At 43.1% G+C, this 72,089-nt stretch overlaps 1 protein-coding gene across 1 annotated transcript; it reads right to left on the bottom strand.

The window, feature by feature from the left end:
• Positions 1-15,885: 15,885 nt before the first annotated feature.
• RHBG (Rh family B glycoprotein) lies at positions 15,886-52,797 on the bottom strand. Its single transcript, XM_066609106.1, has 10 exons — positions 52,547-52,797; positions 41,862-42,048; positions 38,605-38,755; positions 36,405-36,552; positions 35,892-36,058; positions 30,936-31,073; positions 30,393-30,526; positions 28,805-28,926; positions 23,632-23,705; positions 15,886-16,332 (listed from the first exon to the last, which is right to left on the bottom strand). The coding sequence occupies exons 1-10, from the start codon at positions 52,722-52,724 to the stop codon at positions 16,267-16,269; spliced, it is 1,365 nt and encodes a 454-aa protein (XP_066465203.1). The 5' UTR covers positions 52,725-52,797; the 3' UTR covers positions 15,886-16,266.
• Positions 52,798-72,089: the final 19,292 nt, after the last annotated feature.

Here is a 72,089-nt window from a genome sequence, read left to right as displayed (position 1 = left end):
ATATATATATATATTATATATATTTTATTTTTTATATTATTTTTTTGAAGCATGATACAAAAAAATGCATTGCTTAGAGAAGTAATGAGTATGGCGATATAATTACAAATTCATTTTACATTTTATGAGGTGGGAATCTTTTTGGCCCAGCAATCTACCGAAAAAAAAAAAAAATAGTTAAGTCTAAATCGTATTCTTTATTTTTTAACAGGAAAATTAGGTTACTGTTTTTCATGCTTGAGGACGATTGGCCATTTTCTTCTAATTTAGAGAACTTATTTCTATTTACAAAAATTTCTTATTTTTTGGAATTTTTTGGAAAAATAGTAAAAAAAAAAGATATCAAAAGCTTACATTACATAGCAAAACAACAATTCATGTTACGAGGGATCATAATAATAGGATCCCATGGCATAAATGATGTGTTTGCAGCCTGAATCCCTTGCAGAACAACCGTTTCCTTGTCGACAACATCTACGTCTAAAAGAAGATCCAACACTGATTCCAAGCCAGCAGACGATAACAAATCATGGGGAAATCAAATGTTACCGTCCTGGACAGTCTTTAGTTAGTTACGGATTCATGATTTGTATGTAATATTCAATTGAGTAAATGGAGCCTTTTTCAAGAGGTATAGCTAAATTAACCCCTTGCATGCCCCTAGGGGAAGACCAATTTTCAATTACTCTTTTGATATATTTCTTCTGTGTCTGTTCTTTCTTTATGATACACAAAATGCATCATATAGACATTTCATGTATGAATATGCACCTAAAAATATTTGCGATTTATAACCTTTTTTTTTTTTGTTTGTTTTTTCCCCCAAAGTTTATTATTATGAAATTGCTGTGTTCCGAATATATTTATATTTAAATAGCTTTAAATTAGACTAAAAAAAAAAAATGCCGGTATGCTTCTACGTAGGAATGTGAAGAACATAAAGGCATCTTGTATAAATTCCATTAGCACCTTCTCCTAATGCAGATGAACTAGCACTGATTTCAGTGTAAGAATTTGGAATTTAGCGTACGTATTACGTTTATGTGTATTTGTAAAGTGTTGCTCATTACCAGACATTTTTTATAAAACAGCATGTGTTTAGAGTTTTTGAAAAAATTTTTCTTCAGAATTTTTAGGCCAGTTCGAAATTTTTTTTTTTTTTTTTAAGATATACATTATTCAATTTACGGGGCAATTAATAATTCCATGGGTCAATTTATATTATGTTATTAGAAAATATGAAGGATTGCTTATCTATTTGTTCATTTTTTTAAAAAATATTTGACATTATTTATTACATTTACACCAGGACTTTATCATTTATTGATATTGTTTGGTGGCTTCCCGATGGATGTTTGATTTATTTACTTTGCATATTCTGAGCATAGTGGTATAAAACATCTAAGCTTTGATTAAAATGTAAAAGAAAATAAATGTTGTTAACAAAAAGTTTACATTCCAAATATATATTTTGCCAAGAGTCATTTCTATAACTTTTATTTGAAGATAAGTGTAAATTCGTCTTATCATATACATTTTCTTGTCTTTTTTGTACAGAAAATGTACGAGACCCTTGAAAATCTTTTTTCAGTATTCCCCATTTTTTCCTATTAACTTTTCTATACAGAGAGTAGTTTCTCACCTAAAACTTTTTTGGATTATGTTCTATCTATCTATCTATCTATCTCATATCTATCTATCTATCTATCTATCTATCTATCTATCTATCTATCTATCTATCTATCTATCTATCTCTCTCTCTCTCTATCTATCTATCTATCTATCTATCTATCTATCCATCCCATATCTATCTATCTATCTATCCATCCCATATCTATCTCATATCTATCTATCTATCTATCTATCTATCTATCTATCTATCTATCTATCTATCTATCTATCTATCTATCTCATATCTATCTATCCAATATCTATCCAATATCTATCTATCTATCTATCTATCTATCTATCTATCTATCTATCTATCTATCTATCTATCTATCTATCTCCCATCTATCTATCTCTCTATCCACCGATAGACCACCATACAGTAAGACAAAGATCATGTAAGGTAGATATATTGTACTTTGCTCAATACTGATATAAAAATATGGTCCGTCTACTTTGTACAAGCTCTTGTATTCAGTGGATAATTTATTTTAGTGTTAGAATGACTATTTAGCTATTTAAAATACATAAGTATCGCTTAAAAATGACATGTTCAGCTTTAAAAGGCACCTTTTTAGAATTAGGGCACTTACCAATGTCACACATAAATAAGCGGCACGTGATTGGTCACCCATACCATAAATATTTTTGAAGCCTGAAATCATTTTTGGTAATCAGAATAATATGCAATAAAGTCATTCCAAGCAGTCAATTCTAAGGTATTTGTCTATAAAAGTGCTCATGTTATGTCATTTGATGGAAAAATGATTACTTTTTAAGGCAAAAATAGTATTTTTCGAACATCTTCTAGAAAATATTTGTTTTAGCACTAGATAAAGTATTTGTTTAAAGAAAAGAATCTATTAGGGCTATGAAATACACATGATGATTAATTACTATTATTAGGCATTATTAGTCAAGGTTAACTAAGTTTAAGTGCTGTTAGTGTTAACAAGGTTAATCCTAAGCAGCTTTAAGTAAAAAGAAAAAAAAAGTATAGTTAAATGCTGATATTTGGAGGAAATGTGATAAATTATTTCTTTGGACACAAGAATATTCTCGATTATTTTTTAGTATACTTGAATTTTGATGTATTGTTCATAAAGAGGAGAATATAAAGATTATTATTTAAATAATATTTAAATATTTGAAGATTATATATTTATTTATTCTGCAGATTCTGAGCATACTGATATTAGACATACATACATGCGATATATTCATATCTTTTGTATATATATGGTTTCTTTTTTTACTTCAACCATATTATTACAGAATCTCGTGGAAACGAAGTTAAAAATTGTTTAAAAGTTCGTTTTATTTTCTAATTAAAGGCATTGTAGGTGTAAAAATGTGTAAGAAAATGCTTTTTCTAATTATTATTATGCAGTATGATAATATAGCCGCACAGAAGAAACGTATGAGAATTTATGTTTCACTTAATTTTCTTATATAACACAGAAGATTTTTTTTTTTCAATTCAATAATGGGTGTTTTTTTAGCTGTTTGTACACTTTCCGTAATGCTTGCTTTTAATGCCCTGCATTCTAACAGGTGCTGTGACTTTAAATGATGCACTTAATAATTTGTCTATTGCTTTTATTTAATAGTTGAAAATTGATGTTATCGTTAAGGAAAAAAATGAACCATTCTCAGTGAAACCATGCAAGCAATTATCTTGTAGTGTATTACTGAACACAGTTGTTGAATGTGCGGTGTATTATTGTTGGATGAAACATTGTTGGGAATGTATAGAAGTACAGAGAAAAAATATATAAAAATTGAGTTTTCATTTACAATTTGTTTTTGTTTTTTTTTTGCTTTTTTTTGCTTACTTCTGGGTCAAATTACATATATTTCATACAAAATTGTAAAAAAAATGATATATAAAATAAAAATTATCTTTCTATCCGTCCGTCTGTCTGCCTTTTACTTGACTTATTTGCCCACATGGATAAAAACCAAGTATAAATAAATATAAAAAAATCCATATTGCATAAATCATGGAAATGTACGATTTATACTTTTTTAGTTGTCCTGAAAAATTGCAATATAGTATAGTGCGCAATATGCAAAATGATATGTAATGTAAAAATGTGAAAAACCACAATATTAAATTCTGATGTAAAGTTTTTAACAGTTGCTAATTAGATATTTATCAGATATGATCAAGTAATGTTTTACTCCAAAGAAAATGGAACAATATTGAAAGGGAGGTCTTTTTTGTGAGTGTTAGCTTCACCATTATTGTGTGACACAAATTTAGGAAGGGAGGGAGAGGGACGTCTCCATAGATAGCGTAATAATACGTGATGTGTTGACTGCCATAGCGACCACTACCGTGTCGCTGATATTAAATGGAAACATATGTGTATATATATATATATATATATATATATATATATATATATATATATATATATACAATATAGTAATTTTGGCCAAAGTAGCCAAGACACCTTTGTTCGATACCTACTATATTTTTTCATAGGGATCAAGACACTGATGGCTTAAGGGGCCTCACCATGCATTGTAGACAGTGTATTTAGGAGAAGTGTTTTTGGTTTGTATGTAATAGTGATCAAGAAATAATGATGCAAATGATAAATGGATGAAAAAACCCCCCAAAAAACGAAGAACTGTTTTTGGAATCGTTCTATAGATGTTTTGAATGAGTATTATTTGTATGAAGAGAGGAAATATATATCAACCCTGACACCAATTCTCGAACTGGAACTAAATCTCTCCATAGTCTGCTTACCTGCTGAATCAATGGCATTCACCTTATAACTGACCATATTACAAAAAGTGTCTCCAAATTTTTGTCAGAGGTGGATAAAGACCTGGACTTGTATCTACACACAGAATAGAACTTACTGACTCCCATAACGTACAGAAAGACATATGTATTTCACAACCCTTTAAAGCCAAGTGCGTCCACACAATCAAGTTGAAATTACGGAATTTTTTGTAATATTTTTGGTTGATATGTCTATCTACGCAAATTACTGGAGGTATAAAAATGAAACACTTTGTATAATTACTAGAAGAAAACGGCATTTATCATACAATAATCATAGCATTTCAGTCTATAATGATATACAAAAAATTACCCATTTTTGAAGACATTTAAAAAAATATATTTAGATATTATCCTGAAATCACTAACGAGAAATGAAACCAAATTCACCAGTAGGAATCAGTTCTTTCATTGCTTGTAAAACAATTATGACAACTGGTGGTGGTGACCCTAATAAACTGCAATTATTTACTCTTTCCCATTGTTCCGGGCCATGTTTGTAGGTTTTAAAGGCTTGTTAATCTCTGTCTTTAAGTCTCTTCATACAGTCTCTGAGGGACTATAGAAGAGGCGGTTCCATATTATTTTATCATGTTTGTGAAGGAAGACCTCTTCTAAGGCCACAGGACAATGCACGTAGGGCCATTCAGGCCGAATGACCTTATTCTTAGGCCTGTGACCTTTGGATTTGTACTGGGGAAATAGCACCTTTTTAGAAACCCTAAGACATTTGAATAAAAATGAGACGCCATAAAGAAAACAGGGGACAGAGGACTTACACAAGGCAACGTGAATGGCCTTTCTGTCCACTGACTGGGAAAAGTTTGTTTAAATTCTTTTTATGTCTTTCTTGTCGGTCCCAGCAGGAAAGCTGCTACCAGTCATTCTCCTTGTTGGTTCCTCCTATCTCGTACAATGATGTCCAAGAGTGGATAGAGCACCAGGAAAGGTGTTGTTTATTTTTGCTTTAAATCAACAATACCAGCAGATGGACTTTGATAGGATTACCTTATTAATCCCCGAGTCGTGGTACAGAGAAAATGATCTATTATTTGCATAAAGTGGGGACAAAAAAGTTAATTTGCTGGTAGCTTTTCTCATAGGGTGAATCACCCTGTGAGAAAGTTGGAATGAATTGAAATAGATCAGTGTTCTACACCGTCTGGTGAAAATTTAACATCTAGAACAAAAAGTTCAAGATCTTCCAACTCTGATATTAAATTATTTTTTTGAGCCACGAACCATGTCATTTGTTTACACATCAAATATCTGTGGGTGTGTCATGTGGATTCTCAAATTCAGCGCTTTGGGGCAAAAGGTTAAATGAGTTTTCCAAAATATATATTTTTAAACCTACGGATAATGGTAAAGAAATAATGAATATACTCACCTCTCTCAGAGCCCCACACCTCAAATTAGGGGCTCGTTCAGACAAGCGCTGTTTTTGCGCACTATAGCCGCGAGAAAAGATCGTGGCTGTAGTGCTGTAAAGATTGCGTGAACAGGCTACTACAAGCTACAAGCTCACACGATCCGAGGTGCGTGCTGAGTGCTTTCAAGGCTCCCATAGAACCTATGGAAAGCACGCAGCAAAGATGAGACATGTCCTATCTTTCCCGCACATCGAAGCCGACATGCGAATTCGCATTGGCATGTCCCAACTTTTGTCAAGTGCACAGATTCAGCGCCCCTAACATTCTCCCATTTGAATGCTACTGTAGGAACCTATTGGTTCCTACTGTAAATGCAGTCTGTGCCCTGCTAAAAGCGCAACAACAGCGCTCGTCTGAACAAGCCCTAACCGTGTTGGTGCTCTGCTTACAGGCTGCAGCCAATCACAGGCCTCAGTGGTTATCTCCGAAAACCACTTTAACAGCCAAATACTAAAAAGTGTAAGCATACCTAGTGGTTTTTCCATCGAAACCCTCTATAAGAGTTCATCTGCTATAGACAACTCCTCTTTAAATGTCCTGTAAGAGCATTTTAGGTAAAAGAAGAGGGGTTTGCCTATAATCACCCTATCTTCGATTTGTGAAGAGCTTCTCTGGAAGACTTGCAGTGTCCATTGAAATCAATGAACATCCAAAGTTCCTTTCGCAATCACAACTAATCAAGGGGTCCATGTGGAATCCATATGTTTGCTTTGAAGCCAGGGTCCTCCATTATGAAGAGGGGATATCTAAATAAATCCTATCCATGAATCCGTCCATATTACTATGAGTGAATGTATAGTATTGTCAGTTATATGGGTATCCAAAGTCAATCAAGTAGATACATGCCTATTGACTGATCAGGCCTAGTTCACATGGGCAGTAGTAGTGCACTTCTTAAATTATATCACGTTTGAGGGGGCAGTTAAAGGGGTTGTCCCGCGAAAGCAAGTGGGGTTATACACTTCTGTATGGCCATATTAATGCACTTTGTAATGTACATTGTGCATTAATTATGAGCCATACAGAAGTTATTCACTTACCTGTTCTGTTACTGGCGTCCTCGTCTCCATGGTGCTGTCTAATTTTCAGCGTCTAATCGCCGGATTAGACGCGCTTGCGCAGTCCGGTCTTCTTCTTTTCTCAATGGGGCCGCTCGTGCCGGAGAGCGGCTCCGTGTAGCTCCGCCCCGTCACGCGCCGATTCCAGCCAATCAGGAGGCTGGAATCGGCAATGGACCGCACAGAAGCCCTGCGGTCCACCGAGGGAGAAGATCCCAGCGGCCATCTTCACCAGGTAAGTAAGAAGTCACCGGAGCGCGGGGATTCAGGTAAGCGCTGTGCGTTTTTTTTTTTAAGTCCCTGCATCGGGTTTGTCTCACGCCGAACGGGGGGGCTGTTGAAAAAAAAAAAAAAACGTTTCGGCGCGGGACAACCCCTTTAAGGTATTCGGTAAGGGGAGCAAAAAAGCAAAAGAAATACCCGAAACAATTAAAGGTGCTGTATCTTGGTTAGTTGATGTTTTTTAAATTTTTCACCTATTCACTGGATAGGTGAAAAATGGACAGATCTGTGGGGTCTGACCACTGAGACTTTCACCAACTGCTAGAATTGGGGTCCTTAATTCCTTAAATGAACAGAGCAGCGGCTGTGTTGATTTCAATGTGAATGCCTGAGGTAGCTGAGTGCTTGAACTTGGCTATTTCTGGTAGTTCATTGAATGGAGGCTGCCACTCTATTCATTTGTGGAACTTTGGGACTCCTATTCTGACGAAGGGGTTGGACCTTCACCAGTTTGCCAAATATCCCCTATCTAGTGGATGGGTGAAAACTTGAAAAAACATAATCTAATAGGTATATCCCTTTACTAATGGCTAAATATGCCAAAAAAGCCACAAAAATTAAATATTAGGCTTTCATTCAAAAATTTTCTTATGCTACCATAGACTGTAAAATGCCACCAAATCAAAACCACAAATCACACTCACTGCATAGAAATAAGTGTATGTTGTCTTGTAGAAAATATAAACTTGAACATATATATGATGACATCCTTGTAAAAAGGTTTCTTTATATCAGCATTAGTAATGGTGTTTTTGTTTAATTTTTGTTAAAATTTTTGTTTCTTTGTTTTTCGTAGATTGAAAAAAGGAACAAAAATAGTTCAAAAATCTATTAAAAAAACGTGAAAAATCAAAAAAAAATTCTTCACTGCAAAATGAGTATTTTTGCTACTGTCTATTAGAATCTCCATCCCCCACTTCCTACAAGGCATATGCCTATTTGATACCCCTTCCGTGAATCCCAATTGACATGTGGGAAAATATATATTATTCATTCCCACGTATTTTGCGGGAACTAAATGCTGCACATTTAAGGGTGGGATTTAATTTGTAGATGACAATTTTATAACCCTTTCCTGACCTCAGCGCCGGGTTGACACTTATCAGTGTTAAACAAAGACTCTTAATAGGCTCATATTAATCCCAGCTGTCACTTTCTATCTGGTTATCTGTGTAGAGTGCAAGCTCCTAGGGGCAATGATATCTTACCCAGTTTAATGCTCTTATCTCCTCCTGTCAGCTGAGCGAGTTTAGAGGAACTGGGTCGAGCAGAACGATCTGGTTTGTGATGCCATTTTAGCATTCTTTCTCCTCACAATAAACATCAGAACACATCAGGCGTTGAGAGAAGTGACAAAAATTTTTGCTGAAAGTCTCTTGCATTCTCAGGGGAGGTGTGAAGATTTAATTAGATTTTCCATGCAAACCCCCATCCCTCACTCCCCCCAAAAAGGGTCCATAGAGCAGAACTATGAGGTGCAAATACTTTTTTTTGTAAATAACCATTGGCAAATGTATATATTGCTTCTGCCTGCCAATTTTCCAATAGTCTTCCCTCCTCATGACTGTTAGTTTGCATGATTGGGGGGGGGGGGGGGTATTTAAAACTTTATGCAATGTGATTTTCGGCCAATCATAACAGACTAGTTGTAAATTGTATGAGGACTTTTACCTAAAAGGGTTTTCCAGGACTCAAAAAAAGTTAAAAGGGCAGTGCAGCCCCGGTGCCCACTGCATGGAACCTGGAACAGGCACTCACAGGCCTCTTCAATGGCTGCTAAAGCTTGTGACTGGCAGAGTGTTCACGTGCACAGTGTCTGGAACGTGACCACCCGGTGCTTCTTCTGGGACTGCAGCGCTGGACAGTGGGCCACTGGGATAGGGGAATATTCAATATCTCTTCATTTCAAGCCCTTTTAAAGTTTTTGTTTATGTTCTTGAATCCCCTTTAAATCAACCTTCTGTCCCGGGACTGGAGGTCGGGAGTGATATTACCTGCTGCCCTCCATAAGGTATCCACCACTTCCCAGGCTGCTCTTCAGTCTTCTAAGATGGTAACAGTGTTTCTCTGACTACCCAATGCACATGGTGCCTCAATAATGTATTGGTGCTCTCTGATTGACCAGTGCTCATGTGAAAAAAAAGCAGTATGACGCGTCTCAGACTACCAATGCACAGTATATGATGGGTAGTGGGAGGGAGCTGTGCCCACCTTAGAAGACCAAAGAAGAGGCTAGGAACTGGCAGATCCAAAGCACAACAGTGCACATGAAGGGTGCAGGTAATACTACTCCTTCTTTCTGGTCTCTGGAGTGGACGGTCACTTTAAAGCGTCGAGATTGCGAGGACCCACAATGTTTTGATTTTGTCAGTACCCAAAACACAATATAAACACCATATTCACATGTCTTCGTTCACCAATTTTCCATCTTTGTTTTAGAACTATATGTTGGTGGAATATTTCCCGAAGGGAACATTCTCATAGTGTTTTTCACTACCCTATGGGATTTCATCTAGGGGGTCATGTCACACGTGCCAAAACCAGCACCGTGATGAAACCCTCAAACAGAAACGAACTAAACCATTCACTGAGACTAATGAAAATGACACCACTTTGGGGTCCACATGACATGGTTTCTGTTCATAACATAGCTGAATAGCTTATTCTATACTTCAAAGATAACGAAAACCATGTCAAACAGACACGAAGATGGTGTCGGTTCACTGGTGACAGTGAACAATTCCAGTCAGTTCTGGATTTTCGGCACCTTTGACATAACTTTCCTCAGACGGAATCCCATGGCATAGTGAAAAATGATGCGGGAACATTCCCTTATTCTTCAGACTCAGTGGTGATCCGGGATCTCTTCAAAGACGTAGACAACTTCAAAATAGGAATTTGTGACATGTAAGTGTTGGCAGCCATCTTGAGGATAGAACTAATTACCTTACTGATGTCTCAGAATTCTTAAGCATTGTTTTACCATACAAAATAGGGAGGGTAGGTTCCAAAAAAACACTCCCGAAAAATCAAAAAATGTTATGGTATAAATTCATTGATGAGTCAGGGATGGTCCAACCAGCTCTGATTTATATAGATAGCGGTAATGTCCCCATGAGTCCTTTTCCTTTAAAAAGTAGCTTCCTTTACCACAGAAATATTTCTATTTTAAAAAAATTAAAAAAAATGATTTAATCTTTTACAGGCCAAAAATGTGCAATTTTTTTTTTTTTTTATAAAAAAATTTAGACCACTAAAAAAATATGAAAAGTAATGATCCCATTTGTGAACACTGGTATGTAAAAGGTTGCCAACAATGGGGCAAATCCCCCACTGAAACTGAGAGCAGATCCACAGTGCTAAATCCACACCATTTGGTGATGATTTTGACACAAAATTAGGTGTGATATTCACCCCTTCATTTGAAGAGATGGAATCTGCTCTGCAAATTTGCTTCTAAAATTGACATATTGTAGATTTGAATTCCATAGCAGATTTTTTTTCTGCAAAGTATGAGCGAGATCCTGAAAATATCATCGATAGTGCTGCTACTGGAAATACCGGGGATTTTCTGTGGGGAGAGTCCAGTCTGAAAATCTGTGTTCATCCAACCTGCATGAACATAGTCTCATAGCATTACTGGGATGATGATCCTCAGGAATGAGTTGGGGCCACTTTTATTGTCCCTTTCAAACCATCAATATTTAGGCCAATTGGCGCATCTACTTAGATGGTGGTCTCTGCTGTTAGGGAGAAGGCAAACAACATGGTGTTGATGGAACTCCCAAGTACTGCCCGTAAATTCCTGTAAAGTTGGAACTGGAAAAGCAAAGCCCCTATATGTTAGCGCCACCTAGTGGCCAGAGGGTGTGTTACTGCACAAATACCTACTCTGAAGGAAAAATAAAGGAAACGTGTGTTAATGAAGTATGTCACAGTTTCTTTTACATTTTACCAAAATACAATAGACAAAAAATTTATAATAGAAAGATTGTTTCAGTAAATAATATTTAAAGTCTTTTTTATACTGCTGGTCAATAGCCTTTGGACACTATGAACACTTAGGGTGTAAGGTCATAACATTTAAGAACAATACAAAAATTTGATCAAAAGAAAATATTCAATTTATTCATAGAATATAAAAAACAAAAACAAAAACATCGTCATTCGTTTTCTTTGACGAAAACCTTATTTTCTTCAAAGACACTACCTTCAGTCTTTAAAACACTTGACTCTTCTCGATATCCTATGGAATAGATTTTGGAAGATATTTGGTTCAAAGAGCCTCCATGAGGCTTGTAATATATGTCAAAGGCTTTCTTGAGAGGTTGGACACTTGTTCCTCACATTGCGGTCATGTTCTTCCCACAGAAATTTGATTGGGTTTAGGTCAAGCTATTGAGGTGGCCATTCCATGACTTTCAGAGAACCCTCTTCTTCTTTCTTCACCATATACTTCTTGCAAAGCTTTGATGTATGCTTTGGGTCATTATCCTGCTGCATAATTAATCCCTAGCTAATCATTTTTTTCCTGTAGAGACTGTGTGGTGAACTAGGACTTTGTGATACCCTTTGGTCCAAGAATTGCATTGATTATATACAGTGTACTCACTCCACCATACGAATATGCCCCTCAAACCATTATGGACCCCACCACCATATTTGAGAGTTGGTGTAACGTAACTGGGCATCATCTTTTCATTAGCCGATTATCGTATGCATATTTTTATTGTGCCCAAACATCTCAAATTTGGACTCGTTCAACCACAACAGTTAAAAAAATCTTCTACTGTCAAATTTTTGGGTTTCCACACCCGTTTCAGTCTTTTCATTTACTGTCAAAGATCTGGTTTCCTCAAGCAACTCTACTGAAGAGGCCGGCTGATCTAAGTCTCCTTTTGATAGTGTCCACAGAAACCTGCTTGTCGTGATCAAAACTGAAATCTCCTTAAATTTTAGGATGTTACATTCTGGATATGAAGCAGTTTCCTAAAATACAGTATTATCAAAGTACCATGGTGCATCCTCTAAAAAGGATATGTTGAAGGCTATAGTGTCAGAGGTGTAACTTGAAGCTCCTGGGCCCCAATGCAAAACCTGTAACAGGATCCCCAACTATGCTTTATAGTTCTGGGTTCCCTATATATCAAAAAAGAGAGAGGCCTTATGGGCCCCGTAAGGCTCCTGGGCCCAGGTGCAACCACATCCCCTATTGTTACGCCAGTGGTGTCAGACAATGTGGAGTGTAACCATAAAGAGATGTAGACTGTCTACAGACCCCACCGCCTACAGGCAACCTGAAAGTGGGAGATCTTGGAATCATTGCTAAGAAAGTCTAAGGTATCCCAATCTGTCCTCGACTTCAGGCGTTGACAAAGTTAAAATCTCTGGGGCCTGTGTGGACTGTGTGTCCGGGTCCTGATGGCGGTCTTCCTAATCACTCGAGCAGAGATTGTATGTTTGTGCCTATAACAAGGCTGGCGTCAGCACCCGGCAAGGCCAGGCAGATACCAGGGCCCACTGAGCCAGGGAGGGGCCTATTCCACACTATTGCTAAGCAGGGCACTTTTACTGCGTGAGGGTCACTATAAGAAGCACTTATTGTGTGGGGCCTACAGGGGGCACAAAATAGGAACAGTTCTACTGTGTGGGGTACAACAGATGCCATTATTACTATCTTGGGTACTGTAGAAGCAGGAACTGTGTGGAGGTGCAGATAACGAAGAAATGTAGTACCCCAGGGTTGGGTTCTCCAGCACTTCTGTGGTGATGTCATCGGTAAATCAGGTTTAATGCTGTGTGTGATAAATGTGAAGTGTTATGCTGTTATAGTGTTCATAATTTCTTACTGTATTGTGTCTACTGGTAATATTCTCCAGACCCTGGTTAGTACAGGTCACCTAGCAACAGTCTGGGGGAGTGTTAAGCCAGGTATCAGGAACAGACACAGCGTGGAATTGTGTAATAGGTCTCCTCTTCAGATTGGGTTAGCTGACAGTATAGAAGAAGGAGTAGGTGGAGTAAAGTCAGACTAGTCCAGGAACTCCTGAGATAGAGACCAGTGAGGAACAAGGAGACAACCTTTACTAAGCCCTTAAGAGAACAGCCAGTGCGGTGGGAAGGAGAAAACATGTTAAGTGTGAGTACTCAAGAGTAAGAACTGTTCAGTGGAAGAGGAAATGGAGAGTAGAGGTACCGTGACTACTACCATCTTATTCCCCACTGCTTATCCCCCTCCTAGGTCTGCGCCCGGTCGCCACAGAAGGGGCCAATGTCCATGGGCAAATTTGGATTGTGGGAACTGCAGTTCAAGCTGCCTGTAGGAAGACATGGGTGTCCACAGCTGAATTAAAGCATCTGGGTGTGTTTTGCGGACCTTTTGGTCTGGAAAACAAATCCCAGCATACTCCATTTTGCTGTGGTTCCCGCACAGACGGTTTCCATTGAACTCAATGGAGACCGTCCAATCCGCGGCCCGTCCGCAAGTCAATTGTGGACAGGCCATGGATTCTGTGGAAAAGCAGTGGAGATTTCATAAAAAAATCTCTACTGCGCATGTGCGCCGGTGCCCCAGCCGGTACTTCCGCACACATCTGCAGTGAAGACCCGGACAGGTAAGCACTATCCTCGACCATGGGCAGAGTCGGATTCCTGCATGCGGAATCCAACCCGCCTATGAACATGAGTCCAAAGGGTGATGGAAAAGCAGGGAGCCAAAGATGTCTGTGTGTCAAATTACACAGACAAGTTATGGCCAGGAGATGTTGTCATGGCGGTCTTAATAGCACCGTACATTATACAGTAGCCTGGGGTGGTACTACAGGCTAAGTCCAATTCGTTTCAATGGCACTTAACCTGCAGTAATGCACTACACAACAGAACCTGCACCGATTAATTAGAAGATCCAGCACCTTGGATCTTAACAATACATGTTCTACATATTTCAATTTCCTGTTGCTATGTAGAAACCATGTGCGAGCTACTGCTAATAGCTTTGTTATTCCTAAAATCTATCTACTTAGTACTTCGAGTGCACAGGGGTGAAGTGGTTACATGGGATATTCAGGTATTAGGCCGGCTGCACACGACTGGGTCGGATTCTGCATTCGAGAGGCGGAGCCTGTGCCCGGCCCGTGTCTGCACATACCTGTCATTACGTCTTTTCTTCTTTATGGTGGATGATAATTAGTAACGACCATTTAAAATAATTTTAGGAAGACGACGAACAGTGATTGGTGATATCAGCACTCGTTTAACGGCCCTTTGCACAGGCCAATGCACACTATAGGGAACCTTTTTACCTTGACCGATGATCAGGAAACAAAGAACAAGTGCCTATGTAAATGGAATGTGTTGCTGACAATGATGAAAAAGTATGGGGGCCACATGATCATACTAACAATCATTTGTCCCCCATGGGCCTGCGCAAAAGACAAATGAGCCACAATATCGATCAGGGGATGAATGATGCTTAATACGATCGCTCATCCAAACCAAACACTTTCATCATTGTTGGCTCATTTGTGTTTGCTCATTTGTGGGCTGATTGCCGGCACTCTTACACAGGACCACGATTGGGTGAACAAACCCCATTTAGTGACGTCACTTCTTGCTGCGGAAATGCTCCTGGAGTTTTGCATGTTGATTTTGCCCATAGATGTACTGGCAGGGGGTGCCGGGGTCGCAATGGCGACCCGGCCCCTGCACTTGAGGGGGCCCAGAGGCCACCCTTCAGCATATACAGGTCACTTTCACTTTGCACTGTCGGCGGACGCTTGCTAAATTAGTGTGGTCCGGCTGACAGCACAAGCCAGGAGGAGAGTAGGAGAAGGGAGGGGGGAGGACTTGGAGAGAGGACAGGGGAAGAGGAGGGGAGTGGAGGAAGGAGCCAAGAGGACACAGACTTACCGGCACACGGACACAGCACAGCAAGGCATCGAGTGGCCCAGGGATGATGTCATCTCCCTGCTGCTTCCCTCCTGCTGACACTGCATACACCTGCTCTCCTGAGCAGAGAAGTAGGCCAGGCACCAGGGTATGTATGTATCTGTCTGTCTGTCTTTCTACGTGTCTGTCTATCTATCTTGCCTAGTCTCATATCTATCTACGTGGACATTGGCCCTCAGGCATACATACGGGGCGAGGAGGGAGGGCCGAGCTGAACTTTTGCACCCGGGCCCCTGAGCCTTTAGGTACGCCGCTGATTTTGCCCATTGACATGGCACAATCTGTATGTGAATCCGCACCAAGAACCGCAGCGGATTTTGAAGTGGTTTCTTGAGGCGGAATCTGAATGTGAACTTAGCATTATGCAGATTTTGGTGCGGATTTTCCACTATGGAAGATCTGCACTAATTTCCACAATGTGTGAACGTACCCAAACGTGGATTTTGATGCATAATTCGAAATTTCAGAATTCTGTCGGCAATTCTGCATCAAAATCCGCATTTAGACCTGCGGATTTTGGTGTGGAGTTTGACAGCGTCCTGCGGAATATTCCGTTCCGTGTAAAAGAGCCCTTAAATTCACCTTTCTTCGCCAGTAACGAATGCGCTTTCCTGATTTCTTCAAGGTGATAGGAAACTTTTTTTCTACCCTACAGCGTAAAACCAATGTAGGACAATAATTAAAGGCGGAGGCCCCCTTTAGTGTCACATATACTATATATTTATACACGGATAGATTGTTGTGCTTTACTACAAGTTTTAGTATAAAATCCACTTTGTATATTCAGGTTTGAAAAACATAATACAAATAGAACAAAAGTGTAAAAATATGTTTTCTGCTTTTTTTTCCCTTTTTATGTTAATAACAATTGTTTTGACCTTTAAAGACACAGGGGGCTAAGTCAATGCCTGGGAGTTGTAGAACACGGAGGCAAATTCTTTATGCCAGTTGGCACCAGTCTGTGCCACTTTCCAGTTGTGACATCTGAGGCCATATTTGGCAGCACCAGTTCCCAGTGAGTGGAGAGGATTGGACTCTCGGGTTCAGCTCACAGCAAAAAACAGAGATCCCGGTACAACTAGGCGCGTGTCTGTTCCTCAGGTTCTTCGGTGGGCACAGCGATGTGGTCTTCTTTTTCAGGGACCTGGAATAAAGAAGTAATGTGGGCACTGAGATGTAGCAGAGTTGGATTTGTCATTTAGCTCATTTCTTTTTTTTTTGACTTGCGAGTCAAAAATAAATAGAATTATGCTGCCACATACTGGTGGGTAATGAAATTGCGATTAGGGAAGGTAGCTTGACAATATGAGCAAGAGCCAAGATGTTTTGGGTCAAGAAAAAGTAGCAATCCTCACAATGGGCTGTGAGAATTGGTTCATTAAGCTGAAGTTTTTTAATTAGATTCTATGAATATGGTTGGACATACAGTCTCCACAGGTGAATTCTCCCAGCATTCACTGCTTCATCAGTGCCTGCAAAGTGTTATCTGTACACCAAACACAGGACACAACCATCCGAAATATTATCTGTCCCCTGTATTATAGAAGCTTAGCTGCCTCTTTTACGTGGCAACCAGCAGTATTGTGAGTGCAGCTCTGGAGTATAATACAGGATGTAACTCAGGATCAGTACAGGATAAGTAATGTATGTACACAGTGACTCCACCAGCAGAATAGTGAGTGCAGCTCTGAAGTATAATACAGGATGTAACTCAGGATCAGTACAGGATAAGTAATGTATGTACACAGTGACTCCACCAGCAGAATAGTGAGTGCAGCTCTGGGGTATAATACAGGATGTAACTCAGGATCAGTACAGGATAAGTAATGTATGTACACAGTGACTCCACCAGCAGAATAGTGAGTGCAGCTCTGGAGTATAATACTAGATGTAACTCAGGATCAGTAATGTATGTACACAGTGACTCCACCAGCAGAATAGTGAGTGCAGCTCTGGAGTATAATATAGGATGTAACTCAGGATCAGTGCAGGATAAGTAATGTATCTACACAGTGACTCCACCAGCAGAATAGTGAGTGCAGCTCTGGGGTATAATACAGGATGTAACTCAGGATCAGTACAGGATAAGTAATGTATGTACACAGTGACTCCAGCAGCAGAATAGTGAGTGCAGCTCTGGAGTATAATACAGGATGTAACTCAGGATCAGTACAGGATAAGTAATGTATGTACACAGTGACTCCACCAGCAGAATAGTGAGTGCAGCTCTGGAGTATAATACAGGATGTAACTCAGGAGCAGTACAGGATAAGTAATGTATGTACACAGTGACTCCAGCAGCAGAATAGTGAGTGCAGCTCTGGAGTATAATACAGGATGTAACTCAGGATCAGTACAGGATAAGTAATACATGTACATAGTGACTGTATCTGTTACCAGCAGACCCTGCGTTACACCTTCCCTGCCAGAGAAACGATATCCAGACATGTGCCCTTCATTTTGAGGACTCGATGAGATGTAGTCTAACCATGTTGCCCACGAGGCAGACAGGATGATTTAATGGAGTATCGATGGGAATAAATTTCTTCCAAGTGGAATGCTTGGTTAACCAAATTGATAACCTCTGAGATTGAAGGGGCTCCTGCTGATTTCCAATGCCTGGCAATCACAAGGCTTGCAGGTAGAATGATGTGGGAAAAGAGAACTGAGTGAAACGGGGCAAGCTTGCCCGTATTTACAACACAGAGGGCCAGCGCTGGGTTGGGGGACACAGACTAACGAGTTACAGTAACAATAAGATCAAAGACCAAATTACAAAAGGAACGCAAGGCTGGGCAGGCCCACCACATATGGAGGTATGTGCCTTTCAGCCCACATCCTTTCCAGTCCACTCTTCCAAACTAAATTGCCATTTCAGGTCCAATTCCCCCATTGTCATATGTGGAGACTTTTTGGGGGCGCCTGTGGAGAAGGAATCCTCATAGAATATGGATATACCTTTGGAGGAACTAGTCAGTAGAGAGTAGAAGGTGAAAGCCGACTTAGGAAATACTGGATTCTGTACATCCTGAGACTGTAGAGCATGACTTAGTCACAAGTGGGCAAACCCCAGTTTACTAGGCAGCTGGATTACTTGTGGGAAGTCCATCACCAAGTTATCTTTATAAAGGTCTCCAATTTTCTTAATGCCAAGAGATATCCAGACCCTGAAATCAAAATCTGTAAGGATGGAAGAGAGGAATCGCAGGGGGAGGCCCAAGACCAGGACCCAAATGGCTTTTGTGGAAACAAATTGCTTCCAAATGGATACCGATGGTTGTATGCTTGCAAGGGAATGTGGCAACAAGGAGGGAGATCACAGGATGCCTAGTGACATGGCTTCTAAGGAGACCCATTTTTGGGCAATCACACAACCCACCACTACTTAATTTGATCAAGTATCGTGGCTGTGAAATATCTTTTAATGTCTGGAGCCCGCATGCCCCCTAGCTTGTATGGTTTATCGAGGGTGGAGAATTTGATTCTGGCATGGGCCCTCCCCAAATGAATTTATTAATCATTACTTGACGTTTTGTTAGGAATGATGCAGGGACAGGGATCACTACCACTCTAAGGCTGCATTCCCATGAACGTGTATCGGCTCGGTTTTCACGCCGAGCCGATATACGTTATCCTCATCTGCAGGGAAGGGGGGGGGGGAGGATGAAAGAGCCAGGAGCAGGAACTGAGCTCCCGCCCCCTCTCTGCCTCCTCTCCGCCCCTCTGCACTATTTGCAATGGGGAGAGGCGGAACATGGGCGGGGCTAATTCGGGCAACTCAGCCCCGCCCTGTCCCGCCTCCTTTCATTGCCAATAGTGCAGAGGGGTGGAGAGAAGGCAGAGAGGGGGCGGGAGCTCAGTTCCTGCTCCTGGCTCTTCTATCCTCCCCCCCTGCAAAGGAGGATGACGTATATCGGCTCGGCGTGAAAACCGAGCCGATATACGTTCGTGGGAATGCACCCTAAAGATGTAGAGAATTCGTGGCAGGATCATCAGCTTAACTGCTACAATTTTACCGGCCAACGATATGAAGGGTTTACGAAAATTATTTAGTATTCGTGGGATATAGTTAATTAATGATAGTTCGCATACCTTCTCAAAAAATGAGCTAGGACAAGTTATGGTAATGCCTAAATATGGAAAGAAGTAGTCGTTCCTTCAGTATGGAAATAAATCTAATATATGTTGCTTAGTTGCGGAATCTATTCCCATGCTTGGTAGCTGGGTTTTGTGCTATTTACTTTATAATATGAAACCTTTCCAAATTGGGCTAGTGTTGATTTGGCCTGGGTGAGGGAAGTTATAGGGTTTGTGAATGCCAGGATAACATCATCCGCATGGAGACCTATCTTGTGTTCTTGGCACGCTATTTTTATCCATTGAATGTCTACATTCCCTCTGATCCGCTCTGCCAATGGTTCCATGAGGACTGCGAATATAAGAGGCGAGAGGGAACATCCCTGCCGGGTGCCACTGGAGATAGTGAGAGGACGGAATATGTATTCTGAGGAGTAGACTTTTGCAGAGGGCGTGGAGTACAGTGAAGGAATAGCCGATTTAATAAGCCACCTGGTCTGACGCCACCAATGTAGGAACTATTGCGAATAGCCGTCTACTTAGAAGTTTTGCATAGATTTTAATGTCAGTGTTCAACAGGAAGAAGGGACGGAAGTTTGCCAGAGAGGTATTCTACCTTCCAGGTTTGGGAATCATCACCACCAAGGCCTCCAGCATCTCTGAGGGGAAAGCACCACTGTCCATGGCCCCATTGAACGCCAACGCCAAATGGGGGGCCAGAAGTGAAGCATATTTCTTATAATAGCCATTCGAAAAACCATCTGGGGCCGGAACATCGTGGAGTTTCAGAACTTTAATGGACTCAAGCACTTCAAGAGGGTGATTGGAGATTAAAGGTCAGCTACCTGGTTGGGCGACAGGCAGGGGAGGTTGGTGTTTTGTAAGAAACTTAGGACTTCTTCCTGTTGGGGTTGATATACGTTTGGGTCATGTTTTAGGTTATAGAATGAGGAATAATATTTCACAAATTAATTTAGAATTTTTTGAGGGTGTAGGATATTCTTCCTGTCGGAAACTAATCCTCTACTTGGCTCTGACCCCCTTAAGTTATTTCGCCAATATTGTGCCTGTTCGATTGTCATGGACATTAAAAATTGCATTTTTAGCTTCTGGAAAGAGATGTCATATTTGACTAAAAGGCTTTGTAGCTTGGCGCGCAATTTAAATATTTCTTATGATCTCTGTGGAGTTGGGTCGGCCTTGTTTAGAGGAGTTGATTTGGTCAGTCAGTAGTCTAAATTCTTTTTCTCTTTTCCTTTAGGCCCTTGAACTATATTTTATAAGGAGGCCCCTCATATAGGCCTTGTGAGAGTTCCATACCATGAAAACACTATGGACCGAACCTGCATTAACTGTAAAGTACATCCTAGCTCATCTTTTAGGATTTGTTCAAATTCAAGGTTGTTAAGAATGTATTCATTCGCCACAAGGGGGATGGGGAATTGTTAAACCTCTCTTGAAGGATCAGGGAAATAGGGGCATGGTCCAACCACGTGATGGCTCCGATCTCGGCCCCAATGAAACCCACCAGCTTTCCCCCCGACAGCATGAACATGTCTATCCTGGAATAGGAGGAATGAGGTGGAGAAAAAAAAAGTGTAATCCCTTTCTGAACCGTGAAGGCAACACCAAACGTCATGAAGCTCCTCTCTGTGCATGAGTGGCCCAATCGGAGATGGGAGCCTAGTGCCAGAAGAGGAATCTAAGGATGGGTCTATGACTGAATTAAAGTCCCCTCCTATTAACAGTATCCCTTCTTGTATTTTAGCTATTTCTTGGCCTGTCGTTTCGGAGGTAAGTAAGCATTTACTAACGTGTAGGCGAGGCATTTATCTCACAAACTAGTAACATAATACGTCTAAATGGGTCAAGGTACAGATTTTTTTTTTAACTGATACTGCGTGGCTTATACCTATAAATACGCAACTTTTTTTCCTGTCCGGGTTGAGACCAGGAGTACATGTGGGTATTTGGGATGTGTACATCTGGGGTCGTTTACCATCAGAAAATGGGTTTCCTGCGCAAAGAAGACATCTGCGCGGAGTCTAAGGGCTTCACCCCACAACAGACTATGTTAAAGGGCTGTTCAGGCCTTTAACATTTAAGGAAGAAATTGAAGTGGGCATAAATTATGAGTAATTTAATCACTGCGTTGCCGTCACGGTACGTCAAAGGAAGTGAACAACCTATAAAGGATAAAGGCCTCTAACTTAAAACATTAACACTTTGCCATCCAATTTTGGATTCAGGGTTTCCTAGGGGGCTTTTTCTTTCTGCCATTATACAATGGCGCCATCTGCTGGCTAGAGCCTGTACTGCAGTATGTGACATGACGGAGAGGCCCCTGACAACAGAGCGGCCAGTAATATACAGTAAGAATACTCTGCCGGACGTCTTCCGACATTGGAGCTGTCCAGCCTTCAATCAGAATGTCTTCAGACGTCAGACAGTGGATTGGAAAGGGTTAGCAGAGGAAAAAACACAAATACAATTACTGAAATTGTAAAATAACAAAACTTCCCCCAGTACCTACTGGACTTAGGTGAAGGGTTATTACAGGGGGTTGGCATATCAAATCAACTAGACATAGCTCTGTTTTACAAGCATAAAACAAACAGGTATTATGAATCGTGTTAACCCTAGTAGGATGATTCAAATCTAGGAGTGGCAACCATGTTTGCCAGCGGCTGACCAATTGTCTATTTTAGACGGGGATCCTCTGGGTGCTACAGGAGACGTTTGAGCAACCAGAACATCCTATGCCTTCAGGAGGGACATGCCCTCTTCTACAGATGCTGCTACATGGATTTCTCCATTTCTGGAGATAAGCATTCCTTGTTGGCTTTCCTCAGTGCTGTTGCAACTGCCTAGAATTGTCGGCGAGCCTATAGGGTAGCTGCGGAGAGGTCCGGAAACAACTGGATGTTCTCGTAGGGAGCTGGCAGGGGTCCCCTTCTTCTCTCCACAGACAAGAGTTCCTCTTTGATTTTATAAAAATGAATTGGGGCAGAACATCTCTCGGAGCTGCATCTGGAACTGACCTTGCTTTTGGGATTCTATACACCCGTCAATGGAGTATTCCGGGGGAAGAGATTTAGGAGAAGTATTTGAAGCATCTTAAACAGATATTGGGGAAAGTCGACGGGTGACACCAATTCTGGCATGCCCCGAAATTTAAGGTTATGACGCTTCGATTTGTCTTCGAGGTCTGTGATTTTTTTCTCACCGTCTTGCCATTTCTTCCTCCAGGCCTCCATGCGCATCAACAAACTCATTGTGTGCTTTTGTGAACTTCTGGGACTCCATGGAAACCCAGTGGGGCCTGTGCTTTGCTAATCTGGGTTGATCTACAGGCTTTCAGGTCCAACTCAATCCCTTTCCAGCTTCTCCACACCTTTTGCCTTGCTGGCTGTGAAGGCAGATGGGGCTCCCGGATGCCCCCTTATACACACATCCTGGTCTCCCTCAGTACCCAAGGGAGGGCATGCTGTTCCAGGTTGCAAGGCCCCTTTCTCAGGATGTCTGCATGGTGCCATGGCCTCTCTGCAGGACAGGCCATAACTTTAGGTCCCAGCTTTACAGGCGTCACTAGGCCGCACTTTGACCAGCTGGCCGGGAATGGCTCCAAGGTTGAAGGCCTCTGTCACTGATGGCCCAGGTAATCCGGGACAGTCTCTGGGGAGTGTGAACCTCTCAGGGTTTGCTCTGAAAGTCTCTGTGGAAGTCAGGCAGCAAGTCGTTGGCCCTCTACATGGATCACCGGAGCCTGTCGGGTTGTGGTGCGAGGGGAGGGTGATGTAGCACTATACCGCGGCTGAACGTGTCTTCTGGTGCTGCTAGTTCACTACAACCGGCTCCACCGACGGGTGCAGGTAGTGCAAAGCACAACGCCGCTGGGCCCCATGGGGAAAACTGTGAGCTCTCACCTGTCCAGCAGGGACAGGATCTGTCACGGGTCTTCTCTCCGGTGCGGCTGCATGATCAATTCTGCTATGTCCGCCAGGTAGTAGGCACGGAACTTTAGGCCGGGTATGGAAGGCAGTGATGGGCCTAGCAGGCCGCAAGACTCTCCTCCTTGTCCTAACTGCTCCCAACGCTGTAGCTTTTAAAAAAGCTGTTGGGTTTGGTGATATGGTCTTTATGGGACTCTGGAAGAGGTCTCCCTGTATGCAGAACCAGGATGCGACAGAAAATCCTGGGATTCCCAAGTCTGCTTAGCAGAGCTCAGGAGTGCACGTCCTCCCTCTTGTGCAGCCAAGCCACGCCCCCATATCCTGTGTTTTAATTATGCATGTTTTTTTGTAATTTTTTTCATATAATTTTCGCTTCTCCAAAAATGAAACAGAGACGGAAACCCTGAACTTACTTCCCAGTAAACGGAATCATCAAAGCATTCGGCATCAGATGGAGCTCCACAGATCGGTAGCTTGATCAGGAAGCCTGTTGGACAAAAATATCCAGTTACCAAAAAAACTGATATTTTTCCATTTAACTGATGTTACTCAAATAAAAATAATAATACCAAAACCTAAAGATGTAGCAGAGCTGAACTTGCAGTTGAACTCTTCGTTTTGTTCCTGGTGATATCGCATTGAGTTAGGATACGGTGGCAGGTTTACTTGTAATGTTAAGGGGGTTTCACCATTAAAGACATTAACCCCCTTATCCACAGGCTAGGGGATAAATGTTTTATCGCTGGGACCCCCAATGATTCCAAGTCTGGCGAGAACGTGCGCAAGTTTGACTGCTGCTCCATTCACTTCTGTGGGATAGAGAAAGGATTGCGAAGTGCATTGATCTGGAGGTGGTCCAGTGTGCGCACCGCCGTTCCAGTCATATGGGGCATTCAGGTGTATTAGTCTCAGGGTCGGTGAGGGTCCCTGCAGACAGACTCCCAGCGATCAGACATTTATTCTCTTTCCTATGAATAGCGGGTAAATGTTAGTGGGAAAACTCCCATAAAGGTTTTGTACCGTGATCCACTATCACCGATCCATAGAAGACCCCCATTTTATCACCGCTGAGACCCCCATTGATCTGAAGAACAGGGGTCTTCTTTTCCTCACTGCAGGCTCACTGGATCCCATGCAGGGAGGAGGACATTGAATAAAGTGCTACATATGCGTGAGCGCCTTTTTTATTTACGCTCCACGTCACTTCATGTAGGTGCAGTGAGTTCACAGTGACAAATAGAGTGGGACATGGGACTCAAGATTTCGGGATCGTGGTGGTCCCATTGGCGAGACCCTCACCAGAGAGACTTTTATCACCTATCCTATGGATATCTTGCGGATAGGTGATAAAATTCTATCACCTCATGTGGCACAAAGTGTTAAATAAGGCAGCAGAATGCAGTCCTAAGCTCTTGCTCACGACCGGAAGGTTGCGAGTTCAATCCCACCATGGTTCATGTAGCTGGCTTAAGGTTGACCCATCCTTGGTAAAATGAGTACCCAACTTGATGGGGGGTAATAAATAATTTACCTGAAAGCACTGTGAAATAAGTTGGTGTCATACAAGTAAGAAGTCCCCACCCCCCTATTCTGATACAACACTTAAGTCAGGTCAGCAATAGTGATATCACTCGCATTATGTGACAAGCTCAGCTTTGCTACAACAAGGTTATTGAGGCACACTTATTACTGGTGTTGCGGCAACATTTTGGCACAAGTTGTGGCTTGTTTTGTGCAAAACACTTTAGACAAATTTGCTCTTGATTCACGCCCAAAAATAATAGATGTTACGCCTCTCAGTCCACTTTTCAAAATGGTCCAGAACAGGGGCGGAGTTTGAGTGGACTGAGGTTTTTGGCTGGATTCAAGAATTGCGACTTTTGAAAAAACTAATTATCGCCATCTCACTGTAGTAGATGGGTGCTGTACAAAGGGACTTCAGACATATTTAAAGGGGTGACATTTAATAAATCTGTCACATCGTTAAACTGAAGAAGGGAAGAAATGCTGCCTGAAAACTGGCGCCAAAAATTCCCTGATAATAAATACCCCCATTGTTTTCTTGAGTTCAGGAGAGTGGGCGACTCTTTGAAACATGATGCAAGAGAAGCTTAGAATTAGGCTGGATTCACACGGGCGATCACAATATCAGCCTGGACAGATATCGCACTCTCAAACCAACCGCTCAGGAAAGGAATCACCACTTCTTAAGGAGAGCACCTAAAAGGTCAGTGAGGAGATTTATGCAATTTTCTGCTTGCGGAGGAGGGAGGGGGAGAAACCCCCCCCCAAAAAAAACAGATCCCACATCCGGAATCCGACCAGGTTGTGTGCAGCCGGCCTTAAAGGGCCATCCATACTCCTCTGGAAAATAAGGAAGATGGAACAATGGCTCTGCAGCGCCACCTATTGGAAGACAGCATTCCTGCAAGCCAATGATAGACTCTTTATATAAGCCTTATATCAATGACTGGGACTTGAAAACCAAGCCAGAATCCATACACAGATAGCTAAAATGGTAAAAACTGCATCCTGCACCGCACTCGCATGGAAAAGTCATGGCAAGAGAGTATGATGCCATTTTTTTGATGATCCCATTGAAAATAATAGCCAATTCTTTGCGAAGAATTGCCCCCAAAATAAGACACACAGTGATTCCTCTGTCGGACCATCGTTCTGAGAGAAAAATCACTCATGCGATTATACAGATTGAAATAAATACCTTTCACATGCAAGTTCCATCCAGATCGCTATAGGAAAGAACTCATGCGTGAAAATCGCCTGTGTGAATCCGGCCTAACCGAGAGTTATACAATGAATGAAAGAAATCTTGGGGTTAAACCAATTTCCCAATTTCTACGCCCTGTTACAAAACAACAAATATTCCACTACAATCCTTGGCATTCCTTCTGTACAACACCGTGATGGTAACATAATGCCACCTAGTGGCGGCAATATGGAAAAAAAATATTATATGGGGAATTTTTTACCCCACTGTTTTAGCATTCAGACAAATTTATCAAATAGGGCACGATGGTGCTAAATTTGTTTCACCTTTAAATTTGTCATTTTGTACACCCTCCAGCTGCTGCAGTGAGATTGCAACAAATGTTACGACTTTTCAGGTGGCATGTCATAAATGCCTTAGGGCCTGAAAAAAAAAAAAAAAAAAAAGCCGGTCGCCTGTCCGCAAATGAACACGCGAATATGCAATTTTTCTAAGCGCAGAAAACCGGAGCTTCATGCGCCTGAAAATCACCCATTCCCTGGAACAGCTGCGCTTGGAGGAGGGAGAGAAGAAGCCCCGCAGAGTTCGGGGATTTCCCCATAGCAGGGGGAAAGAGCCGAGCTATGGGGGGGGGGGGGGATTTCCCCATAGCAGGGAGAAAGAGCGGACCTATAGGGGGGATTTCCCCATGGCAGGGAGAAAGAGCGGACCTATGGGGGGGGGGGGAGATTTCCCCATAGCAGGGAGAAAAAGCGGACCTATGGGGGGGGGGATTTCCCCATAGCAGGGAGAAAAAGCGGACCTATGGGGGGGGGATTTCCCCATAGCAGGGAGAAAAAGTGGACCTATGGGGGGGGGGGGATTTCCCCATAGCAGGGAGAAAAAGTGGACCTATGGGGGGGGGGGATTTCCCCATAGCAGGGAGAGAGAGCGGACCTATGGGGGGGGCGGGGATTTCCCCATAGCAGGGAGAAAGAGCGGACCTATGGGGGGGGATTTCCCCATAGCAGGGAGAAAGAGCAGACCTATGGGGGGGGGGGGATTTCCCCATAGCAGGGAGAAAGAGCAGACCTATGGGGGGGGGGATTTCCCCATAGTAGGGAGAAAGAGCAGACCTATAGGGGGGGGATTTCCCCCATAGCAGGGAGAAAGAGCAAACCTATAGGGGGGGGGGATTTCCCCCATAGCAGGGAGAAAGAGCAGACCTATGGGGGGAGGGATTTCCCCCATAGCAGGGAGAAAGAGCAGACCTATGGGGGGGGGGGATTTCCCCCATAGCAGGGAGAAAGAGCAGACCTATAGGGGGGGGGGATTTCCCCCATAGCAGGGAGAAAGAGCAGACCTATGGGGGGGGGGATTTCCCCCATAGCAGGGAGAAAGAGCAGACCTATGGGGGGGATTTCCCCCATAGCAGGGAGAAAGAGCAGACCTATGGGGGGGATTTCCCCCATAGCAGGGAGAAAGAGCAGACCTATGGGGGGGGATTTCCCCCATAGCAGGGAGAAAGAGCAGACCTATGGGGGGGGATTTCCCCCATAGCAGGGAGAAAGAGCAGACCTATGGGGGGGGGGATTTCCCCCATAGCAGGGAGAAAGAGCAGACCTATGGGGGGGGGATTTCCCCCATAGAAGGGAGAAAGAGCAGACCTATGGGGGGGGGATTTTCCCATAGCAGGGAGAAAGAGCAGACCTATGGGGGATTGCCCCCATAGCTCTGCACTCTCTCACTTGCTATGAGGATATCCCCCATAGGTCCGCTCTATCTTCCTGCTATGGGGATATCCAGAGAGATATCCCTATAGCGCAGATAGAGTGGGCAGGGCTTGAAAGGGTGGGTGGGGCTATAGGGCTTCTCATAGAGATTCCCTATAGCAAAGCATAGAGGAAGCGGAGCTAGAAGGGTGGATCCCTCTAGCCCCACCCCCTCCTCCCAGGTGCTCGGGAGAAAACCCTTGGGGGGGGGGGGGGGAGTCCTGGAACTCCGCTCCCCTCCCCTCTCTCTCACCTCTTTAGGCAATTCCCTTTGTGAGAGAGGGGCAGGAGGAATACCCCGCTGCTTATAGCAGGGCATTTAAAAGGTGCTGCCTAGAAGCACTTTTTAAATGCCCCATTGTAAATTCATGTTAGTCCCCGCAGGGATTAACGGAACCCTCGGGGAGTCCCCTCATCCCCACGGGGACTAACAGGAGTTTACGGCAGGACCTTCAAAATGTGCTTTCTGGCCAGCACTTTTTAAATGTCCTGCTGTAAGCTGCGAGGAATCTGTTCCGTGCGCAGGAGTTTCCATCAACTCCTGCTCCCATAGGAGTCAATGGAAACTCCTGCACAACGCACACCATATATGGATCAACAAGGACCTGCATTTTGGCATTGTAGCCACGCTGTCCTATCTTTGTTAGGTGCGCTCCGTTTAGCGCACCTACATTCTCTCATGCGAGCGCTTCTATAGCAATCCATTAGTTCCTTTAGAAGCGCTCTTTTTGAGCGCACATTAAACATGCTCGTCTGACTGAGCCCTAAATACTGCCCAAGCAGCAAGCCATACCCATTGAAGTCAATGGAGGCTGTCTGACCCGCACCCAATACGCAATTAATAAAGTGTATGGGACGTGGGAAATACAAGCATTGAAAAAAAGATGTACTGTGGATGACTGACGGCGAGCCACGGTCATCTGCAATACAGAATTTACAGAAACGCAGGGTTGCCGGCCGGCTTTACTGCCGGAATCTGCTGCGGTGTCCTGCATGCAGAATCCGACCTGGTCGTGTGCAGCCAGAATAATAAATGTGCCACATTGTATTCAGTTTTATTGCAGAGTTGTTGGAGGTCTCCACTGATCTCTATGCAAGGTAACTCACCTACAAGAGTTCCTCCAACCAGAGCAAATCCCAGGGCTACCAGGAGGGCCAAACCCTGATAGATGGCTTGAGAGGGGCCGGTGCGTTCTCCATCAGCTATTAATGGGAACACATCACTCATTCTAGAAGAATACAAATGGAATAGATGGGTAGATGAGATATTTTTATAGATAGATCTATCCTATCTGTCAAGAGACAATACCTCTCCCATCATCTACTTATACCCAGGACTGTAACAAGGGGGCGCTCTAATAACTATGTATAGATATATCAGGGGTCAGTACAGAGATCTCTCCCATCATCTATTATACCCAGGACTGTAACAAGGGGGCGCTCTAATAACTATGTATAGATATATCAGGACAGTACAGAGATCTCTCCCATCATCTATTTATACCCAGGACTGTAACAAGGGGGCGCTCTAATAACTATGTATAATATCAGGGGTCAGTACAGAGATCTCTCCCATCATCTATTTATACCCAGGACTGTAACAAGGGGGCACTCTAATAACTATGTATAGATATATCATGGGACAATACAGAGATCTCTCCCATCATCTATTTATACGCAGGACTGTAACAAGGGGGCGCTCTAATAACTATGTATAAATATATCAGGGGACAATACAGAGCTCCCCCCAAGCATCTATTATACTCAAGACTGTAACAAGGGGGCGCTCTAAGAACTATGTATAGACATATCAGTGGACAATACAGAGATCTCTCCATCATCTATTATCCCCAGGACTGTAACAAGGGGGTGCTGTAATAACTATGTATAGCTATATCATGGGTCAATACAGAGATCTCTCCCATCATCTATTATACCCAGGACTGTAACAAGGGGGCGCTCTAATAACTATGTATAGATATATCAGCGGACAATACAGAGATGTCTCCCATCATCTATTATACTCAGGACTGTAACAAGGGGGCGCTCTAATAACTATGTATAGATATATCAGGGGTCAGTACAGAGATCTCTCCCATCACCTATTATACCCAGGACTGTAACAAGGGGGCGCTCTAATAACTATGTATAGATTTATCATGGGACAATACAGAGATCTCTCCCATCATCTATTTATACCCAGGACTGTAACAAGGGGGCGCTCTAATAACTATGTATAATATATCAGGGGACAATACAGTGACAATATCTGTGTATACCCAGGACTGTGGACTGTAACAAGGGGGCGCTCTCTTCCTCTAGAGGAAAGAAGGTTTTTACACAAACATAGAAGAGGTTTTTTTACTGTAAGAGCAGTGAGACTATGGAACTCTCTGCCCAAGGACGTGGTGTTGGCGAACTCGATAAGTGTATAAGAGGGGCCTGGAACGTAATAATATTATATGTTATATCACTGATTACTTCAGAAGGGTCGGTGTTCTAGGGATTATTATAATTGCCAAATTGGAGTCAGGAAGGAATTTTTCCCCTTTAAATAACGAAAATTGATTTCTACCTCATTGGACTTTTTTGCCTTACTCTGGATCAACATTGGGGGAGGGGGAAAGTACTAGACTGAACTGAATGGATGTGTGTTTTTTTCGGCGACCTATATAGATTAGATAGATAGATTTACCCTTCCCCATAGATATCAGCAGTTGCAACAGATGCCACTACAGCTCCTATCAGTGCCCCCAAGATACCAGGCATGCCATGTAAGTTGTGGACTCCACATGTGTCCTGAATCTTCAGCTTAGAGTCCAGGATGGCCTACAAATATAGGAGAAAACCACATCAGGGACATCAGCACATAATCTACTAGTTACTACACAGACGATGCTCCAGATCATACATGCCGCTAGTATTGTAGCATTAAATATAAGTTATCGAACCAATATAAAGTCATGTATGGATACCAGCTGATCAATAACATATTAACCAACTGCACCCGTTGGGGCATATTCATGGGTATTAAAAGGCTTGCACCTCTTTATACATTTGTCGCTCATACTTTTCTTAGACCAGTTCCTGAAGCACCAGTCTAAGTAAATATGCCCCATTATGTAGATATCCAAGTATGGTACTTAAAGACACTGTAAATACCCCAGCTTTTTAGTGCCCTCTAGTGGGCATATTCTAATTTACATTGAAATTGTTTAAAACCAACCACATTACTCACTGTTAAATATTTATATCCAAGAGTAGAAACAATACCAGCTAGAGCCCCGGCAATCATGGCACCAAAGGGAGTCAACATCATTTCTGCAGAGGTTCCCACCGCAACTCCACCAGCCAAGGTTGCATTCTGAATCTGAACCTACAGGGAGGAGACATGACAGTGTACAGAGAGCTCCATGCATAACGTAAAGAGTTACGAGCGCCTGCAAATTTGCCCACTAATGGTTCATAATGGCTTAGTTGTTAACAGAGAGGCTATGTAGTTATATTCTTGTACATACAGGGCAGTATTATAGTAGTTATATTCTTGTACATAGAGGGCAGTATTATAGTAGTTATATTCTTGTACATAGGGGGCAGTATTATAGTAGTTATATTCTTGTACATAGAGGGCAGTATTATAGTAGTTATATTCTTGTACATAGAGGGCAGTATTATAGTAGTTATATTCTTGTACATAGGGGGCAGTATTATAGTAGTTATATTCTTGTACATAGAGGGCAGTATTATAGTAGTTATATTCTTGTACATAGGAGCAGTATTATAGTAGTTATATTCTTGTCCATAGGGGGCAGTATTATAGTAGTTATATTCTTGTACATAGGGGCAGTATTATAGTAGTTATATTCTTGTACATAGGGGGCAGTATTATAGTAGTTATATTCTTGTACATAGGGGGCAGTATTATAGTAGTTATATTCTTGTACATAGGGGGCAGTATTATATTAGTTATATTCTTGTACATAGGAGCAGTATTATAGTAGTTATATTCTTGTACATAGGGGGCAGTATTATTGTAGACATATTCTTGTATATAGGGGGCAGTATTATAGTAGTTATATTCTTGTACATAGGGGCAGTATTATAGTAGTTATATTCTTGTACATAGGCGGCAGTATTATAGTAGTTATATCCTTGTACATAGGCAGCAGTATTATAGTAGTTATATTCTTGTACATAGGAGGCAGTATAATAGTAGTTATATTCTTGTACATAGGAGCAGTATTATAGTAGTTATATTCTTGTACATAGGCGGCAGTATTATAGTAGTTATATTCTTGTACATAGGGAGCAGTATAATAGTAGTTATATTCTTGTACATAGGGAGCAGTATTATAGTAGTTATATTCTTGTACATAGGAGGCAGTATTATAGTAGTTATATTCTTGTACATAGGGAGCAGTATAATAGTAGTTATATTCTTGTACATAGGGAGCAGTATTATAGTAGTTATATTCTTGTACATAGGAGGCAGTATTATAGTAGTTATATTCTTGTACATAGGAGGCAGTATTATAGTAGTTATATTCTTGTACATAGGGGGCAGTATTATAGTAGTTATATTCTTGTACATAGGAGCAGTATTATAGTAGTTATATTCTTGTACATAGGAGCAGTATTATAGTAGTTACATTCTGGTACATAGGGGGCAGTATTATAGTAGTTATATTCTTGTACATAGGAGCAGTATTATAGTAGTTATATTCTTGTACACAGGAGGCAGTATTATAGTAGTTATATTCTTGTACATAGGGGGCAGTATTATAGTAGTTATATTCTTGTACATAGGAGCAGTATTATAGTAGTTATATTCTTGTACATAGGGGGCAGTATTATAGTAGTTATATTCTTGTACATAGGGGCAGTATTATAGTAGTTATATTCTTGAACATAGGGGCAGTATTATAGTAGTTATATTCTTGTACATAGGGGGCAGTATTATAGTAGTTATATTCTTGTACATAGGGGGCAGTATTATAGTAGTTATATTCTTGTACATAGGAGCAGTATTATAGTAGTTATATTCTTGTACACAGGAGGCAGTATTATAGTAGTTCTATTCTTGTACATAGGAGGCAGTATTATAGTAGTTATATTCTTGTACATAGGGGGCAGTATTATAGTAGGTATATTCTTGTACATAGGGGCAGTATTATAGTAGTTATATTCTTGTACATAGGGGGCAGTATTATAGTAGTTATATTCTTGTACATAGTAGGCAGTATTATAGTAGTTATATTCTTGTACATAGTAGGCAGTATTATAGTAGTTATATTCTTGTACATAGGAGGCAGTATTATAGTAGTTCTATTCTTGTACATAGGAGGCAGTATTATAGTAGTTATATTCTTGTACACAGGAGGCAGTATTATAGTAGTTATATTCTTGTACATAGGGGGCAGTATTATAGTAGTTATATTCTTGTACATAGTAGGCAGTATTATAGTAGTTATATTCTTGTACATAGGAGTCAGTATTATAGTAGTTATATTCTTGTACATAGGCGGCAGTATTATAGTAGTTATATTCTTGTACATAGGGAGCAGTATAATAGTAGTTATATTCTTGTACATAGGGAGCAGTATTATAGTAGTTATATTCTTGTACATAGGAGGCAGTATTATAGTAGTTATATTCTTGTACATAGGGAGCAGTATAATAGTAGTTATATTCTTGTACATAGGGAGCAGTATTATAGTAGTTATATTCTTGTACATAGGAGGCAGTATTATAGTAGTTATATTCTTGTACATAGGAGGCAGTATTATAGTAGTTATATTCTTGTACATAGGGGGCAGTATTATAGTAGTTATATTCTTGTACATAGGAGCAGTATTATAGTAGTTATATTCTTGTACATAGGAGCAGTATTATAGTAGTTACATTCTGGTACATAGGGGGCAGTATTATAGTAGTTATATTCTTGTACATAGGAGCAGTATTATAGTAGTTATATTCTTGTACACAGGAGGCAGTATTATAGTAGTTATATTCTTGTACATAGGGGGCAGTATTATAGTAGTTATATTCTTGTACATAGGAGCAGTATTATAGTAGTTATATTCTTGTACATAGGGGGCAGTATTATAGTAGTTATATTCTTGTACATAGGGGCAGTATTATAGTAGTTATATTCTTGTACATAGGGGCAGTATTATAGTAGTTATATTCTTGTACATAGGGGGCAGTATTATAGTAGTTATATTCTTGTACATAGGGGGCAGTATTATAGTAGTTATATTCTTGTACATAGGAGCAGTATTATAGTAGTTATATTCTTGTACACAGGAGGCAGTATTATAGTAGTTCTATTCTTGTACATAGGAGGCAGTATTATAGTAGTTATATTCTTGTACATAGGGGGCAGTATTATAGTAGTTATATTCTTGTACATAGGGGCAGTATTATAGTAGTTATATTCTTGTACATAGGGGGCAGTATTATAGTAGTTATATTCTTGTACATAGTAGGCAGTATTATAGTAGTTATATTCTTGTACATAGTAGGCAGTATTATAGTAGTTATATTCTTGTACATAGGAGGCAGTATTATAGTAGTTCTATTCTTGTACATAGGAGGCAGTATTATAGTAGTTATATTCTTGTACACAGGAGGCAGTATTATAGTAGTTATATTCTTGTACATAGGGAGCTGTATTATAGTAGTTATATTCTTGTACATAGGGGCAGTATTATAGGAGTTATATTCTTGTACATAGGAGGCAGTATTATAGTAGTTATATTCTTGTACATAGGAGTCAGTATTATAGTAGTTATATTCTTGTACGTAGGGGGCAGTATTATAGTAGTTATATTCTTGTACATAGCGGGCAGTATTATAGTAGTTATATTCTTGTACATAGCGGGCAGTATTATAGTAGTTATATTCTTGTACATAGGAGGCAGTATAATAGTAGTTATATTCTTGTACATAGGAGCAGTATTATAGTAGTTATATTCTTGTACATAGGCGGCAGTATTATAGTAGTTATATTCTTGTACATAGGGAGCAGTATAATAGTAGTTATATTCTTGTACATAGGGAGCAGTATTATAGTAGTTATATTCTTGTACATAGGGGCAGTATTATAGTAGTTATATTCTTGTACATAGGAGGCAGTATTATAGTAGTTATATTCTTGTACATAGGGGGCAGTATTATAGTAGTTATATTCTTGTACATAGTAGGCAGTATTATAGTAGTTATATTCTTGTACATAGGAGCAGTATTATAGTAATTATATTCTTGTACATAGGAGCAGTATTATAGTAATTATATTCTTGTACAGAGAAGCAGTATTATAGTAGTTATATTCTTGTACATAGGGGGCAGTAATATAGTAGTTATATTCTTGTACATAGGAGCAGTATTATAGTAGTTATATTCTTGTACATAGGGGGCAGTATTATAGTAGTTATATTCTTGTACATAGGAGCAGTATTATAGTAGTTATATTCTTGTACATAGGGGCAGTATTATAGTAATTATATTCTTGTACATAGGAGCAGTATTATAGTAGTTATATTCTTGTACATAGGGGCAGTATTATAGTAGTTATATTCTTGTACATAGGGGCAGTATTATATTAGTTATATTCTTGTACATAGGGAGCAGTATTGTAGTTGTTATATTCTTGTACATAGTGAGCAGTATTATAGTAGTTATATTCTTGTACATAGGAGCAGTATTATAGTAATTATATTCTTGTACAGCGAAGCAGTATTATAGTAGTTATATTCTTGTACATAGGGGGCAGTAATATAGTAGTTATATTCTTGTACATAGGGGGCAGTATTATAGTAGTTATATTCTTGTACATAGGGGGCAGTATTATAGTAGTTATATTCTTGTACATAGGAGGCAGTATTATAGTAGTTATATTCTTGTACATAGGTGGCAGTATTATAGTAGTTATATTCTTGTACATAGGAGGCAGTATTATAGTAGTTATATTCTTGTACATAGGAGGCAGTATTATAGTAGTTATATTCTTGTACATAGGAGCAGTATTATAGTAGTTATATTCTTGTACATAGTGGGCAGTATTATAGTAGTTCTATTCTTATACATAGTGGGCAGTATTATAGTATTTAATACTAGGTAGTGAGCAAGTAGTTAGGGTAGTTGTCATGTCACTTCATCATTGAAAGTCATTTCTTAATTTTCTGCCGCTTACCATATCTAGCTTCCCTTCACGACTAAGCAGAGATGATAATGCGAATGTACAGAGTGTGCAGGCAGCCAGAGAGTAGTAGGTGTTCAGCACTGTTCGGTGTTGGTCATCCCCATGGGCTGTGACGGCTGAATTGAAACTTGGCCAGAACATCCACAAATAAATAGTTCCTGGTGGAAAAGCAAAAAACATTTAAACGGAAATTTCAGGTATAATGATGTGGCAGAAGATCAATGGGTTATTTCAGCTTGGACTTCTCCCCATTCCCGAGTAATACTAATACATGCATACCGTACTAGGCAAAATACCACTATACAGTGCTGAAATAAAAATAGTTTACCAGTGTACAAATAATAGTGCCATAGAGTACCCAATAAGAGCAATATGTTACAGTGAGCACATCGGCAGCCAGTAACCACTGTGCCGGAGTCTACAGTACAGTTAACCAACTTTTGATACAGGACTAAGAAAATGTTTGTTCTGAACATTCATGATATCCATAATCTAGGTTCATACCGATCATGGCAAAGAGGTCTGAGTGATAGACTGATCCTTCCCTGCTACGACTCTTTTCCAAGTGAGGCCTGTAGAGCACACGAGACACCACCAGCCCGAAATAAGCTCCAAATGTATGGATGGTCATCGAGCCCCCGGCATCCTTGGCCTATGAATGACAAGATGTCAGATAGATCCATATTTTAACACTTTTTGTTGTTTTTGGGTCTAACCTTTTTGAAGTTTATGAACCTTGTGTTCCATTAATAGACCAGTAAAACTATACTATGGTGACCTCCTGTGTCTTGTCACATGTGGGAAGGAGTGGACAGGCTGGTCTCTGAGCAAGGACTGATTAGATCGACAGACAGACACATTGACATCAAATTGCAAGGATATTAAATCTCTATGTGGAGATCATTTACACTAGAGCACAATACTACGGGTTCTCTAACGTTTTACTCTTGGATTGAAACAGTTAAGGCCTTGCACTAAATTCTGTGTAAATGTACCAGGAGGAGCCAAAGGTATAGCTATAGGGGGACTTGTGCTAGCAACTGCACCCAAAGGCTTCTGTGCTAAGACGATACTAGTAGTATGAATGCATACCTTGCAACTTGTGCACTCCTTGGCTTGAGTGCCCCCACTAGGACCTCCTTGTTTTGAGTGGCCCTACTATAGCACCCTTTGTCTAGAGTACCTCCCTTGTAAACATTGACTTACTGTGGCTATCTTGTTTAGAGTGCCCTCCTCCTTTGTCTAGACTGCCTCTCTTATATAGAGTGTATCTACTGTTGCTGCCCTTGTCTAGACTGTTCCCATTGTGGCACCCATTGTCTAGCGTGTCCCCGTTGTGTCTCCCCTTGTTTAGTTTTCTCCTATTAAAGAGTGTCCCCATTGTGGCACCCATTGTCTAGCTTGTCTCCCCTTGTTTAGTGTACTCCCCTTAAATAGTGTGCCCATTGTGGCCCCTTCTTTTGAGTGACCCTACTCCAGTTTTGCTAGTCCAGAGTGCCCTCCTTGTATAATGTGCCCTTACTGTGTCCCCCATTGTCCAGAATGTCCCCACTGCGACTGCCCTTGTCTAGAGTGCCCCCATTGTGTCTCTCCTTGTTTAGTGTTCTCCCCTGATATAGTGCGCTCCCACTGTGGCTATGCTTGTCTAGAGTGTACCACTGTTGCCCCCTTTGTCTAGAGCATCCCCACTGTAGCCCCCTTTGTCTAGAGTGCCCCCACTGTAGCCGCCTTTGTCTAAAGTGCCCCCACTGTAGCCGCCTTTGTCTAAAGTGCCCCCACTGTAGCCGCCTTTGAATAGAGTGCCCCCACTGTAGCCGCCTTTGAATAGAGTGCCCCCACTGTAGCCCCCTTTGTATAGAGCACCCCCACTGTAGCCCCCCTTTGTATAGAGCACCCCCACTGTAGCCCCCCTTTGTATAGAGCTTCCCCACTGTAGCCCCCTTTGTCTAGAGTGCCCCCACTGTAGCCCCCTTTGTCTAGAGCCTCTGCCTCTTCGGATGGTGGCACAGCCCGAAAATCCAGGACTGTTGTGTGCAGGTAAAGGTACATGGTACAGATGTAGAGAAGTTCAGCTTGTCTGTGATAACGTGCCAAGAAAATTGTCTTATATTAAACCATTGCAAAACTATTGTTCTCTTAAATTAACACAACCAAACCCATTGTAAAGTAATTGTAGGGCTAAACAAACAGTTGCACAGAAAGTTATCATAACTCGTAAAATGTCATGTTAAACTGCTGCATTTGTACATGCCCCTACAGATTTTGTATTGGGGTCCAAAAGCATTAAGTTAGACCAGTCGAAGAAAACACGAAGAGAGAAGAATTAGGAGGAAACTGAAAAGCAATGGAAGAGGGGAGGTGCTACAGAGATGAGAGGGGAGGTGCTACAGAGATGAGAGGGGAGGTGCTACAGAGATGAGAGGGGAGGTGCTACAGAAAGAAAGGAGAAAAGAGAGAACAGGCACCAAGTAATTTTTCAAAGCCTACGTGATTTTGTGGCTGGATGTCTCTCAGCTGTTTTCTGGATACAAAAAGAAAATGCAAAATTCTTCCTTGTGTGAGACGTTCCATCCTCTGGGCTTGGCAAGAATGAAGGTCTACAGTATTCTCTGCAAGCTCAAGCTGACCATGAGCTAACACTAAAATTGGCCATCATGATCACTGATGGTTTATTTTATGGGCCCAATCACCCTTTGTCACTTACCCCAATAATACTAAGAATGATGTATTCATTGATTCCAAAGAGTGTCACTTCACACAAAGTCATGATGAGCAGCTGGACAGGACTTGTCTTGCCAAGAAGAGCTCCGAAGGAGATAAGAACAGCTCCAGTGCAGAAGTCTGCATTGATCATACTGAGAAGATAGAAGAATATAATGCAAGTCACAAGGATAGCCCCTCTATCTAGATTAGTCCCAAAGTCCATTTTAATGGAGGCATGACCGGATTATGACGAAGATTGCCATGGGGCATCACCGACTTGAACTGTGGTCTTCGCTACAGGGCTCTGGGCACAACAGTGTATAGTTGACTTCCTTCATGGCAGTGGCTTCATGTGGACATTCTATGGCAGTATCATTCTGGACTACATGGCACTATTATTTGGTTTCTGTATGACACTATTATGTCAGCACTGTTTGAGCTGTTGTTACTACTAAAGTGTTAATTAGCGACTTAGACATACAACCTACACTCAGTGGAAAAATGTAATATATTAAGACTACTTACTAAAGAAGTATAAGAATTAACCCTTTCCAATCCAATTTGCATCCTGGTTTTCCTAGGGGGCTTACTCTTTTTCTGCCGCTATACAACAGCACTATCTGCTGGCTAAAGCCAGTACTGCATGAGGTGACACATTGGATAGGATCCGACAGCAGAGAGGCTGTCAATATACAGTAAGAGAACCCCGACGGACGTCTTCCAATATCAGAGCTGTACAGCCTTAAATCATAATGTCTTTAGACGTCAGACAGTGGATTGGAAAGGGTTAAAGGTCTGTCAACAGCAACATTTTGATGGTTTCCAAGTATCTTCATGTGCTTTTTATAATGTAAAGAAAATACACAGAAATGTAGCCATTTTACATAGAGGATTGTAAAATTTGATCACTATGGAACCAATGTTAATCCAGGCTCCGCTAGTAGTATTCAGATATAAAGTGAACCCCCCGTACCCAGAAGTTTTTTTAATTTACCGCAAAAAAATATTTTTGTCCAGAACGTGCTTGAATTTCTTGCATATTGTTCCAGCAGTGAAAGGGTGCAGGTCACAGGTTTACACTGATCTATTGATATAGCCTGTGATGAAAAGCAGATCAAAGACTGTTCTGTTGGGAAAAAGCATTGTGCAATAATAAGGCTAGAGTCCACCAGATGCGTTTTTTTACCTCTTTGTCTTGCTATTCCCTATAATCACTTGCTGAATTAATATATAATGGTTGTCTACTCGAGAGCCCCTTCATTTTGGACACCTGTCCCATTCTAAGGAACTGCTTGTGTAGGTCCTTTTCAGCTGATAGTGGCTATAAAACAATGATGTTGCAGACCATTTAAAGCCACACTAGATGGTAAAAATGGACAGAACAACATACATGTAATAAATAATGATGCTCCGTGGAGCTCTCTTGTTTACGGTCTACTCACCAAAAGTGTAGTACAAAGTATATTCTCCCACCCACAAAAAGGCATCCTCCATAGGGTTACGTAGACTCAGGGATGGACACACAGGGCTGATGGCCCCTTTGTAAATAATGTGCTTTTGCCCTCTCTGTCTCTATCTAAAAGTAATAGTGCCCTCTTTGTGCCCCTCCAAAAGTATAGTGCCCCTTCAAACTTAATAGTGCCATCTCTGTGCTCCTTCAAATATATAGTGCCTCTTCTATGCTCATCCAAATGTAAAAGGCCCCCTGTGGCCCTCCAAATGTATATTTTTCCTTCTGTGCCCCTCCAAACTTTATAGTGTTCCCTGTGACCCTCAAAACATATAGTGCATCATTCATGCCTTTCCAAAAGTATAGTGCCCCCTCTGTGTCCCCTCAAACTTAATAGTGCCTCCTGTGTTCCCTCCAAACATACATTGCTTCTGCGCCCCTCTGAATTTAATAGGATGCCTTCAAATATATAGTGCTTTCTCTGTGTCTCCCAAATGTTATAGTGCCCCTTGTTCGCATCCAAATGTAAAATGCCCTCTCTGTTCCCCTCCATTTGTGTCCCTGCAAACTTAACAGTGTCCCTTCTGTGCCTCTCTAAAAGTACAGTGCTCCCTCTATGTTCATCCAAACTTAATAATGCCTTGTCTGTGCCCCTCTTAACATATAGTTCCCCCTCTGTGCCACTTAAGCTTAATAGGGCTTGCTGTGCCCCTCCAAATCTATAATGCTCCCCTGTGCTCCCCTTCAAAACATATAGTACCCTTCTGTGTCCCTCCAAACTTAATAGTGCCTCCTATATGCCATCCAAACATACAGTCCCCCCTCTGTTTTCATCCAGATTTAATATGGGCCCTGTGCCCCTCCAAATATAGTGCACTCTCTGTGCCCCTCCAAACATGATAGTGCCACTTGTACCCTTCCATAGGTATAATGCACCTTCTGTACCCCTCCAAAATCATAACACTGCCCCCTTGGAGTACAGCACTTCCTCTATGCTCCTCCAAACTTAAGAGTGCCCCCTCTGTTCCCCTGCAAACATATGGTGCCCACTCTTGGCCGCTCTGAGCTTAATAGGGTCCACTTTGTCCCTCCAAATGTATAGTGTTCCCCATCTGTATCCCTCCCAAATTATTGGACTCCTTCTGTGTTTGCTCCCTTGAAATTCCAGCCTACAGTAAACCTACCTATAACATACACTAGAGCAGAACGTTACGTACTCTGTGCAGAGCATAACAAAACTTCTACCCTGGGAGGCGGGAGGGCCACTGGCGAATCAGCAGTGGGATGTGTGGGGGGCGGGAATTCAGAATTGGGCCTCCTTTACCCTTTCGGCTTCAGTGCAGGCGAACTAGCTACACAAGTGGTATGTCGGCTCCTGCCCAGACTACAGGGCTTAGAAAAGTTATATTATGGAGAGAACTCATGAAATAGAAGAAGTTTAGTGAGGGAGTTAAAAACTATTGAGGGATCACACTAGAAATTGCCTACATAGCTAGGGCCATAGACTCAAATGAGACAGTGCCCCCAAGTGGCCAAATTATCAGAAAAGTAACAAGACGATGTGAAAATTGCTTTGAAGAGTCTGTAAACTTGAGTAATATCAGGCATATTCTAGCAGACTATAGATAACTAGTATTTTATCTCTTGCCAAGCACATTGCAGCATTTTTTCCCCTTTGTTGAAGACATGAGATAAAAGGGCAGCCGTAGAAAGCAAACACTACATGCTCCTGCTATGTTCCAGGTATCCATTGATCAGTGTCAGGTGACCAAATATATCAGTTTCATGGTTGTATTACACATCCTCACCTTTCTATACCAATGTGGATTTTTCCGTTATGAAAGCCATGGAAGAACCCTTGGACGAGCGTGGACCACTGAAGAGCAAAGGCTGCAATCAGAAAGTTGAAGGCCACACTGCTGAAACCATAAAGCCTTAAGAAAGTCATAAGAAACCCGAAGCCAATGAAGATCATGGTGTGTACATCTTGGAAACCTAGAGAAAAATAGGAATGGCAGATATAAACCATAGGATAATAACACTACATTTTTTTAAACTAGCTGTTATTACTCAGGAACATCAGGGGGCAAAATAACCATTTTAGTTCTGAAAAGCTGAAAATTTATCGAATGAGGTTTTTGATTTTAAACATTGGTTTAATAATGACAAATGACAACAAAATAGAAGTCTGAAATAACCAAAGTCATAAAATCCTGTACTGGACTATTATTATGTCCATATGCTACACCAATGCCTCCACCCTGTGCCAGTCACAATACTGGTTGCCAATCAACTTTACAATACCATTTTTTAGACTCACCCTCATCCATAATATTTTGCTGTGCTGCACCGCCCTACATCTCCTCCCTCATCTCTGTCTACCCTCTGCCCGTGCTCTCTGTTTTGCAAATGATCTCAGACTAAGTTCCTTCATAATTTCAACCTTCCCACTCAAGTCTCCAAGATTTCTCCCAAGTTGCACCAGGTTCCAAGAACACACCATCTTGGACAATCAGGTTAATCCCCAACTTCCAGAGTTTTCAACAAGCCCTAAAAAAACCTCTACAGTGAGATGGATCACATTTTATAATATGACTGTTCTCCATTTACCCCTCTTTATCAAAACCTGATCATAGTACCCTCCAAACCTGAAGTATTCTAATACACTTCATATACGTGTACAAATACAGAAACTGGCTGCCCCCTATGTACAAGAATATAACTACTATAAAACTGCCCCCTATGTACAAGAATATAACTACTATAACACTGCTTCCCTATGTACAAGAATATAACTACTATGATACTGCCCCCCATGTACAAGAATATAACTACTATAATACTGCCCCCCATGTACAAGAATATAACCACTATAATACTGCCCCCTATGTACAAGAATATAACTACTACAATACTGCCCCTATGTACAAGAATATAACTACTACAATACTGCCCCTATGTACAAGAATATAACTACTATAATACTGCCCCTATGTACAAGAATATAACTACTATAATACTGCCTCCTATGTACAAGAATATAACTAATATAATACTGCCCCCCTATGTACACGAATATAACTACTGTAATACTGCCCCCTATGTACAAGAATATAACTACTATAATACTGCCCCCTATGTACAAGAATATAACTACTATAATACTGCCCCCTATGTACAAGAATATAACTACTATAATACTGCCCCTATGTACAAGAATATAACTACTATAATACTGCCCCCTATGTACAAGAATATAACTACTATAATACTGCCCCCTATGTACAAGAATATAACTACTATAATACTGCCTCCCTATGTACAAGAATATAACTACTATAATACTGCCCCCTATGTACAAGAGTATAACTACTATAATACTGCCCCCTATGTACAAGAATATAACTACTATAATACTGCCCCCTATGTACAAGAATATAACTACTATAATACTGCCCCTATGTACAAGAATATAACTACTATAATACTGCCCCCTATGTACAAGAATATAACTACTATAATACTGCCTCCTATATACAAGAATATAACTACTATAATACTGCCCCCTATGTACAAGAATATAACTACTATAATACTGCCTCCTATATACAAGAATATAACTACTCTAATACTGCCCCCTATGTACAAGTATATTACTACTATAATACAGCCCCCTATGTACAAGAATATAACTACTATAATACTGCCCCCTATGTACAAGAATATAACTACTATAATACTGCCCCCTATGTACAAGAATATAACTACTATAATACTGCCTCCTATATACAAGAATATAACTACTATAATACTGCCCCCTATGTACAAGTATATTACTACTATAATACAGCCCCCTATGTACAAGAATATAACTACTATAATACTGCCCCCTATGTACAAGAATATAACTACTATAATACTGCCCCCTATGTACAAGAATATAACTACTATAATATCGCCTCCTATGCAAAGGAATATAACTACTATAATACCGCCTCCTATGCACAAGAATATAACTACTATAATACTGCTCCCTATGTACAAGAATATAACTACTATAATACCGCCTCCTATGCACAATAATATAACTACTAAAACACTGCTTTCCTATGTACAAGAATATAACTGCTATAATACTGCACCATATGTACAAGAATATAACTACTATAATACTGCCCCCTATGTACAAGAATATAACTACTATAATACTGCCCCCTATGTACAAGAATATAACTACTATAATATCGCCTCCTATGCAAAGGAATATAACTACTATAATACCGCCTCCTATGCACAAGAATATAACTACTATAATACTGCTCCTATGTACAAGAATATAACTACTATAATACCGCCTCCTATGCACAATAATATAACTACTAAAACACTGCTTCCCTATGTACAAGAATATAACTACTAAAACTACTGCTTCCCTATGTACAAGAATATAACTACTATAATACTGCCCCCTAGGTACAAGAATATAACTACTATAATACTGTCCCCTATGTGCAAGAATAGAACTACTATAATACTGCCCTACATGGCCAAGAATAGAACTACTATAATACTGCTCCTATGTAGAAGAAAAAAAACCTACTATACTACTGCCTCCTATGTACAAGAATATAACTACTATAATCCTGCTCCTATGTACAAGAATATAACTGCTATAATACTGCCCCCTATGTACAAGAATATAATTACTAGAATACTGCGCGATATGGACAAGAATATAATTACTAAAATACTGCCCTATATGAACAAGAATATAACTACTGTAATACTGCCTCCTATGTACAAGAATATAACTACTATAATACTGCCCCCTATGTACAAGAATATAACTACTATATTACTGCCCTCTATGTACAAGAATATAACTACTATAATACTGCCCCCTATGTACAAGAATATAGCTACTATAATACTGCCCCTATGTACAAGAATATAACTACTATAATACTGCCCCTATGTACAAGAATATAACTACTATAATACTGCCCCCTATGTACAAGAATATAACTACTATAATACTGCCCCCTATGTACAAGAATATAACTACTATAATACTGCCCCCTATGTACAAGAATATAACTACTATAATACTGCCCTTATGTACAAGAATATAACTATTATAATACTGCCCCCTATGTACAAGAATATAACTACTATAATACTGCCCCCTATGTACAAGAATATAACTACTATAATACTGCCCCCTATGTACAAGAATATAACTACTATAATACTGCCCCCTATATACAAGAATATAACTACTATAATACTGCCCCCTATGTACAAGAATATAACTACTATAATACTGCCCCTATGTACAAGAATATAACTACTATAATACTGCCCCCTATGTACAAGAATATAACTACTATAATACTGCCCCCTATGTACAAGAATATAACTACTATAATACTGCCCCCTATGTACAAGAATATAACTACTATAATACTGCCCCCTATGTACAAGAATATAACTACTATAATACTGCCCCCTATATACAAGAATATAACTACTATAATACTGCCCCCTATGTACAAGAATATAACTACTATAATACTGCCCCCTATGTACAAGAATATAACTACTATAATACTGCCCTTATGTACAAGAATATAACTATTATAATACTGCCCCCTATGTACAAGAATATAACTACTATAATACTGCCCCCTATGTACAAGAATATAACTACTATAATACTGCCCCCTATGTACAAGAATATAACTACTATAATACTGCCCTTATGTACAAGAATATAACTATTATAATACTGCCCCCTATGTACAAGAATATAACTACTATAATACTGCCCCCTATGTACAAGAATATAACTACTATAATACTGCCCCCTATGTACAAGAATATAACTACTATAATACTGCCCCCTATATACAAGAATATAACTACTATAATACTGCCCCCTATGTACAAGAATATAACTACTATAATACTGCCCCCTATGTACAAGAATATAACTACTATAATACTGCCCCCTATGTACAAGAATATAACTACTATAATACCGCCTTCTATGTACAAGAATATAACTACTATAATACTGCCCCCTATGTACAAGAATATAACTACTATAATACTGCCTCCTATGTACAAGAATATAACTACTATAATACTGCCCCCTATGTACAAGAATATAACTACTATAATACTGCCCCCTATGTACAAGAATATAACTACTATAATACTGCCCCCTATGTACAAGAATATAACTACTATAATACTGCCCCCTATATACAAGAATATAACTACTATAATACTGCCCCCTATGTACAAGAATATAACTACTATAATACTGCCCCCTATGTACAAGAATATAACTACTATAATACTGCCCTTATGTACAAGAATATAACTATTATAATACTGCCCCCTATGTACAAGAATATAACTACTATAATACTGCCCCCTATGTACAAGAATATAACTACTATAATACTGCCCCCTATGTACAAGAATATAACTACTATAATACTGCCCTTATGTACAAGAATATAACTATTATAATACTGCCCCCTATGTACAAGAATATAACTACTATAATACTGCCCCCTATGTACAAGAATATAACTACTATAATACTGCCCCCTATGTACAAGAATATAACTACTATAATACTGCCCCCTATGTACAAGAATATAACTACTATAATACTGCCCCCTATGTACAAGAATATAACTACTATAATACTGCCCCCTATATACAAGAATATAACTACTATAATACTGCCCCCTATGTACAAGAATATAACTACTATAATACTGCCCCTATGTACAAGAATATAACTACTATAATACTGCCCCCTATGTACAAGAATATAACTACTATAATACTGCCCCCTATGTACAAGAATATAACTACTATAATACTGCCCCCTATGTACAAGAATATAACTACTATAATACTGCCCCCTATGTACAAGAATATAACTACTATAATACTGCCCCCTATATACAAGAATATAACTACTATAATACTGCCCCCTATGTACAAGAATATAACTACTATAATACTGCCCCCTATGTACAAGAATATAACTACTATAATACTGCCCTTATGTACAAGAATATAACTATTATAATACTGCCCCCTATGTACAAGAATATAACTACTATAATACTGCCCCCTATGTACAAGAATATAACTACTATAATACTGCCCCCTATGTACAAGAATATAACTACTATAATACTGCCCTTATGTACAAGAATATAACTATTATAATACTGCCCCCTATGTACAAGAATATAACTACTATAATACTGCCCCCTATGTACAAGAATATAACTACTATAATACTGCCCCCTATGTACAAGAATATAACTACTATAATACTGCCCCCTATATACAAGAATATAACTACTATAATACTGCCCCCTATGTACAAGAATATAACTACTATAATACTGCCCCCTATGTACAAGAATATAACTACTATAATACTGCCCCCTATGTACAAGAATATAACTACTATAATACCGCCTTCTATGTACAAGAATATAACTACTATAATACTGCCCCCTATGTACAAGAATATAAATACTATAATACTGCCTCCTATGTACAAGAATATAACTACTATAATACTGCCCCCTATGTACAAGAATATAACTACTATAATACTGCCCCCTATGTACAAGAATATAACTACTATAATACTGCCCCCTATGTACAAGAATATAACTACTATAATACTGCCCCCTATATACAAGAATATAACTACTATAATACTGCCCCCTATGTACAAGAATATAACTACTATAATACTGCCCCCTATGTACAAGAATATAACTACTATAATACTGCCCTTATGTACAAGAATATAACTATTATAATACTGCCCCCTATGTACAAGAATATAACTACTATAATACTGCCCCCTATGTACAAGAATATAACTACTATAATACTGCCCCCTATGTACAAGAATATAACTACTATAATACTGCCCTTATGTACAAGAATATAACTATTATAATACTGCCCCCTATGTACAAGAATATAACTACTATAATACTGCCCCCTATGTACAAGAATATAACTACTATAATACTGCCCCCTATGTACAAGAATATAACTACTATAATACTGCCTCCTACGTACAAGAATATAACTACTATAATACTGCCCCCTATATATAAGAATATAACTACTATAATACTGCCCCCTATGTACAAGAATATAACTACTATAATACCGCCTTCTATGTACAAGAATATAACTACTATAATACTGCCCCCTATGTACAAGAATATAACTACTATAATACTGCCTCCTATGTACAAGTATATAACTACTATAATACTGCCCTCTATATTTTATATGAGTATGATGTACATTTCATGCTGTTGTATCTAGAATGTATTAGTTCACATCAGTCCTCTCCCCCACAGCACTTGCAATCCGCAGTCCATATCTTACAGATGGAGTAATCCTGGTTGTGAATAGTCCTTCTGTAGATGAGATGTCGGTCTCTGAAGCTGCTTTGTTCACCTTGTCCTTCGTTTTAATGATTCATCATGGCTTCCCAATGTGATGTGTTCTACCCCTCTCAGCAGTGATGTGGAACATCAGCCTCTGTTAAAACCTATCAGGCATGAAATGTCCGGATTGGAGCGGTTCCTAATCATAACCCAGAACTGGAGGTCACAGGAAAACACATGAAATAAGAGGCGAATGGCAAATGACCGTGAGATGCAATTAGAGACTGCTGAGCTGACGTATCCAATCCCTTCATGTGTGATACTGTCTGCTGAGCTGGGGTATCAAAGCCTTTCATGTTTAATACACCCCATGGAATCAGTGTGTAGGTTCACTTAACTGGGTACATTGACTTGCAGGAATGCTGCCATCCAATAGGTGGCGCTGCAGAGGTAATGTTCCAGCTGCCTTATTTGCATATATTTCCCAGAGGAGCTTGCATGGCCTTATAAGTCTCCTCACACCCCTGCTAGGTGCTCTCCTTAAGGAGAGATGGTACACTTACCGACTCACGTCTATAGACCTATCACTAGCCAAACCAGAAGCCTACTGCACACTGATGAGATGCAAACACCCCGAAACAGCTGTCTGTGCTTGGATTCTGGCTTGTGGTCAATTCTCAATCATTGTTATTAAGACTTGTTTGAAGGGCTGACATTGACTTGCAGGAATGCTGCCATCCAATAGGTGGCACTGCAGAGATATTTTTCTATCTTCCGTATTTGGGTGCATCCAAGGTCTTTTTGCGCTCTTGACAAGTGATATCATTGGGTGATATGATGTGTAATATGTACAAGGATATAACTACTCTTACAATACGACCGTGTCAGTAAGCGCTAAAATGACACAATTTCCAGCACTTGTCATTCATAATATAGTACAGGGTGTCTCCGGGGACAGACGCCCGAGATCCCTGATATGGATTCATTAGTCTCCCATTATTACGCCCTTGTCCTTCTGACACAGATTTTTCTTTAATGCCAGGTCTGGTTTTTCAGGTTGCCTCTTGAACATGGAAGCTACCTGTGAAGTCTTGTAAAGGTTTTCATCAGCAGCGATCGCGGACAGCTGAGCATGAGCAGCACTTTATTTTTCCTGCTGTTGAAAGTCATTAATTGGTACCTAAAAAGCAACGGCGTGGATGGGGAAAGTACAGGTCTAATAAGAGGGGTGTACACGTGAGATTCCACAGGCCCACCAGGGACCTGTTAATATATGGCAGCCTAGTGGTTAATATAATCCCTTATCACAGGGCCATCAGGGATTATAGTAATCACAAGGCTGGAAACTAACACTAGCCCACCAGGGAATGCATAGTTGACCACAGGGCCATTAGGAATCATATGCTTAACCATTGAGCCTCCATTGCTTGGCTATTAAACAATATGGAGTGGCTGCTCAAACACAGGCCCAGCAAGGAATGGACAGTTTACCGCAGGGCCATCAGGGATCATATACTTAACTACTGGGCTACCATTGATTTGACACTAAACATTACGGCCACTATGGGGTGGCTGCTCAATTACATGCCTGCTATGTTACCATTGAGTGAATACTAAACATGAGGTAGTGGTTGCTCAAACACAAGCCCTCCAGGACATGGGTAGTAAACCGCAAGACCATTAGGGATCATATTCTTAACCATTAGGCCACCACTGACTGGATGCTAAACATAAAGGACACTACAAAGTGGTCACTGAAACATAAGCCCACCAGTTAATATATAGTTGGCAACAGGGCCATCAGGATTCATTTACTTAACCACTGGGCCACCATTGATTGTATACTAAACAGGAGGGCCACTATAGAGTAGTGACAGCTGCAGTGTCACATTTCCAAACTCCTGGCATCATGGCGCTCAGGCTCTAAGTGCCGATGCCAGGAGGAGAAGTGACGCTGCAGTGGTCACCTGACTTCCTGTGGCAGCCGCTTTTACAACAAACGATGGGACTGCAGCTCTCAAGCCCCGCTTTTTTGGGTGGGGAGGCTGCAGCAGCTCTAACTTTCCCCCAGAGGGTTAAATAGCAGCCCCTTAATATAATTTTAGCATAGATTTCAAATCCCCCAAACTTTTCTGCAGTCTACAGTCTGAAGCCGTTCACATAAAGAATGCCGTATGGGACAGTCTGAAACAACGAACGGGTTCTTAGGCAAGTTTAAAGGGATTTAAAGGGATTGTTCACCTTTCTATTTTTTTCTTCAAAAACTTGTAGAAACTTTCAGAAAAACAAAATGAAGCATGAATTGGAGAATCACATGACTGGTCACCAGATGTAGATATAATGAACATCATATCCGATCCCCGATAACAAACTTGTCCCTTCATTATACAGCATTCATTAAAATCAATGAGCTTCCATGCAATGCGCAGATCCTGTCTGCTTCCCGCATTGGTTTTAGAAGACGGTCTTTTCATAACAAGGAATGTGGAGACAGAGTACGTACTGCCCCTTTAATAAAACACCTACAGAGCAAATCTGATAATACTGGATTAGGGAATTGTAAGTGAGCAATTGCCCAATATAGTCCATAGGGTAGATCTAAAGGGAAAGTTCACCAGTGGAGGATATGCTTCTTAGAAGTAAAACAGGACATGCTGGAGGTTGTAGTTTCACAGTAGTGACAAGTTGCTGACCCCCACAGCAGACACACAACTGGCATCCAAAAACAGCCATTTACTAATATCCCCTAAGCTCAACTCTTTTTATTGTAAAGGGGTATAAAACCCCTTGCTGTATTGATGACCTATCCTAAGGATAGTTCATCAGTAGTTGACCTAGTTGATTGTGGGGGTCTGCCAATCGGTGGGGTCTAGTGGAGGTAACTGATCCTTGGTGATCAGCTGATCTCAGTCCCCTTACTCATTATAGCAGGGCTGGACGACCACATTGGGACTTGGAATTGTAAGAGAAGGTAGAGCACCCATTGACTTCAATTGGAACGAATGCTTCTGTTACACTTCTGGCTCCGACCCCAATGCAGGCAGAACTGTCCACATCCAACCGACTGCAGTCAGTGTAGATCAGCTATCTGCCAGGGGTTCCTAGTAGCGAACCCTGCTGATCAGCTATTGATGACCTACTCCCAGGTTAGGTAATCAATAGCTGATCGGCTGGGGTTCAATGCTTGGGACCCAAGCCAATAGGCTGATTGGGCACCGGCTGTTAGCGCCACAATACACAGGGGTCAAAGCAGAACCGTAGGCTCCGTCTGCTGCATAGTGACCGATGTACGTAATTACAGGTGCCATTAAACTTAATGAAGGCTATGCCTGGAAAGCCCCTTTATATGGGGTATTCCAAGACAAAAAGTGATTCTTTATTCACAGGACAGGGGATAACTTTCAGATCAGTGAGGGTCTCACTATTGGGACCCCCACTGATCCCAAGGATGGGGGACTGGAAGATCTCAGCATGATTGGAGCAGTGGTTGAGCATTAGCACCGCCGAGCTCCAGAGAAAGTCAACTTAGCAGTCTCCAGCTAAATGTATCAAGCAGCATGAATGTTCGACCACTGCTCTGTTCATTCCTGGACACATCGGACCCCCATTCTCTAGCAGTCAGACCCCCACTGAGAGTTATCCCTTATCCTGTGGATGGAGAATCACTTTTTTTAGCCATCTGCTTGCTGTCAGTGAGTTGAAACATACTTATCTACATCCATAGGTTAAAAATGTATGCAAAATCTAGCACACCTCATAGCTGAAGTATTGTTACAATTGCATCCAGCTTAGACAATGCTTTGTGAGCCAATCAGCAGCAAAGATCTCTCCGCTATCCTGATGGTTTGTTACAATGTATCAGTGCAGTAATCTGGAAGACAGTCCAGACTGATGACAACTCTTAGCTTTGATCAGTATTACAGATAAACAGCGATGTTCCCATTCACTGACAGCCAGCAGATCTCTGCACGGATGTGCTAATTGCAATTCAGGACTAATTAACTAGCAGACTCAATTAGTAAGCGGTTGGAACTTACTTGCATAGCGAAAGTAAAATTCATTTTCGGAGTTGGATGCGTTTTGATGGTGCCAGGATTTGGCGTCCGTTTCATGGTCGTACCTCACAAAAATGGCAAATAGGATGATGGTGATAGCTTCAAGAAGGAGGCAGAAGAGGGGCAGCTTGACCCTCATGTTGGTGGAGTGAGTGCCCATGGCTGCTGGCAGAGGAGCGGGGCAGAGGAGGCAGAAAGTGAGGCTGCAGCCGACTGAGACATTTAATGTCAGTGCTGATCCCGCCCTGCCGTCAGTCCCAGGACTTCCCAATCCAGGACCCGGCACACCCTCCTCAGGACGTGTCATGGCAGATCTAACAATCCAAAGGTCTCCAACGTCCGACACAGCAAATAACACACGGTGTATGGAGTCCGCACTAAATTCCCTGATCAGCAATGGCAGTATCACACATGACAGGCTTAGATACATCAGCTCTGTATCACATCACATTGTCTCACACATGACAGCAGGAATATATGTCTAAATACACACAACAGACAGTATCACACAACAAGCTTAGATACATCAAATTCTTATCACCTCCAGTATACATCCGGTCTAGACAGAAGATGGTAAGCAGGGAACGCAAGTAGTTTCACTGTTTCACTATATACTGTTAAATCCACGGGGATCATAAACTCATCAGCAGACCAATCCATCCGCTGGAAGAAGTGTATGTAATATATATATATACACATCCATATATACATACACTCATCATCGGACGAATCCCTCCGCTAGAAGGAGTGTATGTAATATATATACATACACATACATACATACATACATACACTCATCATCAGATGAATCCCTCAGCTGGAAGAAGTGTATGTAATATTATATCTATCTATATATATAAAGACGAAAGCCCTCATTGACTCACTGACTGACTTGCCACTAATTCTCCAACTTCCCGATGTCGTAGAAACATGAAATTTGGCACTAGCATTGATTATGTCATAAATATGAAAAGCTAAGGGGTTCCAACTCGATTATTAAATTCTAAGCGCCAAAGAATTAGCGTCCAAATTTTATGTACGTAATCTAATTCTCTCACTTCCCAATGTCAAAGAAACTTGAAATTTGGCACGAGCATTGATTATGTCATGAATAGGAAAAGCTAATGGGTCACAACTCGATTATTCAATTCTAAGCGTAAAAGAATTAGCGTCCAAATTTTACGTACAGAATCTAATTCTCTCACTTTTCGGTGTCATAGAAACATGAAATTTGGCACGGGCATTGATTATGTCATAAATAGGAAAAGCTAATGGGTCCCAACTCAATTATTCAATTCTAAGCACAAAAGAATTAGCATCCAAATTTTGCTATTTCTTATATTGCTGAGGTATAATGAAAGCTGCACTGTGATTGGTTGTTATTTATTATACCTCTGAGGTAACATGAAAGCTGCGCTATGATTGGTTGCTATTTCTTATACTACTGAGGTAACCTGAAAGGTGCGCTGTGATTGGTTGCTATATATTATACTGCTGAGGTAACATGAAAGCTGCGCTGTGATTGGTTGCTATATATTATACTGCTGAGGTAACATGAAAGCTGCGCTGTGATTGGTTGCTACTTCTTATACTAATGAGGTTACATGAAAGTTGCGCTGTGATTGGTTGTTACTTTCTAAACTGCTGAGGTTACATGAAAGCTGCGCTGTGATTGGTTGTTATATCTTATACTACTGAGGTAACATGAAAGGTGCGCTGTGATTGGTTGTTATATTTTATACTGCTGAGGGAACATAAAAGCTGCGCTGCGATTGGTTGCTATTTCTTATACTGCTGAGGTAACCTGAAAGCTGTGCTGTGATTGGTTGCTATTTCTTATACTACTGAGGTTACATGAAAGCTACTCTGTGATTGGTTGCTACTTCTATACTGCTGAGGTAACATGAAAGCTGTACTGTAATTGGTTGCTACTTCTTATACTAATGAGGTTACATGAAAGCTGCGCTGTGACTGGTTGTTACTTTCTAAACTGCTGAGGTTACATGAAAGCTGCGCTGTGATTGGTTGTTATATCTTATACTACTGAGGTAACATGAAAGGTGAGCTGTGATTGGTTGTTATATTTTATACTGCTGAGGGAACATAAAAGCTGTGCTGTGATTGGTTGCTCTTTCTTATACTGCTGAGGTAACATGAAAGCTGCGCTGTGATTGGTTGTTATATCTTATACTACTGAGGTAACATGAAAGGTGAGCTGTGATTGGTTGTTATATTTTATACTGCTGAGGGAACATAAAAGCTGTGCTGTGATTGGTTGCTCTTTCTTATACTGCTGAGGTAACATGAAAGCTGCGCTGTGATTGGTTGCAATTTCTTATACTGCTGAGGTAAAATGAAAGCTGTGCTGTGATTGGTTGTAATATCTTATACTACTGAGGTTACATGAAAGGTGCGCTGTGATTGGTTGTTATATATTATACTGCTCAGGGAACATAAAAGCTGTGCTGTGATTGGTTGCTCTTTCTTATACTGCTGAGGTAACATGAAAGTTGCGCTGTGATTGGTTGCTATTTCTTATACTGCTCAGGTCACATGAAAGCTGCGCTGTGATTGGTTGCAATTTCTTATACTGCTGAGGTAAAATGAAAGCTGTGCTGTGATTGGTTGCTATTCCTTATACTGCTGAAGTAAAATAAAAGCTGCGCTATGATTGGTTGCTATTTTTTATACCGTTGAGGTAACATGAAAGCTGTGCTGTGATTGGTTGCTATTTCTTATATTGCTGAGGCAGAATAAAAGCTGCGCTGTGATTGTTTGCTATTTCTTATACTGCTGAGGTAACTTGAAAGCTGCGCTGTGATTGGTTGTTATATATTATACTGCTGAGGTAACATGAAAGCTGCACTGTGATTGGTTGATACTTCTTATACTGCTGAGGTAACATGAAAGCTGCGCTGTGACTGGTTGCTATTTCCTATACTGCTGAGGTAACATGAAAGCTGCACTGTGATTGGTTGATACTTCTTATACTGCTGAGGTAACATGAAAGCTGCGCTGTGATTGGTTGATACTTCTTATACTGCTGAGGTAACATAAAAGCTGCGCTGTGACTGGTTGCTATTTCCTATACTGCTGAGGGAACATAAAAGCTACGCTGTAATTGGTGGCTATTTTTTTAGACTGTTGAGGTAACATGAAAGCTGCACTGTGATTGGTTGCTACTTCTTATACTAATGAGGTTACATGAAAGCTGCGCTGTGATTGGTTGTTACTTCTTATACTAATGAGGTTACATGAATGCTGCACTGTGATTGGTTGTTACTTTCTAAACTGCTAAGGTTACATGTAGAGATGAGCGAGCACCAAAATGCTCGGGTGCTCGTTGCTTGAGTCGAACTTTTCACGATGCTCGAGAGCTCGTTTCGAGTAATGAACCCCATTGAAGTCAATGGGGGACTCGAGCATTTTTGTATATGACCGATGCTCCGGATAGGTCTTCACTTGTGAAAAACCAGAAAACATCCGAAATCCATGGAAACACCACAGAAACGGATAGGGCAGAGGCAGCATGCAGGGCTGCATCTCAGGCTCCCAGGTCCCACTATTAAGCCACAATAGGGGCTAGAGTCTGCCCCCCCCTAACAATTTTTACTTTGGACAAACCCTCATTAGCAAGGCACACCTTAGCTAAGCACCACACTACCTGCAACCAAGCACAATCACTGCCTGCGGGTCACACCGCTGCCTCTTCTCCTGGGTTACATGCTGCCCAACCTCCGCACGACCCTGCGTACACAGCGCACACCAAAGTGTCCCTGCGCAGCCTTCAGCTGCCCTCATGCCACACGCTCGCTTCATAGCCACACCACCCTCATGTCTATTTCTCAAGTGTGTCTACGATTAGGAGGAACCGGAGGCACACACTGCAGAGGGTTGGCAGGGCCAGGCAGCGACCCTATTTGAAAGTGTGGGCGATAGCCCACAATGCTGTTGAGAATTGATCTTCACGTGAGTGGGCCCAGGGTCAAGCTCGTTCCCAGCCTCCATCTTGTGTGACCCAAGGTGCCGCGAGTTACATAGCAATGGGGATCCATATGCCCACACATGATTCATTCTGTGTTGGTGTCGGATACCTCATCGACACCGCAAGGGGAAAGCCATCTGCACTCTGCCCCCTACCCAAGTCAGTCAGTGTCTTTGTGCCAGACAGGTAAACCACCGCAATGGGAAGTCTGTGTGCACCCACAGCATAGGTGGGTCCAAGGAACCCAAAGACATTAAACATTAAGTGCCCCAACAAGGCAGACTTTCACTGCGCCGAGGACATAGGCCTCTGCACAAACCCTCAGCAATCGCGGGCATGAAGCGGACTTCGATGCTAGTTCAGCTGCGAAGGTCTCAGTAAATCAGTTACGTTTTCTTTCACCACTCCAATGACTGGATTAGCCAGGAAAAAGTTCCACAGGCCCAATCTGGCACAGTTGCAGTTCCCCCGGGACATAAGCCTCAGCCCACACCCTCAGCAAAAGCGGGCATGAAGCGAACTTCGATGCTAGTTACGCTGAGAAGGTCTCAGTAAATCAGTTCCATTTTCTTTCACCGATCCAATAACTGGATTAGCCAGGAAAAAGTTCCACAGGCCCAACCTGGCGCAGTTGCAGTTTCCCCGGGACATAGGCCTCAGCCCACACCCTCAGCAATCGCGGGCATGAAGCGGACTTCGATGCTAGTACAGCATTGAACATCTCATTAATGCAGTAACGCTCCTCTTTTTGGCCCAAACCAGTGTATCAGATAACTGTGGTAACACGAGAGCAAATACATGATGCCCAGTGCTGATCCTCTGACCCCAAGCAGGAGGAGGAGGTAGCCTTACAAGGCCAAGAAACCAGGACCAGGACCCACTGTAGCCTGTGTGGGAAGTATGTGAGCGGGCCCTTGGTCCGGCTCAGTCCCAGCAAACACAATGTGGTACCCAAGGTACCGCGAGTTACATAGCAATGGGCAATCCGGGTCCCCTCACACTATTCATTCTGTGTTGGTGTCGGATAGCTCAATCGACACCGCAAAGGGAAAGCCATCTGCACTCTGCACCCTACCAACGTCAGTCAGTGACTTTGTGCCAGACAGGTAATACACCGCTATGGAAAGTCTGTGTGCACCCACAGCATAGGTGGGTCCTAGGCAACCCAAGACATGAACCATGAAGAAATCAGAGTGCCCAAACATGGCAGACTTTCACTGCGCCGAGGATATAGGCCTCTGCACAAACCCTCAGCAATCGCGGGCATTGAGCGGACTCCAATGCTAGTACAGCTGTGAACATCTCATTAAGGCAGTAACGCTCCTCTTCTGTGGCCCAAACGAGTTTCTCAGATAACTGTGGTAACATGAGAGAAAATACATGATGCCCAGTGCTGATCCCCGACCCCAAGTAGGAGGAGGAGGTGGCATTAGAAGGCCAAAAAAAAAAAAAACGGGACCCACAGTAGCCTGTGTGGGAAGTATGGGAGCGGGCCCTTGGTCAGGCTCGGTCCCAGCAAACACCTTGTGTGACCCAAGGTGCCGCGACTGATATAACAATGGGAAAATCCATGCACCCACACACTATTCATTCTGTGTAGGTGTCGGATACCTCATCGACACTGCAAGGGGAAAGCCATCTGCACTCTGCACCCTACCCAAGTCAGTCAGTGACTTTGTGCCAGACAGGTAAAACACCGCTATGGGAAGTCTGTGTGCACCCACAGCATAGGTGGGTCTCAGGCAACCCAAGACATGAACCATGAAGAAATCAGAGTACCCAAACATGGCAGACTTTCACTGCACCGAGGACATAGGCCTCTGCACAAACCCTCAGTAATCGCAGGCATAGAGCGGACTCCGATGCTAGTACAGCTGTGAACGTCTCATTAAGGCAGTAACGCTCCTCTTCTGTGGCCCAAACGAGCTTCTTAGATAACTGTGGTAACACGGGAGAAAATACATATTGGCCTCGGCCCACAATTCATGCCCTAGTCAGTGAGTGTTTTTGGGCCAGATAGGTAAAACACCGCGATGGGAAGTCTGTGTGCACCCATAGTATAAACAGACCCCTGTAACATTCCAGTAGAAAACATTTATGTAGCAGCAGTATAGGCAGACCCCTGTAACATTTATGTGGCAGAAGTATAGGCAGACCCCTGTAACATTTCTGTAGCAGCAGTATAGGCATACCCAAGTAACATTTACATGGCAGAAGTATAGGCAGACCCCTGTAACATTAATGTGGCAGAAGTATAGGCAGGCAGACCCCAGTAAAATTTCTGTAGCAAGAGTAAAGGCTCTGAAACATTGGGGTACCATGAGTGTAGGCGAAGGCTGGAAAAATTAGTTGGATAAGAGTCCAGGCGTGGGCCTGAAAAATTAGTGTACCAAGAGTACAAGTGTACCTCTGAAAATGTATCAACCGAGAGGGCAGGTGAAACCCATAAATATTTTTTGAAAGATACAGCTCGCTGTTGCCTAATTTGTAACAGAGCCTGGAGGCAGCCCTGTTAAAAAAAATTGGTTCATGTTAAAGTATCAATACTTTTGAAACTTTGAAAAATTGTAAAAAAATTGTTAGATGAGCCTTTTGGGCCGCAGAAAAATTGGCAGTTCAGTGTGATGACATGTTGTTTCTGGAGGAGGAGTAGCAGGAGGAGGACTAATATCAGAGATAGATTGACAAAGCTAAATGCCCCATTTTTTCCGGTGATAGAGAAGAGTGCTTTTATCTGCGGTTGCAGCGAAAATAATCTTTAGGTTCCGCTGCTCTCCGCCGGTGGAGAAGAGACGTCTGGGGAAATCCAGGCTTTGTTCATCTTTATGAGTGTAAGCATGTCGGCACTGGCAGTTGACAGGCGGGTACACTTATCCATGATGATTCCCCCAGCTGCACTAAACACCCTCTCTGACAAGACGCTAGCGGCAGGGCAAGCCAGCACCTCCAGGGCATACAGTGCTAGTTCGTGCCACGTCTCCAGCTTTGACACCCAATAGTTGTATGGAGCAGAGGCATCACGGAGGATGATGGTACGATCGGCTACATACTCCTTCACCATCTTTTTACAGTGCTCCCTCCGACTCAGTCTTGACTGGGGAGTGGTGACGCAGTCTTGCTGGGGAGCCATAAAGCTGGCAAAGGCCTTGGAGAGTGTTCCCCTGCCTGCGCTGAACATGCTGCCTGATCTCCGTGCCTCCCTTGCTACTTGGCCCTCGGAACTGCGCTTTCTGCCGCTAGCGCTGTCAGATGGGAAGTTTAGCATCCCTTTGCCCACCAGGGCCCTGTGGTATTGCATCACTCTCGTACCCCTTTCCTCTTCGGGAATGAGAGTGGAAAGGTTTTCCTTGTACCGTGGGTCAAGAAGGGTGTATACCCAGTAATCCGTGTTGGCCAGAATGCGTCTAACGCGAGGGTCACGAGAAAGGCAGCCTAACATGAAGTCAGCCATGTGTGCCAGGGTGCCAGTACGCAAGACATGGCTGTCCTCATTAGGAAGATGACTTTCAGGATCCTCCTCCTCTTCATCCACAGCCCATACACGCGGAACAGATGAGAGGCAAGCAGCATGGGTACCCTCTGCAGTGTGCCCAGCTGCCTCTTCCCCCTCGTCCTGCTCCACCTCCTCCTCCTCCAAAACGCGCTATCAAGCGACATACTGTCATCCCCCGTCTCCTGTTCCAACCACAAAGCGTCGGGCTTTATGCCTTGCAGCGAACTTCTTAGCAGGCATAGCAGCGGGATGGTAACGCTAATGATTGCAGTGTCGCCGCTCACGATCTGGGTAGACTCCTCAAAGTTTCCGAGGACCTGGCAGATGTCTGCCATCCAGGCCCACTCCTCGGTAAAGAATTGGGGAGGCTGACTACCACTACGCCGCCCATGTTGGAGTTGGTATTCCACTATTGCTCTATGCTGCTCATAGAGCCTGGCCAACATGTGCAGCGTAAAATGCCACCATGTGGGCACGTCGTACAGCAGTCGGTGCCCTGGCAGATTTAACCGATGTTGCAGGCTCCTCAATGTGGCAGCGTCCGTGGTGGACTTGCGGAAATGTGCGCAGACGCGGAGCACCTTGTCGAGAGGTCAGATAAGTGTGGGTAGTTTTTAAGAAACCGCTGAACCACCAGATTTAAGACGTGGGCCAGGCATGGCACGTGTGTGAGGTTGCCGAGCTGCAGAGCCACCACCAGGTTATAGCCGTTGTCACACACTACCATGCCCGGTTGGAGGCTCAGCGGCGAAAGCCAGAGGTCGGTCTGCTCTGTCAGACCCTGCAACAGTTCGGGGGCCGTGTGACTCTTGTCACCTAGGCTGAGTAGTTTCAGCAGAGCCTGCTGACGATTGCCCAACGCTGTGCCTCCGTGCCGCGCCACACCGACTGCTGGCGACGTGCTGCTCACATTTCTTAATTGAGAGGTAGAGGTTGCGTAGGAGGAGGGGGAGGGTTTAGAGGAGGTGGCATAAACCGCCACAGATACCCACACCGAGGTAGGATCCGCTATTCTGGGTGTGGATAGGACGTGTGTGGTCCCATGCTCTGACTCGGTCCCAGCCTCCACCAAATTCACCCAATGTGCCGTCAGGGAGATATAGTGTTCCTGCCCACCAGTACTTGTCCACATGTCCGTTGTTAAGTGGATCTTCCCAGTAACCGCGTTGGTGAGGGCACGATGTTGCGGGAGAGCTGGTTGGTGTAGGGCTGGGACGGCACACCGGAAAAAATAGTGGCGACTGGGGACCGAGTAGCGTGGGACCGGCGCCGCCATCATGTTTTTGAAAGCCTCCGTTTCCACAAACCTGTACGGCAGCATCTCCAGGCTGATTAATTTGGCAATGTGCACGTTTAAAGCTTGTGCGTGCGGGTGGGTGGCGGCGTATTTGCGCTTTCGCTCCAACGCTTGCGCTAGCGACAGCTGAACGCTGCGCTGAGAGACATTGCTGTATGGCGTCGAGGACAGCAGAGGTGAGGGTGTGGGTGCAGGCCAGGAAGCGCTCATGCCTGTGTCCTGAGAGGGGGGTTGGATGTGAGTGGCAGGTTGGGGCACAGGGGAAGAGGCAGTGGTGTGACCCGGAGGCGGTGAACGGCCTGCGTCCCACCTTGTGGGGTGCTTGGCCATCATATGCCTGCGCATGCTGGTGGTGGTGAGGCTGGTAGTGGTGGCTCCCTGGCTGATCTTGGTGCCACACAGTTTGCACAACACTGTTTGTCGGTCGTCCGGGCTCTCACTGAAAAACATCCACACCTTTGAACACCTAGGCCTCTGCACGGTGGCTTGGCGCGAGGGGGTGTTTTGGGAAACAGTTGGGAGATTCTTCGCTCTGGCCCTGCCTCTACCCCTGGCCATCCCACTGCCTCTTGCAACCTGTCCTGCTGCTGCACTTGCCTCCCTCTCTGAAGACCTGTCCTCAGTTGGCTTAGCAAACCAGGTGGGGTCAGTCACCTCATCGTCCAGCTGCTCTTCCTCCGGATCGTCTGTGCGCTCCTCCCTCGGACTTACTGCCCTTACTACTACCTCACTGATAGACAACTGTGTCTCATCATCATCATCCTTCTCACCCATTGAAAGCTCTTGAGACAGTTGCCGGAAGTCCCCAGCCTCATCACCCGGACCCAGGAACTTTCCAAAGGTTGGGCATCGGTCACGACAAACTCCTCTGGTGAGAGAGGAACCATTTTTTCCCAACCAAGGCAGGGACCCGAGAACAGTTCCTGGGAGTCTGCCTGCTCATCAGAATGTGTCATTTTCATGGAGTGAGGAGGCTGGGAGAAAGGAGGAGCAGCAGCGAGAGGATTCAGAGTTGCAGCAGTGGACTGCGTGGAAGACTGGGTGGTCGATACATTGCTGGATGCATTTTCTGCCATCCATGACAGGACCTGCTCACACTGCTCTGTTTGTAATAAAGGTCTACCACGTGAACCCATAAATTGTGGTATGAAGCTGGGGACCCTAGAAACTTGCCTCTCTCCTAATCCCGCAGCAGCCGGCTGTGATTCACCTGTACCAGGAACTCGGCCTGTGCGCACACCCTCACTTGGACCTCCACTTCCTCGCCCGCGTCCACGTCCTCGACCCCTACTCCTACCACTCAGCATGGTGGATTACGAATAGAGCAGACACAGAGTGGTGTAAATAATTATGGAATTATTTGAGTACACTATCACGCTGAGAGCGGTATTGTAACGCAAACTCCAGCCAGAAAAAAATTATATGGAAGGCTGCAAACAGGCCTAGCTGTGCAATAGTGATGCACTACAACTCCCATCAGACACCCAGTAAAATTCAGACGGTCAGAGGTAGCCCAACGAAGGAGCTCTTTTTTTTTTTGAAAAAGAATACAGGCTGTATAGTGTGTATATGACCTTCCCTCTATCGGTGGCTATGGCCGTACTCTGTGCGTTAAGTTCACTGCAGACAGAGACCGGTGTAAATAGTTATGGAATTATTGGCGTATACTTTGACGCTGAGAGTGTTATTGTAACGCAAACTCCAGGCAGAAACAAAGAATACGGAAGGCTGCAAACAGGCCTAGCTGTGCAATAGTGATGCACTACAACTCCCACCAGACACCCTGTAAAATTCAAATGGTCAGAGGTAGCCGAACGAAGGAGCTTTTTTTTTTTGAAAAAGAATACAGGCTATATAGTGTGTGTATCACTTTCCCTCTATCAGTGGCTATGGCCGTACGCTGTGCGTTAAATTCACTGCAGACACAGACCGGTGTAAATAATTATGGAATTATTGGCATACACTTTCACACTGAGAGCGGTATTGCAACGCAAACTCCAGCCAGAAAAAAATTATACAGAAGGCTGCAAACAGGCCTAGCTGTGTAATAGTGATGCACTACAACTCCCACCAGACACCCTGTAAAATTCAGACGGTCAGAGGTAGCCCAACGAAAGAGTTTTTTTAAAAAAAAGAATACAGGCTATATAGTGTGTATATGACTTTCCCTCTATCAGTGGCTGTCGCCGTACGCTGTGCTCAAATTCACTGCAGACACAGACCGGTTTAAGTAATTATGGAATTATTTGCGTACACTTTCACGCCGAGAGCGGTATTGTAATGCAAACTCCAGCCAGAAAAAAATTGTAAGGAAGGCCACAAACAGACCTAGCTGTGCAATTGTGATGCACTACAACTCCCAGCAGCCACCCAGTAAATTGCACATGGTCAGAGGTAGCCCTAAGAAGGACCGTTGGGGTTCTTGAAGGCAGGATCCTACACTAACAATTTCCCTATCTCAGCAGCACTTTCCCTATACTCTGTATAATAGACTGCAGACTGAGAACAATATAGCTGTAATAGCCTGCACAGCCTGAGATTAAAAAAATAAAAAAAAATTGTGCAAAACTGCTCCCAGACACCCACACAGTTATGCACACAGTCAGATGTGGCCCTAAGAAGGACCGTTGGGGTTCTTGTAGACAGGATCCTACACTACCACTTTCCCTATCTCGTCAGCAGCACTTTCCCTATACTCTCCCAGTGTGTGTCTGAGGCGAACCACGGGCGGGACCGCTTTAAGTACTCAGCGGTCACTTGATCTCACCAGCCACTCACTGCAGGGGGGTGGGATAGGGCTGGCACTTCACAGGAGGAAGTGCTAATGCCTTCCCTGCATGTCTATTGGCTAAAAAATGGTGCTAAACATGCAGGGAAGGAAATGGAATTGACTCGAGTACCGCATGGTGTTTGTCTTGAGTAACGAGCCTCTCGAACACCCTAATGCTCGAATGAGCATCAAGCTCGGACGAGTGTGCTCGCTCATCTCTAGTTACATGAAAGCTGCGCTGTGATTGGTTGTTATTAGAGATGAGCGAGCACCAAAATGCTCGGGTGCTCGTTACTCGAGCCGACTATTCGCGATGCTCAAGGGTTCGTTTTGAGTAGCGAACCCCATTGAAGTCAATGGGCGACCCGAGCATTTTTGTATATCGCCGATGCTCGCTAAGGTTTTCATTTGTGAAAATCTGGGAAGTTCAAGAAAGTGATGGGAACGACACAGAAACGGATAGGGCAGGCGAGGGGCTACATGTTGGGCTGCATCTCAAGTTCCCAGGTCCCACTATTAAGCCACAATAGCGGCAAGAGTGGGCCACCCCCCCTCCCAACAATTTTTACTTCTGAAAAACCCTCATTAGCAAGGCATACCTTAGCTAAGCACCACACTACCTCCAACAAAGCACAATCACTGCCTGCATGACACTCCGCTGCCACTTCTCCTGGGTAACATGCTGCCCAACCCCCCCCCCCCACATGACCCAGTGTCCACAGCGCACACCAAAGTGTTCCTGCGCAGCCTTCAGCTGCCCTCATGCCACACGCTGGCCTCATAGCCACACCACCCTCATGTCTATTTATAAGTGCATCTGCCATGTGGAGGAACCGCAGGCACACACTGCAGAGGGTTGGCATGGCCAGGCAGCGACCCTCGTTAAAAGTGGCGGTGCGATATCCCACAATGCTGTACAGAAGCAATGAGAAATCCAATCGTGTGCCACCTCCATCAGGAGCTGCACACGTGGGCATAGCAATGGGGAACCCATGTGCCACACACTATTCATTCTGTCAAGGTGTCTGCATGCCCCAGTTAGACCGGGGTTTTAGATAAATAGTCACAGGCAGGTACAACTCCGCAATGGGAATTCCGTGTGCACCCACAGCATGGGTGGCTCCCTGGAACCCAACGGCTGTACATAAATAAATCCCATTGCAGTGCCCAGCACAGCTGAGGTTACGTCCGATTAAATGCAGGTGGGCTTTGGCCCACACTGCATGCCCCAACCTGACCGGGGTTTTTAATACATAGACACTGGCAGGTACAAATCCCTAATGTGAAGTCCCTGTGGACCCACCGCATGGGTGGCTCCCTGGAACCCACCGGCGGTACATAAATATATCCCATTGCAGTGCCCAGCACAGCTGAGGTAACGTCAGGTTTAATGCATAAAAAGTTGCACATAAGTGCAAAAAAGTATCAGCGCTGCTAACAGGTAACTGTAATGGTCAAAAGAATCCACAGGAAAGTGATAACAAAAAAGGATTCTTTATTGGGACACACGGGTCCTAAGTGCAACGCGTTTCGTCTAGCAAGACTTTATCAAGCACAAAAAACACATAGGATATACATAGCCTGCACTGCACTGCATGCCCCAGTCAGACTGGGGTTCTTTATAAGTAGACACATGCAGTTACAACTACGTGTGGACCGACAGCATAGGTGGGTCCCAGGAACCCACCGGCGGTACATAAATATATACCATTGCAGTGCCCTGCTCAGCAGAGCTAACGTCAGATACAATACAGGTGGGCTTCGGCCCACAGTGCATGCCCCAGTCTGACTGGTAATATGTACCTTAACAGTAACCGCGTTGGTGGGAATGTGGTGGCGACTGCGGACCTAGTAGTGCGGTTTTATTCAGTTGGTTTTTGGAATGTGGCCAGGATTAAGTGGGCCGTGGCGGAGGGATGGTGGGGGGGGCTCTCTTGTTGTGTCGGTAAAGGTGAAATTCTTGGACTGCCACCAGCCGGACCAATGCAAAGGTATTTGCCAAGAATGTTTTCATTGTTGGAGGAGGAGGGGGATGTTTTTGAGGCACTACGTGTCCTCTCCACGTGTCCGTGGTTATATGCACCTTAACAGTAACCGCGTTGGTGGGAAATGGCCTCGCCACCATCATGTCTTTGGGAAGCCTCCGTTTCCACACCCCAGTGACATAGCATTAGCAGCGGTATAGGCAGAGCTCAGAATTAGTAACATTTCAGCGGTAGCATTAGGGACAGGCCCCAGTAACATATCACTAGCAGCATTATAGGGGGAGCACAGTATTAGTTCCATTTGAGTAATAGTAGCAGTCAAGACAGGCCCCAGTAACAATTCCGAAGCAGCAGTACAAGGGGAGCACAGTATTAGTTCCATTTCAGTAGTAGTAGCACTGAAGACAGGCCCCAGTAACAATTCCGAAGCAGCAGTATAGGGGGAGCACAGTATTAGTTCTATTTCAGTAGTAGTAGCAGTCAAGACAGGCCACAGTAACATTCCCGTTGCAGCAGTTTAGGGAGATAACAGTCTCTTTCACATTTCAGTAGTTGCAGTATAGACAAGGCCCCAGTTACATTTATGTAGCAAAAGTGTAGGGCAACCCCACACACCTTTCTGTACCATGAGTGCAGGCGAAGCCCATAAAAATTACTAGGATTACACTGTAGGCGAGGGCCCCAAAAAATTGGTGTACCAACAGTACTAATGTACCTCAGAAAAATTGCCCATGCCCAACCAAGAGGGCAGGTGAAACCCATTAATCGCTTTGGTTAATGTGGCTTAATTTGTAACTAGGCCTGGAGGCAGCCCAGTTAAAATAAAAATTGGTTCAGGCGCAAGTTTCAACGCTTTAATGAGAATTGAAACGTAAAAACATTGTTTACAAAAGTAATATGACTGAGCCTTGTGGGCCTAAGAAAAATTGCCCGTTCGGCGTGATTACGTGAGGTTTCAGGAGGAGGAGCAGGAGGAGGAGGATGAATATAATACACAGATTGATGAAGCAAAAAGGTCCCCGTTTTTTATGGTGATAGAGAACGATGCTTCCATCCGCGGGTGCAGCCTACGTATTGCTTAGGTACCGCTGCTGTCCGCTGGTGGAGAAGAGAAGTCTGGGGAAATCCAGGCTTTGTTCATCTTGATGAGTGTAAGCCTGTCGGCACTGTCAGTTGACAGGCGGGTACGCTTATCTGTGATGATTCCCCCAGCCGCACTAAACACCCTCTCTGACAAGACGCTAGCCGCAGGACAAGCAAGCACCTCCAGGGCATACAGCGCGAGTTCAGGCCACGTGTCCAGCTTCGACACCCAGTAGTTGTAGGGAGCAGAGGCGTCACAGAGGACGGTCGTGCGATCGGCTACGTACTCCCTCACCATCCTTTTACAGTGCTGCCGCCAACTCAGCCTTGACTGGGGAGCGGTGACACAGTCTTGCTGGGGAGCCATAAAGCTGTCAAAGGCCTTGGAGAGTGTTCCCCTGCCTGCGCTGTACATGCTGCCTGATCTCCACGCCTCCCCTGCTACCTGGCCCTCGGAACTGCGCCTTCGGCCACTAGCGCTGTCGGATGGGAATTTTACCATCAGTTTGTCTGCCAGGGTCCTGTGGTATAGCATCACTCTCGAACCACTTTCCTCTTCGAGTATGAGAGTGGAAAGGTTCTCCTTATACCATGGGTCGAGCAGTGTGTACACCCAGTAATTCGTAGTGGCCAGAATGCGTGCAACGCGAGGGTCACGAGAAAGGCATCCTAACATAAAGTCCGCCATGTGTGCCAGGGTACTTGTACGCAACACATGGCTGTCCTCACTAGGAAGATCACTTTCAGGATCCTCCTCCTCCTCCTCCTTCTCAGGCCATACACGCTGAAAGGATGACAGGCAAGCAGCATGGGTACCCTCAGCAGTGGGCCAAGCTGTCTCTTCCCCCTCCTCCTCATGCTCCTCCCCCTCCTCCTCCTCCTCAACACGCTGAGATATAGACAGGAGGGTGCTCTGACTATCCAGCGACATACTGTCTTCCCCCACCTCCGTTTCCGAGCGCAAAGCGTCTGCCTTTATGCTTTGCAGGGAACTTCTCAGCAGGCATAGCAGAGGAATGGTGACACTAATGATTGCAGCATCGCCGCTCACCATCTGGGTAGACTCCTCAAAGTTTCCAAGGACCTGGCAGATGTCTGCCAACCAGGCCCACTCTTCTGTAAAGAATTGAGGAGGCTGACTCCCATTACGCCACCCATGTTGGAGTTGGTATTCCACTATAGCTCTACGCTGCTCATAGAGCCTGGCCAACATGTGGAGCGTAGAGTTCCACCGTGTGGGCACGTCGCACAGCAGTCGGTGCACTGGCAGATTAAACCGATGTTGCAGGGTCCGCAGGGTGGCAGCGTCCGTGTGTGATTTGCGGAAAGGTGCGCAGATCCGGCGCACCTTTCCGAGCAGGTATGACAAGTGGGGGTAGCTTTTCAGAAAGCGCTGAACCACCAAATTAAAGACGTGGGCGAGGCATGGCATGTGCGTGAGGCTGCCGAGCTGCAGAGCCGCCACCAGGTTATGGCCGTTGTCACACACGACCATGACTGGTTGGAGGCTCAGCGGCGAAAGCCAGCGGTTGGTCTGCTCAGTCAGACCCTGCAGCAGTTCGTGAGCCGTGTGCCTCTTGTCTCCTAAGCTGAGTAGTTTCAGCACGGCCTGCTGGCACTTGCCCACCGCTGTGCTGCCACCCCGCGCGATACCGACTGGTGGCCCGCAATTCTGGGGGTGGGTAGGACGTGAGCGGTCCCAGGCTCTGACTCTGTCTCAGCCTCCACTAAATTCACCCAGTGTGCCGTCAGGGAGATATAGTGGCCCTGCCCGCCTGTGCTTGTCCACGTGTCTGTTGTTAAGTGGACCCTGGCAGTAACCGCGTTGGTGAGGGCGCGTACAATGTTGCTGGAGACGTGGTCGTGCAGGGCTGGGACGGCACATTGGGAAAAGTAGTGGCGACTGGGAACCGAGTAGCGCGGGGCAGCCGCCGCCATCATGTTTTTGAAAGCCTCCGTTTCCACAAGCCTATACGGCAGCATCTCCAGGCTGATCAATTTGGCTATGTGCACGTTTAACGCTTGAGCGTGCGGGTGCGTGGTGGCGTACTTGCACTTGCGCTCAAACAGTTGCGACGGCTGGATGCTGCGCTGAGAGACATTGCTGGATGGGGCCGAGGACAGCGGAGGTGAGCGTGTGGGTGCAGGCCGGGAGACGGTCGTGCCTGTGTCCTGAGAGGGCGGTTGGATCTCAGTGGCAGGTTGGGGCACAGGGGAAGAGGCAGTGGTGCAAACCGGAGGCGGTGAACGGCCTTCGTCCCACCTTGTGGGGTGCTTGGCCATCATATGCCTGCGCATGCTGGTGTTGGTGGCTCCCCGGCTGATCTTGGCGCGACAAACCTTGCACACCACAGTTTGTTGGTCGTCTGCACTCTCAGTGAAAAACTGCCACACCTTTGAGCACCTCGGCCTCTGCAGGGTGGCATGGCGCGAGGGGGCGCTTTGGGAAACAGTTGGTGGAGTCTTCGCTCTGGCTCTGCCTCTACCCCTGGCCACCGCACTGCTTCTTCCAACCTGCCCTGCTGCTGCACTTGCCTCCCCCTCTGAAGACCTGTCCTCAGTAGGCTTAGCAAACCAGGTGGGGTCAGTCACCTCATCGTCCAGCTGCTCTTCCTCCGAATCCTCTGTGCGCTCCTCCCTCGGACTTACTGCCCTTACTACTACCTCACTGATAGACAACTGTGTCTCATCGTCATCGTCCTCCTCACCCACTGAAAGCTCTTGAGACAGTTGCCGGAAGTCCCCAGCCTCATCCCCCGGACCCCGGGAACTTTCCAAAGGTTGGGCATCGGTCACGATAAACTCCTCTGGTGGGAGAGGAAGCATGGCTGCCCAATCTGGGCAGGGGCCCGAGAACAGCTCCTGGGAGTCTGCCTGCTCCTCAGAATGTCTCATTGTAATGGAGTGAGGAGGCTGGGAGGAAGGAGGAGCAGCAGCCAGAGGATTCAGAGTTGCAGCTGTGGACGGCGTAGAAGACTGGGTGGTCGATAGATTGCTGGATGCACTTTCTGCCATCCACGACAGGACCTGCTCACACTGCTCATTTTCTAATAAAGGTCTACCGCGTGGACCCAATAATTTTGAGATGAATCTGGGGACCCCTGAAACTTGCCTCTCTCCTAATCCCGCAGCAGTCGGCTGTGATACGCCTGGACCAGGAGCTCGGCCTGTGCCCACACCCTGACTTGGGCCTCCGCGTCCTCACCCCCGTCCACGTCCTCTAGGCCTACCCCTACCCCTCAGCATGGTGTATTACGAGATTAGCAGAAACAGAACGCTGTAATTAAATGTGCCGCTTATTGGCCTGTGGTTGGAGGCTGACTTCACGTACGTAACGCACTGCAGAGGCAGGCAACAATTATGCGCAAGGCTGGGTGTTCTGTCTTCTTACACGTTCACACAGTGTGCAGTCCGACATACAGTTTAACCATTTCTGTCTTCCAAATAAACAAACTGTTCTTCTTAATCTGACAGGTTTATTGGTTAACAGATCAATGATGATGATGATGATGATAATAATGTTGATAATGGTAAAACTATAAGAATACAAATAATTTGCATAAGTATGATGCATAGAAACATTACATAACATTAACATGGAGGTACATGGCAAAATGGCTGCTACACATAGTGCTGTATGGCTAACTAAACAGTTATAACTCCCTGAGTAACAACACAACTGGCCACGGAACAGCTCTACATAACATTCTGTCTCTGAAACAAGGGTAGTTTTCTTACCAGATATGCTTTACAAAGATGGTGGATTTTGAAGAGGAGAGAGCAAAGATAAGTCTGTCTCTGACTGGAAGTTCGTTCTTCCCACAATGCCTTGCAAACTACCCATAATACATCACTCTTTATGGTAGAAAAACAAGTTGTAATACATTTGTAACACAGCTAGATGGTGCTGTAACCACTAAACACCTAGAATGGAATGTTATGTAGCTTCGGTTTATGTGGGGCAGAACACTCCCCGTCTGACGTCAACGGACGTCACTATTGGGTCTTTCCGGTGAAAACAACAAAACAAGTTTCGCGACTGGCCTGAGGAATAGCTTGCCTTCCCCAGGCTTCCACACTTTGACCTCGAACTTGCGTACCTTCCCATCCTTCCTCGGGAACGTGTTGGTGATGAGTACGAGCAGATTTGTGACGTGATGGTGCCCGGGAATTACCATAGGATGTTTCTCCTTAAATTCCACTTTGGCTGCTTGTAGGCGACCTCTTATTCTTAGGGACCCATCTTGGTCAATGATGGGATCAAGCTTCTTCAAGGCGCTGTCCTTGGAGACTGTGTGGCCTTTGTTGAGGTAGTCTATTTCTTTAACATAACATTCATGTCGTATAGTGCGAATTATTATGCTCTTGGCTCTGTCCAGATTGGTAGCGGTAAAGGCGTGTTTGCAGTGATGCCAACCCTTGCAAGATCTTTGACTCACAGGTAATGTTGACCTATAAGACTGAGCTATATGGCTTAGACAGGCTATAGCACGAATGAGCAACTTCCAAGTGGAGAATCTGTTAAAACGATGGGATTTGAGTTGGTGTTCCAAAGTCACCGTCCATAGAGCAGATGCTTCAGGTCGGATTTCTTCATCGGTATCTGGGTTTACCAATTCAAATGAGTCGGATCCAATGCTGCAAGACGTTGAACGATACAGGAATGCAGGACCCATAAACCAAGTTCTATTCTTAAGGCCACCCGCTGCTACAGATCTAGTTGCATGGTCTGCCGGATTATGGTGCGTAGGAACATAGTGCCATTGCTTAGGACAAGTGGATCTCCTGATCCTTAGCACTCTATTGCTGACATAGACGTAAAAGCGTCTGGTTTTATTGCAAATATATCCTAAGACTACCTTGCTGTCTGTGTAAAATTCGACTTCCTCGATTTCCAGATTCATTCCTGACG

The sequence above is a fragment of the Eleutherodactylus coqui genome, chromosome 6, assembly GCF_035609145.1.
Source record: "Eleutherodactylus coqui strain aEleCoq1 chromosome 6, aEleCoq1.hap1, whole genome shotgun sequence".
Lineage (NCBI taxonomy): Eukaryota > Metazoa > Chordata > Amphibia > Anura > Eleutherodactylidae > Eleutherodactylus > Eleutherodactylus coqui.
Note: the sequence above shows the minus strand (reverse complement) of the source record. Positions and strands in the feature narration are given on the sequence as shown.

What these genes read in the sequence shown, in the direction of transcription:
- RHBG (XM_066609106.1), bottom strand. Translation starts at nt 52,724, where the DNA reads ATGGGCACTCACTCCACCAACATGAGGGTCAAGCTGCCCCTCTTCTGC. An exon ending in GTGAAGGGAAGCTAGATATG is followed by an intron (nt 31,074 to 35,891) that starts GTAAGCGGCAGA and finishes TCCTCCCTGTAG; the next exon opens with GTTCAGATTCAGAATGCAAC. An exon ending in GGTTGGAGGAACTCTTGTAG is followed by an intron (nt 23,706 to 28,804) that starts GTGAGTTACCTT and finishes TTTGTCCAACAG; the next exon opens with GCTTCCTGATCAAGCTACCG.